At 45.1% G+C, this 72,089-nt stretch overlaps 1 protein-coding gene across 1 annotated transcript; it reads right to left on the bottom strand.

Annotated features, from left to right (window-relative positions):
- Positions 1 to 42,182: 42,182 nt before the first annotated feature.
- Positions 42,183 to 71,626, bottom strand: CBLN4 (cerebellin 4 precursor). Its single transcript, XM_081196758.1, has 3 exons — positions 70,638 to 71,626; positions 58,836 to 58,952; positions 42,183 to 43,792 (listed from the first exon to the last, which is right to left on the bottom strand). Exons 1-3 carry the CDS (start codon positions 70,926 to 70,928, stop codon positions 43,595 to 43,597), a joined length of 606 nt encoding a protein of 201 aa, XP_081052884.1. The 5' UTR covers positions 70,929 to 71,626; the 3' UTR covers positions 42,183 to 43,594.
- Positions 71,627 to 72,089: the final 463 nt, after the last annotated feature.

The raw sequence follows: 72,089 nt of genomic DNA, 5'->3' as shown, positions 1-72,089 counted from the left end.
ACTAAGGATGGTGGATGTATCCATGGAGAGGTAGGGACCTGCTGTGAGAGGTTTCTAGCCCCCTTAATGCCAAACTGTTGCAAGCTGATTATTCAATAAAGGAATGGCGAGTTTTCACCCCATCTCAGTGCGCTGGATTTCAGTAGCCCTTCCTTGCTCCCTTACTGTGGGTGAAAGGAAACTCTGTATCATGGGTCCCCAAACTAAGGTCCGCAGGCCAGATAAGGCCCATGGGACTCGTTTATCCGGCCCGTGGCACCCCCTGCCACCCACTCTTACCGGTGCTGCGCTGCACGGCTGCCCACTTCTGGGTCGGAGGAGCACCAGAAATAGCTTGTGCGCATGTGCAAGCGTTATTTGCACATGCACAAGTGTTATTTCTGGTTCACATCCGGGTCGGAAGAGGCCTGTGCACATGCACACAAGCTATTTCTGGTGCTCCTCCAACCTGGAAGTGCGCCGGAAATAACGTGTGTGCACACACATGGGCATGCGCTCCCCCGTCCTCCGGCCCGCCACGCGATCGGCGCTGGAGACACCAGCTCAAGGCGCGGTAAGTTTGCTGACCCCTGCTCTGTATCAACTAAAGAATGGACCAAGAGGGGCTTAACGTTAGACTTTTGCTGGTGTACTTTGCATTGAATTTCAGCGCTAATGAATTTATTGGCCTTCTGGAAGCAGAAATGAGACTCTTCAATTGGTATCTAGATGGGCAAAGTGAATCTGCAATGGGATATTTAAAGGCATGTAATGAGCTAAATGGTGCCCTTGCCTGGCATAAAAACCAAACATTTCTACTGAGCAGAGCTGTATGTAGCTTTATTAATTGTTTTGTGAGATTAAGGGGATTTTTTTAAAAAGTCTATTGTTATTTGTAATCATCTGTTTTACATTTACCTTTTGCTCAAGGGTGGGTGTTTCTAAAACGTATTTTTATCCTAGGAATAAGCCTACTTTATGAAATGTAAACAGAGTAAGGGAGCATACAGCGTTTGCCTTCTACCGAGGCTGAGGCATTTCACTCAGTTTTGTCTACCATAATTGCAGACCGCAGAGGTGTTTCCCTGCACAGCTGTTCTGCCAAAAGTTCTGGATGCCTAAGGCAGGGTTATTTAGAATTCAGATAGGTTTTATTTTCAGGATATGGAAAATAAAGAACAGATCAAAGGGAGATAGGCAAGATCTTACAGCTCCATATTTTGCCAGAGACCCCCATTCCATTCTTGGGGAGGCAACACGTGAAACTCCTTACAGATGATATCTGTAGCACTGAGATTCTCTTTGGCCCTTGGTGGACTTACCGTATTTTTCGCCCTATAAGACGCACTTTTTCCCCTCCAAAAATGAAGGGGAAATGTGGGTGCGTCCTATGGGGCGAATGCAGACTTTCGCTGAAGCCTGGAGAGCGAGAGCGGTAGGTGCGCACCGACCCCTCTCGCTCTCCAGGCTTCGCGGACCTCTCCTCAAGCAGCAGGAACGTTCCCGCTGCTTGGGGAGAGTTGCCGGCATCCGGAAGCCTGCGCGCGCTGATCTCAGCGCGTCCAGGCTTCGCGGATCTCTCCCCAAGCAGCGGGAACGTTCCCGCTGCTTGGTGAGAGTTGCTGGCATCCTGAAGCCTGCGCGCACTGATCTCAGCGCGTCCAGGCTTCGCGGATCTCTCCTCAAGCAGCGGGAGCCACCGCTGGGCTCCCACGGCTTGCAGAGAGCTGCCTGTTTGGGGGCTGGGGTCGGGGGAAGCTCGGGCTGCCCCAGCCCCGCGCCTGGGGGGGAAATAATTTTTTTCCCTTTATTTCCCCCCAAAAAACTAGGTGCATCTTATGGGACGGTGCGTCCTATAGGGCGAAAAATACAGTATATGCTATCTGGTGCTGAGAACCTGTTCCTGGGGTCATCTCCCCATGGCTAGAACATAAGGTCCCCAGCATCCCCATGTGAATCACAATATATCAAGGCTAGAACATCCCTTTGAAGACCTCGCAAGACAAGGCAAGGTCTTGCGAGGTCTTCAAAGGGATGTTCTAGCCTTGATATATTGTGATTCACATGGGGATGCTGGGGACTTTATCTCTAGAGGACATGTGGCTGCACATCTCCCACTTCTTCGCTTCTTGACAAAAGATAGGCAAGACTAGAGGTGCTTCTGCTGTGGCAGACAGGTACAGAATGATCTTGCCCAATTGTCAGGTGAGCACACCCTTGTTAATGAGCCATTCCCTCAAGATTTCAAAGAAGAATAAAAACAGCATCACATGAATAAGCTGTTATATTGCATTGCCCTGATTCTTCTTCACCAGCTGCTCATGATGCTGTTCCACAGGATACAGAAGATGCATTTTGTTGCAATTAGAATGATAAGAACAAACTGCTTGATGTTTATACAGGGTAAAAGCCTCACATTCCCCCAACCCCAGGTTCATTCTCCTAATCCTATCCACTGGTGCTGAACAAAAGTTTGCCCACTTTAAAATTTGCAAGTTTCTCTACGTTGGCTTCAAAATCTTCTCTTTTCAACTTGGAATATTTCCACAAGGCTTGAAATTTCGCAGCGTTGAATTCTGACTGCAAACTTCAGTGCTGGCAATTTCTATTCAGTTTTCCACAGCAACAGGCGAGGGGAGGAAGGCTAAACTCTTCTATACTTCAGATGACTGAAATGCTATTCATTGGACTTCAGGTACAAGGCAGAGCTTCAGGATATTAAAATGACGATAGTATAAGAAATGTTACAGCTTTTACTTAACTTTAAGAGAGAGAAAATAAAACAAGGTGGAATCTCCATATCCAGATACTTAAGATATTAAGTATTGAGACAAAGCTTGTTTCTAATGGTCATAGGTACTGAAACAGACATTGCCATTGGAGGCATCTGCAATCGTTCTGACACCAGATTCCCCCTCCCCTATAACATGTGATCAGCACTAGTGATTAGGATTGTCTCCGTTCCTTTAATGTTCTTCTGTTTAATTTGAGCTTTAGTTAAACTAGGAGAATTTTTAAAATTAATTCTGGAATTGGAGGGTTGTATCCAAAGCCTTCTGTGCAGAATTGTGATGAACTTCCACTACTGCAACAGGATTTTACCTTTCTCTCCTGGTGCTGTGGTCCAAACCACAGAGCCTAGGGTTTGCCAATCAGAAGGTTGGTGGTTCCAATCCCCGTGACGGGGTGAGCTCCCATTTCTCAGTCCCTGCTCCTGCCAACCTAGCAGTTTGAAAGCACGTCAAAGTGCAAGTAGATAAATAGGTATCGCTCTGGCGGGAAGGTAAACGGCGTTTCTGTGTGCTGCTCTGGTTCACCAGAAGTGGCTTAGTCATGCTGGCCACATGACCCGGAAGCTGTACACAGGCTCCCTCAGCCAGTAAAGCAAGATGAGCGCAGCAACCTCAGAGTCGTCCGCGACTGGACCTAACAGTCAGGGGTCCCTTTACCTTTATCCAAAGCCTTCTGTGCACAATCATAATGAACTTCCACTACTGTGACAGGATTTTACCTTTCTCTCCTCCCCACAGCTCCTCAATTGCCCCTGAAATCTTCCCCAGAGGGTGCCCCAATACCCCAGAGCAGATTTTGAAGAAGTGTGGGGAGCTGGAGTGGGCAGCAGTGAAGAGGAAACTGAAGTCCCATTGTGCAACATTAGATTCCATCCAGAGTGTGCAATTTGCTGTGACTTTCAGCTCCTAAGCAAACACACACATGGACATGCACACACACACACACACAGTGTTGTTGATGTGCTTGTGTCCTGGAAAGGATGAGCATACCATGGATTTTGGAGAAAGCATGTCAAGCACTGGCCTACAGCAGATAGATGAAGCAATGTGACTGAAAGGCAGAGAGAGTTGACGGTCTACTTTGAAAGTCAAGAAGCTGAAGTAGGAAAGCAAGAGTGGACAGACCCCACTAAGTGCTGGTGCTGGATGCTGACTGGGCCTTTATATCAGGGCTGGGAAAACTGTGCCTCTCCATATCTTGTTGGAGTGCAACTCCCACCATCCATGACTGTAGCACGTGGTGGCTGAGGCTGGTGGCAATGAGAGTGCATCAATATTTGGAGACCACAAGTTCCCCATCCCTTCCTGGTATACTTCCAGAGCCTGTCTACCCATCACAGACCAGGCCTGTGTGTAACAGAATGGGTAGATTTAAAGAGGCAGCCCTATGGTCTGCAGTGAGGCCATCAATCATCTCTCCATCACTGGTGGGCAGATTGTTTGAGGTGATGAGCAGTTTTGCCACGTGGGGCCCTTGAGCAGGAGGGTGCTCTGGAACATAGGCTGAAGCCCCTGAGGATTCTGGCTCAGGAATTTCAGGTTTGGGAGTCCCAGACTCCAATAGTTCCTGGTTGCTGGACTTGGGCTCCATGTTGGGTCCCAAATCTAGTGTTTCTGGATTTATATTGCAGAAATATAAGTTCAGGAAGACTTCCAAAGCATGAGAGCAGCCAGCAAACAGGACAAGTTCCTCAACCTTCTTTGGTGTTCTGTAGAGGCGGGAATAGCAGCTTCATTTTCTTGGAACACTTTCCCCCACACCCTGTAACCCAAGCTTGCTGGTTTTCAATAAATAAGCAGTGTGATTCATGCTTACTTTTAGAAATCTCCTGTGAACATACATTCCTTGCTTCTCTTTATAATGTTGTGTTATACATTTTGTGTTAGATATGTTTTCCATTATGCATCTGTTACATTTCATATATAAAGTTCAGGATATAAGCCTCCTGGAGCCTAAGGGATTAGAAGGATAGAAATGTAATAATTTAATAATAAATATTAAAATCCTGCTACTGCTTACTGTGGAATTTTCATTTTGCAGTCTAGCTAATTCACACTTTTCTATTAGGTAGCTAGGTACTAATTTATCTCTTCAGTTCTGACTCAACAGACCATGAAATCTCATACATCCAATTGACTTTGATGGCTGTTAAACACTTCCTTATTTATCACAATACTATCTGCGACTTTTATTATGTGTTTAATTACCAGAAAACTTTTCAATATGCTCTGCTTTTGATTTCTATCATTCATTTCCGCAGTCATTTCTGGGTAGAAGCAAAATCTCAGTGAACTATTAAAATCCATTGATTCATTAGTGTGATGTACAGATTAATTAACTTGGTAATACATGTAAAGTCATCATGTTGGGAATTGTTTTCTCAGTTGTCTAAAGGAGGAGTGGAGAACCTCAGGCCCAGGGGCCACATGTGGCCCTCCAAACCTCTCTCTTTGGCCTTTGGAACACTTCCTGGATCATGCCCACTCCCATAGGTCTTACCATCCTTGAGTGTTTTTTTATCTGGCTGGAATGTGTCTTTGTCCCCTGCAAGACTAGATATATAACTCAGGTGGTTAGGAAGGCCCAACAGAGACTCCATTTCCTCAGTGTCTTAAGAAAGAACAATGTTAAACAACAATTGATGACCTCCTTCTACCGGTCCACAATAGAAAGTGTCCTCTCATATTGTATCACAGTGTGGTACGTTAGCTTGACAGCCACAGACAGAAAGTCTTTACAGAGGGTGGTGAGCAAAGCACATGATATCATGGGCTGTCCCCTGAGCCCGCTAGATGGTATTGCAAGGGATCAATGCCTTAGGAGAGCGAGAAAAATTCTCAGGGACAATTCACACCCCGGCCAGCACCTCTTTAATCTTCTACCCTCGGGCAGGAGATACGGAAGTATAATCAGTTGTACCAACAAGCTAAAAAACAGTTTCTATCCGTGGGCTGTTAGGCTGCTGAACGGAAAATAATATAGTGCAACTGACTTTTGGGGTTGGTGTGTTGTGCGACAAGCACACAGAGTGCAATGAGATTGAGTGTTTTGCGGGGGGCGGGGAGGCTCAGTTAATTTCATTGTACACAGGTTGTACATTGACAATAAAGGTATTATTATTATATTATTATTAGATGGGCAAATAATAATAATAATAATTTTTATTTGTATCCTGCCCTCCCCGGCTGAGGCTGGGCTTAGAGCGGCTAACATCATAAAAACAACACAATATGCATAAAAACAGACATCAATTAATTACAATACATCTTAAAATTAATTCAGACAAGTTAAAATCTGGGCAGGTGGCAATTATCAGGTTGGAATTGAGAGTGGTTAATACTTGCCAGGACCAACTGTTTCCACTGATTATACAAGGACGTGTGAGTGGGTTGGGGGCCTCCTTCGGGCTTGTTTTATACAAAGAAAAGTAAGTCAAACTGCATCCTGCCCAAAGGTCTGGTGGAACAGCTCTGTCTTGCAGGCCCTGTGGAAAGATGTCAAATCCCGCAGGGCTCTGGTCTCTTGTGGGAGAGCATTCCACCAGGCCAGGGCCACAGCGGAAAAGGCCCTGGCTCTAGTCGAGGCCAGTCTAATTTCCCTAGGGCCCAGGATCTTCAATGTGTTCTTGTTAGCAGACCATAAGTTCCTCTGTGGGGCATACCAGAAGAGGCGGTCCCATAGGTACGAGGGTCCTAGGCCATACGAAGGTCCTAGGCCTGTGATGAGGCAGGTCTATTAACCATAATGCTTAACCATGATGCTGCCTCTTACCTGTCTGGAAAGACGATGGAGTTATGAGCTTTATGCAGGAACCCCTGACTTTTGCATGGCTGGAATGTAACAGCCAAGATGTTGGATGTAACATCCATTGCTTGCTGCTCACTGTTGCATCTGGCTCCAGAAGGTTGACCATGGGAGAATGTGGCCCATAGGCTTAAAAGGGTCTTCTTTCCTGGTCTAAACTCATAGAATTGTCAGATCGTCTAGCCCAAACCACGCAATGCAAGAATCATGGCTAATGTCTCCCTGATGGGTGGTCATCCAATCTCTGTTTAGAAACCTCCACTGAAGCAGAGTCCACCACTTTCTGAGGCAGTCCATTCCACCATGAAACAGCTCTTATTGTCAGAATGTTATTCCTAACATCAGCTTTTGAACTGATTGATTGGATGAAAGTGGTGATCTAAACCAGACAATTGCTTGTTCTGACAAATTGCCAATGTATGTCCTTCTGTGCCAAAATTTCAGAGCCTCTTTTTGCTCCCAAGTTGCTGGTAACATCCCAGAAGGCCACCAACAGTGCAATCTCATATGTGGCTACTGAGCAGGAAGTCCTGTAAGAGTTTAATGGGTGTGGGATTGGCATGGGCCTGTCCAAGAACACATTGCAAAAGTGGATTAGGAGATGTAAACTGAAATGCAGGATTTAATGGAGTATGTTCTCCTTTGTTCAGTTTTGAACCAAAGCCACCACAAATGCAGGGGGGATGGCTAATTTGCATTTATTGTGCCATTTGGGAAGTCTGTTTTGAAAAGTCCCTCAATCAATGTGCTTAATCATGCTTAACTTTGTGTTGGTTTGTAGCCAGGAAGCTTCTGAGGCTGACTCCTCAGAAACCTTACAAAGTGATTTTAAAGTTTTTTAAAATAATGATTGCCCATGCTAATGTGAGGATAATTGCTTGTGTGAGTTAAATGCCAGATTAGTCCTTAAAATGACACTTAGACATTTCATTCGTTGCACCATGTCAGAAGTCATTAAGTCTCACTGTCTCAGGGCTAAACTGGACACGACACTGAATGCGTTGTTGAATTTAATATACATGGGTTCCTTTAAAATATACAAATAACTGCCTGGAGTGGGGTGGGGGCTGATGGTGGAGGACTGGGATTATGGTGGAGAGGAACGTAGCCTTTTCCACCTACTATGATCCCAATGGCATTGAGGAGAGCTTTGCTTTCAACCCAAATAGAAGCACTGATATGGTCATCAAGAGGTGTCTCACTTCCATGGGTTCTTTTTTGTGCGCAGAGGGAAGGCTAGGCAAGATGGTTACCCAGTGGTAACTGCCACTTGCTCCCTTCCTGTCCAGCCATGGTGGAGACCCCAAGTCCTTGACCACCCAGTGTGTCTGTACTTGCCAGGGCTGTCACCTGAATGAGGCAGCAGGGGTGGAGCAGCCATCAGTCAGATAGCAACTACAGTGCAAGGCTGAACGTTTCCCCAACATCTTCCAGCTGAGCCACATCAGTTGTAGTGGTGGTTGCAGCAGCTGTGGGCCCTGCCAGAGCCCTGGACTCTGGAATTTGTCCAAGGAGTCTGTGTGATAGCCTCAGTCCAAGTCAGTACATAGCAGACATCACCTTTCTCCTGGTGGCTGGTAGAGTATCTGTGCATCCCCCACATCAGACGATGTTTCACATCAGTTGTTTATCCTTTGAAGGAAATAATTAACTGAAACACATATCTCCATCTAAAGCCAATGGCTCCACTCTCAAGAATGGAAATCACAGTTATTTCTTTAGTCATCCTTTTCCCGTCTCCAGTTGCTGGAGACATTTGAAGAAGTGAATCCTGTTTCTCCCTTGATATTTGTAAATTCTCTAATGAAGGTAAACACCTGCTTTATCCTAAGCCCAGTAAACGAATCTCTGTAGCCCTTGCGCTGGTACCCTTTGAAGGTATATCGCTTGATTCAGCAATATGCTGATATATGGGTTTTGCTGTGAAGCAGGCTATTGTATGCTAGCCTTAAAATATCTCTGCAAATTATTCAAAATATGAGTGAAAATGGATCCAGAGTTCATTCCCATCACCAGGTATACATGGCTAAATCTTCAATAAGACTTATGCATGCGTCTCAAGGAGTAGGATTGCAGCCTAAATCAATGGGTTTCTTTTATTTATAGCTATTTCTATTATCTCACAAATTGTGCTTTAAAAAAGGACTTGGAAAAATTTAGAAAGTTATATAGGACCTCATTGTTGGTGGTGGTGGTTAAATTTGTATACCCCTTTATAACAGAGTTGTTCACAACACAAATTTACAATATACAAAGCACAAAATTAATAATAATAATAATAATAATAATAATAATAATAATAATAATAATAATAGCATAATCAAAACAATTAACAATGCTAATGTATATATGCTAATAAACAATACACCCCCAACAAAAGCCCCTAAGCAACTGCAGCCCATAAATAGAAACATCAAATTAACATATAACATTTTAACAACCATTTAAGACAACCCCACCCTCCAAATAAAACAGCACCTACCCAAGTTAAAACTCCATCCCCGTTAAAACCATAATGGTCAACCAGTAACCTGAAATAAAAAGCTTCATGTGGATTCCCCTCTTCCTTTATGCAGAATAGACACTATTGTATCCAAGTCCTGTTTGTTTGCTTCCCAGACGTATCTGATTGGCCATTGTGAGAGGAATATGCTGGATTAGATGGGTCTCTGGCCTGATCCAGCACGGCTCTTCTTATGGAAGTTACAGAAATTCCAGCCATTTGTTTTAACAAGTAGTCTTTTATAGGAATTAGCACCATAGAAATCATAGCGTTGTGAAGGTTCTCAAAACCTTTCTGGTCCAGCCCACTGTTGATGCAGGAAACCCAACACTGCAGCATCCTGAGAGGTCAGTATCCAGCCTCTGCTTAAAATGAAAGACATCTGTTCCCCCGTCAGACAGCTCATACTGTCAGGACATTCTTCTTAACATTTAATCTAAATGCCTAATATTTTTGAAAGTGAATCATTAATGAATCATGCGCTGTGTGAAATTCCTTCCTTTGACTTGAACCTACTGTCAATCAACTTTATTGGGAGACTGCCCAGTTTTTGTTTTATGAGAAAAGGAGGGGGTGGAATTCTCTCCACACAGCTCTTCACATCAGTTGCAATTCCGCAAACCTTTGTCACGTTACGGATAAGAAGAACATATCTCCATCAAGACAAAGACATCACCTTTCTCCCAGTGGCTGGTAGAGTGTTCTAACTTAACTGTCTTTTTAATTAACCCCAAAGCCATACACACTTTTGTCTTTCCTCATAGAAAATTTCTTCATTTATTTGATCATATGTTTTTGTTGGCACCCATCTGTATCGGGAGACAATGGAAGTGTGTGCCTTTGTGGGTGAAGTCAAACTGTTGGAAGGTTGCAATGTCTGCTGTGGCTGGAGATACAGGAGAATTTTGTTGTTGTTGCAGCTAGGGCAGATGAAGGCATCCGATTGTGCTGCTGCAAATGCCCCATAACATTTCTTATCTCTGCGCTCCTCCCAGTGATAATTTAAGCCCTCCTATATTATTATAATTATTGTTATTCTACTTATTTATATTCCACATTTTTCCCAGACAGGGACTCAATGCAGCTTGCAGCAAAAAATAGAAACAGCTAAAAACAAAGAAAAAAACATCATTAAGAGCAATTAAACAGTAATAAGTGGTACCTCAGTTTATGAATTTAATTCATTCTGAAGGTCTGTTCTTAAACCAAAGCTGTTCTTAAATCAAGGCGCGCTTTCCCTAATGAGGCCTTCAGCCGCCGGTGCCCTTCCACCGTTCGGCTTCCGTTCATAGACCAAGGTAAAGTTCGCTAACCGGAACACTACTTCTGGTTTTGCAGAGTTCTTATACCAAATAGTTCATAAACAGGGCTGTTCTTAAACCGAGGTACCACTGTATATGGCTTTTACAGTTCTGTGACATCCTTTAGAGATGGGAAGACAATATTCCAAAAGTGGATGCACCACAGATTCTTTAAGTGAAGGCCAGAAGTGTCCACTCCTGTCCCCCCAAATTTGTGCAGGCACTAAAGCAGGAACAGCCAGGGTGCAGTGGGGGCGGGTTGCACCAGGTGTCACCACTGAGGGGGGTGACAAAATGCGGGGCAGCACTCACCACAGGACCTGCAGCGTGCCTGAGCCACGCATCTCTCCTGGGAGTTACATGGTGGCTTGGGTATCCGCAGGCTCTGGGCTGCCCCCAAACAGTTTGCCTGCTGCCTCCCCCTCAGCTGAGTGGAAGGGCGGCTGAGTGGGAGGAGGCAGGCAGACTCCTTGGAGGCCTCGCAGAGCATCCTGGCCTGGCTGGCTCCACCCCATGGGCGGCTGGCCCCATCCCTGGGCACAGGGCACACACACCACCCCAGGCGCCAGATTGGTTGCTCTGCCACTGGGAACAGCCAACATAGTGGGGTGGTATCGTGCTGCCAGGACAGGAAAGTGGCAGAGCAGAACAGTGACAAGGGCAGGGTGCACAACTGCACCAATGGGAGTGCCTGATTGGGTTTTGCAAAGCCCCAACCTCACCCTGCCCAATTCTGGTAGCCAGCCATGATTTTGCCAGAAGGGCAGCAGTGTATCACCATCCTACTGAGCCAGCCACTCCTGCATTTGCCTCATGCCTTAATTCAACTCATGAAGAGGAGATTGGTGACAACTGTGTCAGCTGCACTTCCCCTGGTGCCATCTCTGCTGCCCTCCATGAGTTGGAAGGTGACTGTTTGCAATTGCACTCTCCCAATGTTCCACATTGCATGGGCAGCTTCCATTGCGTGGACAGGCGGAGTCCCCAGATCCTGCACGGTCCCCCCATCATGTGGAATAACGACTCAAGACAACGTGCTATGGGATTAAATTGGCCACAACTTTATTAAATTTCAACTGTGGGTAGACCTTGGCTCAGGCATTGGGCGTTCTCCCTCCCTGGTCCCCAGCCGGGGACCTAGGGAGCATCAGGGTTATCCAGTGTGTGTGGGGGGGGGATGGGCCGGCTCTGGAGAACATATGTTCAAGCAGAGATGGCCGCCCCCGTAACGACGCCGCTGCAGGAGAGAGCAATGACGACCTTTCGGTGTACGGTCAAAGCCTCCCTTCAGAAAACCCCTTTAACGGGGAACCCTGGTATCGCCGCCGCAAGAGGAAGATGGACAAAAGGATTCCGCCCAAGGCCTGATACCGCCAAAGTTGTGACGTTTTGCTACGGGAAAGGCGAAACCTGCCAATGCAGGGAAATTCCTTTCCGGCCCTTTAACAGCGACCTTAACGTAGCAGCGCCCGCATACCTGTGAAGAAAAGTTAACCTGCAAAACCTGTGAAGAAAAGTTAACCTGCAAAATAAGACATTAACTGAGGGTGGGTAGGGTGGGAGAAGCTCTGGAGCCAAGTGAGGATTCCTAGGTAAGATCCTCCCTCTATTGTGTGGGCAGGTAATCCCTCCCCTACCTGGCCTGGTCTCCTTGGCAACGCTTCCCCCAGGTGGGATTGGACAACTGACTGAGGTAGGCGGAGACCTCCAGGTATCCCACCTGAGGGAAGGCAAAGCCAAGCCTATGCTGTTGGAGCTGCTCCAGATCTAGGGGCTGCATGCGTCCACGCAAAGGGCGCCCCCCGTTTTAAGCGGGGAGCGGTCATTAATACATGAGGTTCCCTTGATTCAGTTCACATATAAAGGTGAACTTATTTAATTTGCACCTTCTGAAACAATATGTGAACCGAAACACAGTCCTCTTTCGTAATTCATACTTTTCTGAATTAGCTAGAACTTTTTCCAAATTTCACAACGCCAAATAATACGTACAAGCAAAGACTAGGCATGAAAAGCCATATATTAGTGCACATAGCATGCAAGATTGCTTTGCAAAAATGTGTATATTAGAAGAACTTTGCACCAAAATGTTAATGAATTTTCAAGGGTCTTTTTAAAACAAATAAACAACAACAACTTCAAGTTGATGTAGAAATGTGGAGAACTGAACCTAATATTGGGGGGAAATGAGAAACTCATTTGAGAAATCAAAATTGGCAGATTAACTCTTCCCTGTTCCCCAGTACAGATGGATGCCCTTTAAGTTATAGGGGACAACAAGGAATGGATAGAGCTGTTACAGTCATCACTGTTATCCACCCCCTGCACATATTGAATTAATGTACAAGACAAATTCCTGAGCAGGGCTCAAATGTCATGGCCAGCCAGACGTAAATGAAACTGTAGCCTTTTCTCTCTCTCTGAAACCATAGTCCTTTTCTCTTTCTGATATATACTGGATTCGCTTTATTTTTATTCTGGGGTTTGCAGTTGGGTGAGTACACCAGCAAGCTATTGGCACGTAAATTGCACCTTGTCTATAAAACAATTCCCCCAGTATCATTGCAAAACTGAAATAATTCTGTTTCACTTACAGATACTTTTAGGAGGCTAAACTGGTTTCCCTTATCTTCTGGGGGAAAATGAGCTTCTCGAAAACATGGTGCATAAATACATAAATAATCCATCCCCTAACTATTTCAAAGATAAATATCAGCTGCTAACCTCAATTCACTGAGACAACATCAGATGGAATGCTAAAGGGAATATGAGTTTTCCTGAAGCTAGTATGAATTTTGACAAAACATCTTTAACAAACTGAACTACACTGTGCATTATAAGTTGGTCTCTGACGGCATCCCCACATCTGGAACTATTTTGATGTTTCAGAGGGGAATTCAACCCTCTGGTTGATGCTTGTTTGTCCAGTCTTTTAAAGCTGTCCTATGCTATTTTTCTAAGTGTGTGGGAAAGGGATCTTCCACAGGATATCTCCTCGGTTTTGATGGCCAGAGGTTATTAAAGCAGGACACACGACCACCCCAATACCCAAGCCCATGCAGAGCTTGTCTGAGGCCTGGAGGAGGAGTCTCATTAGAATAAAGTTATAAGTAAACTCAAACAAAAAAGCAGATGGTCCCTGGTGTGCTGGCCCACCCCACTGGCCCGGTTAGCTCTCCAAGGCCTGGGGCAAGTCTACCCAGATGTCTTTTCCCTCTGCACAGGCCTGCCACCAGCAGTTCCATGCCATTTTGCTGGGCAGATGTCCTACCCCTACCCTTCAATGCCACATGGTCCTTACCCTTCTAGCTAATCCAACCCTTTGTTTATCCTACTGGTACGGATATAGGACTATTCTGGCAGAAATGGGAGCTGAAATTGCAGGTGTTCCCTTATTTTCAGCAAATACAATCAGTGTTCACTGCTGTCATTGCTTTCAATCCACAAACAATAAGTAATCATTTATATTTCCCTCCATTTGCACTGCATTTCCTTTATATTGCAATCACAATGAAACTAACATAATTTAAATGATTACATGAATCCAGCGGAAGATGAACAGTGGTGGCATGGAAACAGTGCTGCCTGTGATTAAAACAGTGCGGAACAGAAAACAATGCCTTCTTACATCGCAACATAGCTGTCAACCGTCCCTTATTTGGCGGGAAACTCCCTTATCCCAGCGCCGTGTCCTGCTGCTGTCCCTTATTGATGATGACCCTTAAATTGCCCGGGTTTCATGTTCGCCCGGCTCAGGTGGGAAGCAGCGGCTTGGGGTCCTTCGCCATGAGAGAGAGCATGTGCACGAGCTGCCGCGTCTCCGTCACTCCCTTTTCCCCCTCAGGGGTGCGTTGTGAGAAGACAGGTGGCAGCGGGTGGGCAGGCAGCCCCTGTCTTGTGAGACTTCCACCGCACTGCCAGGGGAAGCCAGAGGCAGCAGCAGCAGCTAAGGAGGCAGCCTGAGGGAGGAGGAAGAGGAGGAGATGGGGAGGGACACAGAAGGGTGGCACTTCAGGGCCGCCGCCGCACCGCAACCTCCTCATGCCAGGCTCGTGGGTGGTGTGGGTGAGAGTTTCTCTCCCTCCCCCCCCCTCTTGGGTGGGGAAGGGCCGATGGAACTCCTCGTGCCAGGACGACAGCAGCCCCGATGTGCTGCTTAGCATACCCCCCAACCAGTGCAGCATCTTAATGTAGTGATTTCCGCCTCTGCATCCCTTTCATAACTCAATTTTTATAAATCATTTGTCCATCCATAGTTCAAATTTTTACTGCAAGTTTTCTGTCAATCCTACCAATGTATGTACCGTATTTTTCACCCCATAGGACGCTCCGTCCCATAGGACGCACCTAGTTTTTTTGGGGGGGGGAATAAAGGGGGGAAATCCCCTTTATTTCCCCCCCAAAAGCAGGTCGGGGAAACAGAACCAGGTCGAGGAACAGCGGCATGGCGGCGCTGCGCCTCCCTGCTGTCCCCCGAGCTTGTGGGGCTGGCTGATGTCTGCCCCGCGCGAGGGGCGCTCTGCATCAGGGTGCCCCCCTGCGGGGCCGGCAGGCTGCTATCCGCAGCGTGGGGAGCCTTGCCAGGAACTCCGGCAAGGCTCCCCATGCTGCGGGTGTCTGCCTGGCGAGGGGGGCGCTCTGCTTCAGGGCGCCCCGCCCACCGGGTGGCAGGCTGCTATCCGCAGCGTGGGGAGCCTTGCCGGGAACTCCGGCAAGGCTCCCCACGCTGCGGATGTCTGCCTGGTGAGGGGGGCGCTCTGCTTCAGGGCTTGTGGGGCTGGCCGATGTCTGCCCCGCGCGAGGGGCGCTCTGCATCAGGGTGCCCCCCTGCGGGGCCGGCAGGCTGCTATCCGCAGCGTGGGGAGCCTTGCCGTGAACTCCGGCAAGGCTCCCCATGCTGCGGGTGTCTGCCTGGCGAGGGGGGCGCTCTGCTTCAGGGCGCCCCGCCCGGCGGGCGGCAAGCTGCTATCCGCAGCGTGGGGAGCCTTGCCGGGAACTCCGGCAAGGCTCCCCACGCTGCGGATGTCTGCCTGGCGAGGGGGGCACTCTGCTTCAGGGCGCCCCACCCGCTGGGCGGCAGGCTGCTATCCGCAGCGTGGGGAGCCTTGCCGGGAAGTCCGGCAAGGCTCCCCACGCTGCGGATGTCTGCCCGGCGAGGGGGGCGCTCTGCTTCAGGGCGCCCCGCCCGCCGGGCGGCAGGCTGCTATCCGCAGCCTAGACATCCATGCCGGAGCTCCCGTAGGGCTGCCTAGGCTGCAGATGTGTTCCTGAAGCCTGGAGAGCGAGAGGGGTCGGTGCGCACCGACCCCTCTCGCTCTCCAAGCTTCAGCAAAAGCCTGCATTCGCCCCATAGGACACACCCAGATTTCCCCTTCATTTTTGGAGGGGAAAAAGTGCGTCCTATAGGGTGAAAAATACGGTAACTTTTGACAATAGCTTTTCAAATAAATTATAAACTTTCCCCATTCTTTATTAAAGAGGTCCTCTTCCTGGCTTCTAATTCTGCCCGTAAACTTTGCCATCTCGACGTCGTTCATCAGTTTTGTCTGCCACTCTTCTTTGGTGGGAATTGTAGACCCTTAGGATTATCTAGTCCAACCCCCTGCAAAACACAGTCAGTCGCAGCAAAAGCAGCATGGCTCCATCAGTGGCGGATTTATGTATAAGCTAAGCAAAATCCCTTATTTTGGCTGCTGATCCCTTATTTTTGAGGCTGCTGGTCTCCCTTATTTTCAAATCTGTAAGTTGACAGCTATGCATCCCAACCTTCCGGCTTGATTCCATATTATGGAATGAGAAACTCTTGTGTGCCAATGTCTGCAGAGCAGAGTCAGAGAGAGTTAAGAAATCAGAAAAAGGGAATGACTCAGTGACAGAGAGGGAAGACACAGATAGATGGAATACTAACCAGGAAATAACGCAGCACTACAATACAAACAGAGGTCAGGAGAGGCACAGAGAATGAGTTTGGAACAGGTGTGCTTAGCAAAAGACTTTGTTTCATCTAATTCCTGCAGCTGATACGTCTGTGGTTGAAAACATCGTTTGCTTCACGTTAGACTACACATGGCATCCTGCCCAGCTAGTTAGGTTCACCTGATTGAGAAACTTCCATTTGCTCTCCCAAAGAGGAGAGCAATAGACAATGCTGGCCCAGTGTTGGGTCGGCAAACTACAATGACATAAAGAGTAAAAACGGCCAATTTGAGTCCTACATACCTTTGCCAAAGCAAAGTGCAAGTCACCAGTTTTGGAGATGGCCTAAGAAAATCCTGAATGCGTGCCAAGGAGAAACTGTCAAGAAAAGTTTCCAGGAGAATGTGACTCATTCAGTGAACCTGCCAGCAACCAGCATTTTGAAGGTTATGTCTGCTGGCTCTAGCCAGCAGAAAGCAGGGATACTTTAAAGCAAGATCACTATCCACTGGTGACAGGAGAGAGGTGGGAAGGTGGACTAGAGAAGGAAGGAAACACCCCTAGGGAAATCCATATGGGAATTTGTTTCACTCTTGGAGAAGGCTGTAAGGTGAATCAGCTCTCTCCAACTCTAGCTCCCAGAGCAGAAATGGGGAACCTATGACAACAAGCAACATTCCATCTAATATTCCAGCATGACCACTGGTCAGGGACAAAGGGAGTTGTAGTACAGCAACTTCATGAGGACCACTGGTTCCCCACCCCAAATTATAGAGGCCATAAAGGTAAAGGGACCCCCTGACCATTAGGTCCAGTCATGACCGACTCAGGGGTTGCGGTGCTCATCTCGCTTTATTGGCCGAGGGAGCCAGCGTACAGCTAAGGCCAGCATGACTAAGCCACTTCTGGCGAACCAGAGCAGTGCACGGAAACGCCGTTTACCTTCCCGCCGGAGCGGTACCTATTTATCTACTTGCACTTTGAGATGCTTTCGAACTGCTAGGTTGGCGGGAGCAGGGACCAAGCAATGGAAGCTCACCCCGTCGCGGGGATTCGAACCACCGACCTTCTGATCGGCAAGTCCTAGGCTCTGTGGTTTAACCCACAGCGCCACCCGCGTCCATAGAGGCCATAGAATCATAGAATTGTAGAGTTGCAAGGGATCCCAAGGGTCATCTAATCAAGCTCCCTGCAATACAGGAATCTCAACTAAAACATCCATGGCAGATGGTTATCCAACCTCTGCTTAAAAGCCACCAATGAAGGAGCTTCTACCACCTTCCAAGGGAAACATTTTAGCAGGCACTGAAAGAAAATATTCTGATGGCACCTGCCTAACATCAATGAGCAGGGAGTTCCAGAGTGTAGGAACTGATGCACTAAAAAATCAGTTCCTTACTAGTGCTGCTGTACTATACGTACCTACTTCATTTGTCATTGACCTCAACTTCCGTAAGTGCCCAAGTAGTTTCCTTGTTATTATGAAATGCACATGCTCATCCATATGCTCTATTTTTAAATGTCAAATGTTGCATAAAATGATTCATGTTACTGATGTTCCTAGCTAGGACCTTCTGAGCTGTAGTGTGTTTTGTTTAACCTCTGGGCATGAGAAAAGCAGCACTTTTTTAAGGTTTACAAATGCAGCTTATAGAAATACTGGACAACTGCAGCCAAGCAGAATTAATAGCTTGCACCTGTGAAATAAAGAGCTTCAGGCCAAACCATGCCTACAAAGTTAGGCGTTTTTACCCAGATATCCAAAATTCCATAGGTCATTTTGAACTCCTGTATTTGTCTTTAGCATTTTCACATTCAATCGTTTCTTCCCTGTAAATGGCCCAAGATCTTTCCCCGCTAGTCCTTGCCTACCCCACTGCCTTTTATGTTTTTACTGCAATTTTACTGGTGTTAGCTGCCCTGAGCCTGGCTCTGCCCGGCTCTGCCCGGGGAGGGTGGGGTATAAATAAATTTTATTTTATTTTATTTTATTTTATTTTATTTTTTATTTTTTATTTTTTATTTTTTACTTTTTACTTTTTTTATTTTTTATTTTTTATTTTATTATTATTATTATTATTATTATTATTATTATTATTATTATCATCATTATTATTATTATTATTATCTCACCACCCCCTATCAAAAGAAGGCCCATAACACAGTGTCAGGGAACACCATTTATGTGCTAAAAGTCCTAGTTTCAATCACCAGCCTCTCCCATTCAAGTAACTCAAAAGCCGAGATGGGATTCCTCAGACTGGTACCCTGGGAAGCCAGTTAAGAGTAGAAAACACTGGACCAATGATCCAATTCAATCTAAGGCAGCATCATATGTTCATCTGCAAGAATTGCCCAGCTAAACAGACAAATTAAGCAGGAAGAACTTGGTGCAATTAATGCATGAGAACCTGAAGTAAATTGCTTGCACAAGGAGAAAGAGTTGAAGAAAATGGGGCATGAAATCACTTGAGTGCAAGTATGCATTGGAGAGGTGCATTAGGAACAAAGGAAACTGTTGTTAAGTCAGAATATTGGTCCACCCAGGTCCACCCAGTGGCTTTCTGGGGTTTCAAAAATGAGTTTTTTCCCATTGGGCCAGGAAAATTCTAGGGATTGAACCTGGAATCTTCTGCCTACAATGCACATGCTCTGTCACTGAGACACAGTGCTGGTGGGGAATTAAATGGTTATTTTAGCCTTTAAAATAAAATCTGGAATCCTGAGTATTTGCAAATAATAATAATAATAATTAATCAAAAAGTGAACATGCTATCAATACAGACATTGGATTGCACTGTTTGCTGCATTTCACGCTTCAAGGTCCATGCTTCATATTGTGGAGAAAACTGCTTGTGTGTCGAGGTCCCCAAGCCACCCCAATAAAACACAAATCACACATAATTTTTGTTTAAGGTTTTTGGCATAATTTTGGCCACAACTTTATTAAAATACAAAATTTGTGGGTGGTTGCTTAGGCATTGGTTGCGGCTATCTGACCCCGCATGGGGACAGACTGACATTCGCACGCACGCGAAAGTCAGAAAGGGAAAACATTTTGGGGGGAAAGATGGAACTGGATACCATGCCCTCACCTGTCCCCAAATGCTCCCAGAGGCTCTTGCGCGGCCCTAGCCCCTTGACAGGGGTTCGGACAAAAGCATGGTGAGCCCCTGGATTCCTTTAATGGAATACCCTTGCAGCAGCAGCATTGGAGGGGCAGGCACAGCCAATCCATGCTGCTCCACCAACCAGTTCAAAAAACCAATGCCTAACCGCAACCTTACAAGTTGTGACGATTTGCTACACAGTAGGCAAAAGCCAAATGGCACCAGCCAATCAGCCAAATGGACAAAATTCCTACCAGGCCCCTGCCCCAAAAGCAGGGGAGCCCAATCACTAAAGTGGCCAGCTATCTTTACCCGCCCAGCAACAGGGGGATGTCTTGACGGCCCCCACCACAACACGTGCTCTCCATGAAGGAGAACACACTTTCTCATATAAGAACTGGTAATTCTAAGATGTTTCTCTCTCCATTTAACTACTTGGGATGCCTCCACTGGAAACTTGCCTCCTGGCAGAAACACTTCCCCCAAAACGTTTGTGGTTCCAAAATATCAAGAAGTGAAGTTGAGGAACACATTAGCCACTTGAGGGACTAAGAGGCGTCACCAACATGTCACCCATAGGTGCCAATGTGCTTGCCAATACCTCGTTTTATGTAGTATTTTGTAGCATGGGCTATGTTAATGTTATGTACTGAAGTTCTCACCCTGGGCCAGCAGGGGGATACTGTAGATAGTTTTCACTCAGGTCAACATATGCAAATAAGGAATTGAAAGAGACGTTCAGTGATTGGATAGTTACAGAAAGTTGTTACTGTTGCCTTGTAGTGGAGCTCTATATAAGCAGGTTGGCTGAACCCTTCAGTTCTGTTCTGTTCTGGGCCTGTGAATAAACAAGAGCTGTTTGAAGAATCGCTGTGTCGTCTGATATGTTCACCCACAACTTAACAGTTAATTTGCACTGCAGCTGTGAAATAACATTTTTTGGATACTTCTGTGACATTAGAAACTCACCTGCTGATAGAAAACCAGCAGAGCAGGTTGGCCAAAAACATCTCTGTCTGGTGTGCTAGGCTTCTGTGTGCACAGATTATTTCATTTTTCCTACCTGGGGAAGCGTCCCAAAGGGTAACCCTGACATGTAGTCCAAAGGAGTTCATTCCATTCTGATACCTTATTCTGTTGCATTTGCAGGCCTACCCTAAGCCACGCTGAAATCAGTGGCATCAATTTCCAAGCAAATACTGATATTTCTGAGCTGCAGAAGGATTCAGAGCTGAATTCCATCCCATTCATTTTCAGTGCCAAACGACCATCAAAAAACATAAATAAGCTTTCTTCTTTTCAAGTCAATTTAACCTGGACGTTGTCTGAATATCAACCTCACACCCAAATTGAATCCATCATCATTCTCCTTTCAAATGGGCTAAATTGTTCAGTTATTTAAACCCCCAGTTTTCCAGGACCTCTGGGCTCAATATTACATTTATTTAATAAAAAAACAGCCATTATTTACCTTAGCTGTAACAGTAAGCACTTTTCACTTCCCTCAAAACAGATTAGAGTTGACTGCATGCTCTATTTTTATTTTTATTTTCATTATTGCTACAACTGCACAAGTTTACAAATCACAATTGAATTACCAAACTGAAGGAATGAATGATTATTCCTGAGGCTATTGTGAGGGTTCCTGGCTTGTTTTCTTTTTAAGAAGCATTTAAAGAATTAGCAATAAATGTTATCAACCAGAGCTAGAAAATGATGCTGACTTATTACTTTGTGATGGCCTTCAGGGGCACCATGAAAAAGAAATTTGATCACTGGGTCTTCTTGAGGGGTGTGTGTGTGTGTGTGTGTGTGTGTGTGCATACATACTGTATATAAACCGACAGCTTCTAATCCCCCACTGTGCGACCCCTTTCTGCTTAAAATAGAAGCTGGTGGGTCTTGATGTTGAAGAAGAGCAATAGGTCAGTGGTGGATCATCTGCTTTTCTCAACTGCCAACATCTCCAGGTTGGGTTGAGAAAGGACTCCTGTATGAAAGGCTGAAGAGCTTCTGCCAGTCAGTGTAGACCAGTGTTTCCCAAACTTGGGTCTCCAGCTGTTGTTGGATTACAACTCCCATCATCCTTAGCTAGCAAGACCAGTGGTCAGGGATGATGGGAACTGTAGTCCAACAACAGCTGGAGACTCGAGTTTGGGAAACCATGGTGTAGACAGTACTAAGTTACATGAGGCACTGGTCTAATTCAGAAAAACTCAGCTTCCTATCTTTCTATTATGTTAGCATGTGGTAAAGTAGAAGTAGAACAAGGCATTGGGAAGTTTGGCACTCATGACCATCTCCCCCCCCCCCGGCAGGTATTGTGAGGGGGGTATTATTGTATTTGTGAAGGGTGCTGATATTTGTTAGTGTCGGGGAATTGGAGGCAGAGAAGGGGGAGAGAATGGGGACGTATAGAGATAAGCCTCTGATACTTAGCAGTTGTACTTCCTTGGAGGAGGAGGGTGATGAAGGGCTGTCAGAAAGTAATGACTCAGAGAGGGGGGAGCAGCTTCCGGGGCCCAGCCACTCTCATAACAGAGGAAGGAAAGGGGGAGGGTTCCGGAAGTGGTTATGCTGGAAGAAAGCGAAAGCATCGCCAGTCTCTGCAACTGACACTCCATGATGCAGATGTACTCTCAGAGCTCCGTGTAAATAGCAGAAAGAAACCAATAAATCCTGTAAATATGGCTGGATTCCCGGACTCTTATCTCTTCTAGCACTCACCAATCACTCCTGATAGTTAGGAGACCCCTGTTCCCCTTACAGAGGTACAATTCTCAGAGTGGTTTAATGGTCAATCCCTCTTCTCAGAGAACTCTGGGAATTGTAGCTTTGTGAGGGGAACAGAATCACAGAATTGTAGATTTGAAAGGGACCACAACTTAGTCAACCCCCCTGCAATTTGGGAGCCTTTTGCCCAATGTGGGGCTCGAACCCACAACCCTGAAATTAAAAGTCTCATGATTTACCAACTAAGCTATCCCATAGGAAATCAAATTACAACTCTCAGCACTGTGTACACACTTCTGAGAGTTGCACTGGCTCTTCCTCAGTGCTATTTATGCCCTGGAGGGATGTCTGCAGTGTGGCAAACTGCCCAAAGTACATCAGTTGTCCAACACTGAGCAGACAGCCCCCAATGTGTTGAGAGCATTAGGGGAGGGGCTTATGTGGGGTGCACTTCCTCCCCTCTCCCTCCTCACATGGTTGCATTTATGTGTGCCTGAACACCAGAACAAGGTGTCAGTGGGATGGTAGACTGGGATGTAATATGGGTAGCGAAGGAAACAGTTGCCTGCACAGAAGGATTACCACTAGCACAATGGGACTTTCCCTCTTCTCCTTCCCCTGGGCTGTCCCCAGATCTGCTGTGGAGGGAAACTCCAAGCATATTTAGAGGGGTGGGGTAGAGGACAAGATGGAGAACGTTCCATTGCACAAGGAGAAATCATTCCACTGATGGAACCTTAACCTTACAATAATATAATAATTAATAATAATTTATTATTTGTACCCCACCCATCTGGCTGGGCTTCCCCAGCCACTCCAAAAAAATATTAAAATACTATAATATATCAAACATTAAAAGCTTCCCTAAACCTTAACACCACATTGAATGCAACCTGCTATTAAGAACACTCATGGGAGTCCATTGCATGAGCCAAAGAGAAATGTAGCCACCACTATTTCAGCAGTTCTTGAGTGTTCTTTTTTCAACCATCTTGATGCTGTTAGCTTCTAACACAGTGTTTCCCAACCTTTTTTGGGCAAAGGCACACTTGTTTCATGAAAAAAATCTCGAGGCACACCACCATTAGAAAATGTTTAAAAAATTAACTCTGTGCCTATATTGACTATATATAAAGTAATTCTCTTTAATAGGAATCAAATAAACACAAAGAAAGTATTTTACATTGTCTGGTTTTGTTTTTAACAGAAATGATTGTGCGTGTTTTTGGTACTCAGAGTTGTATGTAAGTGAGCTGGGCTAGAAGCAGAATGGAAGCTGGAGACCTAGAGACATGCTTGTTCTGGGCTGGATCCAAAGCTTTGATTACTGTCTTTCATTTTGCAGTTGTCTGATTGGTGCTCATACATAACGGAGAAGGAAGATCGGTTAATTCTGTGAGCCCCTCCATCTTATGCTCAGGTTGCATAGATGTGTAAATAAAACCATATGTTCTAAAGACACCACAGTCTCCACTGACCTTCATTCTGGGGAAACAAAACCTGTGCAAGCACTTGGAACCCTGGATTCTCTCATCACTTGTAGATTGGGGTGGCCTGCAACAGTTTGCATTGAAAAACCTTTGCAGGATCCTGCCTGGGGCCGAGTCTTGCTTTGGAAATGCCAGCTTTGGTGTCCCTGTTACCGTAAGTAGCAGTGGACACTGGAAGAAAGCAAGAATATACACTGGGGAAGTATTTCTAAAGTTTTGGGGAACTTTCCCCCAACCTACCTCCACTCTCCTCACCCCAAAGAAGAAGAAAGAAAGCCAAAAGGTTGGATTTGCAGACAATACTTCTTGCCATAGCCCAGTAGTAAAAGCGTTTCAATGCCATATAAACAAAAGTGGTGAGATTTTAAACAAGTGATCCATTCAAAATGTTTAAAAAGTGTGAAAACAGGGTCCCTCGAGAGTTTCAGATTCAAGTGAGAGATCTGATAAACATGCTCTCTCTCTCTCTCTCTCTCTCTCTCTCTCTCTCTCTCACACACACACACACACACACACACACACACACACACACTTCTGAATGCCTTAAGGCCAACGCCAAGAATTTCCCGGAGGTTGCTGTCTTTCCCACAGTTGTTTCCCTTGCCATCCGCTCAATAGCAGCCAGCTCAGAAAAAGATGGGTGGCTGGCGCTGTGTCTTCTCCCCCCCCCCCAACCCATGGGCAAACCACATTCTTCCCCTTTTGAGGGAGACGTTCCCCTTTGAGCAATGCCCCATTTGAGTGAGACTCCTCCCGACTGGTGGGCAACTGCCTTTGTCCTTCTGGGCCTCCGGATCCCATTGCTCCCTCCAGCGCAGCAATAAATCTCTGAAAGAAAGGCAGGGGGAGGGAACCTGCCGCGCTGCCTTCCTTAGTCATTGCAGATGACTAGCCGCAGGCAGACGGCGAGAGCCCCGCGCTGGGCGGCCTCTCCTCGCCGCCGCCGCCCCGCCTCTCGCCTCGCCCGCCTCCCTCCCACGGCACACCAGGCAACATCTCGCGGCACACTAGTGTGCCGCGGAACACCGGTTGGGAAACACTGTTCTAACAATGCATTAGGGGCAGGCATCTCAATGTTAAGTAACTCCTCTAAGCTGGAAAGTAGCCAGCTCCCTCCCCCCAAAGACCTGCAGTTAACCGAAAATACACATCAGTTTACTTCCAAGCCACCCAAAAGCACTGGACTGGGAGCAGCTTTTCAAAAATTAGGCAATGATTTCATTTTGTTCTGAGCTAACTAGGGCTCTCTCTGAGGAATCTAGGACATTTTTGTGTATGTGCACTAGCAGAAACATTCACTTTACTTTTTGATTGTGATTCACGCCACTTCCTCAGAACCTTGGTGGTTCTATCTCACTCTGCAGAAATAGTGATGTCCTCTTCTTCTCGCCTTCTTAAGGTCACCTTCTCACTTCAAGACAACCTGCTTATGGAGCATCCTCATTCGTTTTGCACAAACTTTGTGAGGACGTTAGGCAACATCAGCTGTGCATCTGGCACCTTCAGTTGTATCAAAGCAGCTCCAGTCATATTCCTCCAAAACCTTGCAATCATGAGTAAAAAATAATAATCTTCTGTAAAAAGATGAAGGAGTGCTGGCTATGGTGGCAAAGATAAATTTGACACTTTACAACAGATCCAATCTCTTGGAAGACTTTGGTGTTTGGACATTCCCCTATGGCCTGGCAACCCTGCCAACATTTCAACAAGTTCATATATGACAACTCAAGCAGTGTGAGATTCCATTGATGTAGTAATTTTAACACGAGCTTCCTATTCTTTGCTGAAATTGAGTGAAATGGTGCTTTGTTCCATAAGGATGTCCAATAAAACTCTTAATTCTTTTGCCAGCTCATGCGCCCATAACTGCTTTAAATGGTTTACTGTTTTTAAATTTGTGTTATAATTGCTGTATCCCCATCCTGAGACCTTAGGGTGAAGAATAGGTAATAAGTTAGAATTGGGCGGAATCCTTTTGTCCATCTTCCTCTTGCGGCGGCGATACCAGGGTTCCCCGTTAAAGGGGTTTTCTGAAGGGAGGCTTTGGCCGTACACCGAAAGGTCGTCATTGCTCTCTCCTGCGGCGGTGGTGGCGTTACGGGGGCGGCCATCTCTGCTTGAACATATGTTCTCCAGAGCCGGCCCATCCCCCCCACACACACACTGGATAACCCTGATGCTCCCTAGGTCCCCGGCTGGGGACCGGGGAGGGAGAACGCCCAATGCCTGAGCCAAGGTCTACCCACATTTGAAATTTAATAAAGTTGTGGCCAATTTAATCCCATAGCACGTTGTCTTGAGTCGTTATTCCACATGACGGGGGGACCATGCAGGATCTGGGGACTCCGCCTGTCCACGCAATGCTCATTTGTTATGGTTAGCCTAATCTGACAAGTCAATAGGCACTGCACTGACTATGGTGAAGCAGGTCTCTTGATGGCATCTGTCTGTCTCAGGAGACAATGTCATGTGCCTCATGGGGGGAGTCAAACTCTTGTGCCAAGGAGGTGGCAGTTCTGGTCTCCAAAGAGCATGCTGGAGTTTACACTGCCACTGTGGCAGTGGCAGAAACAGGGGCAATGCATTCATTGTAGGCTGGATCTGCTGCCTCTGTGGATTCTACTACCTGAAGCAGTTGCCTCACCTTGTCTTGTGGGTGGGCCAGCCTTGTTTATAGTCCATCGACACCTAGAGGGTCAGAATTTCCCCACCTCTGGTTAGGATAACCCAGTGAGTTAAGAACTTGAATCCAAGGTAGCCTACACGTCTCAGATTTCAATTCTTGCTTCACACTGCCAGAATGGCATAATTAAATGACTACAGCAATCATCCACTGACCTGAAAAGAAACTCATTTTCTATATCATTCAGTAAAAATAATTCATATAGACACTCAAAATTGATGGCCAAATCAAGCTTGATGAATCATTGTTTACGAGAATGTACACTCTGGCTATCTTCCTTAAGCTGTATTGAATTCAAGACAAGAAAGATAGATGATCTGTGAGTTATCTTCTTTGGAAGCTCTTTTGATGGTGATGATGATGATTTTAAAGAAATCCATTTCAACAGGACATCCAAGAAAACCAGGGGAAAGTGCAGATCACAGCATTGTGTTTATTTCCTTTCTATAGCCGTAAGCCCCCCTCATCCTCCTATATTTTACAGAGCCCATTAATCAAAACTTGCTTTCTTGGTTTGTAGGGTCGTTGCTTTTTGCTTTCTCAAAACAGGGGTTTCTTTTGGTCCTACAAAATGCCTTGTGTGTTACAGGTCACTCTTCAAAGCAGTTTAACAGAATTTAGAGAGCAGCACTCCTTCCCTCACTAGCTATAAATATCTGTTCTGCAAACGGATCTGACTTTTTAAACTGCTGAACTCTTTATGACTAGCATGCTCATGCCACAGAACTGCATGTTACTGGATGGCAGTAAAGGCCCACTTCTTTTCTAGGAGCTATTGTGGTCATCACAGCATTAACAGCAGCTGCTGTTCAAAAAAGTAATGTCTTGAGTCCCAAATATCTGAAAGACTGCCTCCATCCCTACAGCTCTTCTCAGGTGTTAAGATTGGCAGAGGGGGCTCTCTTGGTTATCCCACCATCCTCTATTTTCAAAAATAGATGCCCAGGAGAGGACTTGTGGGCATATGTGTAATGATGTTGGGGAAATACATGGAACAAAACAATCATGAGACATTTATGGAGCAAAATAAGGTCACAACTTTATTGATTGATTACAGGGTATATGTTTGGCATAGGCATAGGGCATGGGTCCCAAAATCAACTAGCCCAAGTGCTGGCTGATATGCTGTCATAGCAGTACGGGGTGCCTAATGTTGTTCTAGGTCAGGGCTTACCAACATATCACCCACAGGTGCCAGTGTGACTGCCAGTACCTCCTTTGACACCCTAAAAAAAGTATCAGTAAATATTCCCACAATGCACAAGAGACCATTGCTCTTCCTGCTCAGATCCTCTGGCTAGGCCTCTGCTTCATTGAACAAACCCCTCTCAGACATGTCCACGTTACAGTGGATGCAAGGATGGTATAGCCACCCTCCCTTCCATTCTGAAGGCAGAAGAGTTGGAAAGAGATTCTTTCTGTGAGTGAGCTGATGGTTTTTTATTTACCTTGATTGGAAGGGAACTGAAAGAGGGCATGTCCACAATGTTTTGTGGTTCTATACCTTTTTTCAGTTCTTTTAGCTATGGCAGACCTTTCATGTTATGCCACACACTCACAGAAGCAATTTTGCATTGTGCCATGGCAGCCATTTTGTGACTGGTGCCCATGGCACTTCCTTAAAATCTAAATGTGCCAACTGCCCCAGGAAAGCTATCACTTGTCAGGGAACTGCCATCAGAGGGAAGAGGAGAGGAAAGTCGCTTCAGTGATGCAGGGGAGGGAACTAGCAAGGAGAGAGAGAGGCTTCCCACGGGGGAAAGAAATCCAGGGGACACCAGGGAGAAAGGGGAAGCTGAGAGCAAGGCGGAGGGGAGGCTCAGAGACTCTTCCAGTGAAATCAGCGGAGGGAGCACAGGACCTCCGCTTGGCACGCCCACACTGCGCAGAAGGCTTCCACACAGGGAATCTAGGCGGAGACTTGGAGTCAAACAACTCCTATGTTGGCGCAAATTTAGGTCCCGCCCACTGACGGATTCTGCCAGTGACTAAGACAGTCGCGTTTCAAGGGCTGTCAACCGGGGAAAGTTTTAGCTACACGGCTAGCTTGGAACAGTTTGCAGTTTATGCACAAGCAACCCCAATTCCCATTACATCACTACTCCATACACACACTGTTTTCAACTCCTACTTTGAGCTCCTGTCCCTAAGACAGGAGGGAATTTTGTTCTGACCTGAAGGCAGAAAGCTAAATTTCTTTCACGCACAAAAGTATATTTCTTTCGCAAACAAAACAGGCAGTTAAGCAGTGCATTTGAAACACAAGGCTGACCCACAAGAAGGATGGTTCCCTACTGTCAGGGAACTGCCATCAGAGGCACGGGAGAAGGAGAGGGTCTCTGATTCTGCAGGGGAAGGTCCCAGCGCTAGAGGGAGACTCAGCTGGGAAGAAGGGGAAGAGAATGAGTGTAACACCAGGGATACAGGAGAGCAACGGGACAGGGAGGTGCAGGGGCTCCAGGACTCTTCACTGGAAGTTAGCGAGGAGAGCCCAAGCACCCCACTGCCCACACCCACCCTGCGCAGGAGACTCCCGCGCAGTGAGAGGCGGAAACGATTGGGCGTCAAACAACTCTTATGTTGGCAACGCTTTAAGAAACGCCCACAGACAGATTCTACGAGTGACTAAGGGCAGCCACGCAAATATGGGCTGCGTAGTCCGGAGGGTTTAACCAGGCAATCCGGTGCTCAAACGGAGCAGGATTACGCACAAGTAACTCCCAACCACTACACCTACCTTCCTGTGCAATTTTATTTTTAAACCATTATTTTACTTTACTCTGAAAATGAATTCAGGAAACCTTAGCAAACAAGTCGGCTTAAGTCTATACAGAAACCCCAATGTTTTGATGGTTATAGCTGAGGTAAACTTAGAACGAGACGACAGAAGAGGATATGTTGATGTTTTTAACTCCTTACCTAGGATTCATCAGGGAATCCTTGGAAGATGAACAATCTTTTAGCCCAGGTTGATTGAAACGACATTGCAGCAACTGCTAGCATTCACAGTCAACATAAACAGCTGCCAGGAGCTGCAGCAATGGAACAGTTTGCCTAGGAACGCCTGCAGCCTTCAAGAGATGCTATACTTCCCTTCCCCCTCCTATCCTGATGCCTCATTGAGTGGCACTTTCCTTCCCCCTCTTTTCTTGCTCTCTCTTTGTCTCTGTCTCTCTCTCTCTTTCTCTCTCTCTCTCTCTCTCTCTCTCTCTCACACACACACACACACACACACACCTGCACAACTGCAATGTCAGGCTACGTATAACAGAGAAGGCTCTCTGGAGATTAACAGCTGGTCCAAACCCTTTGGCTGCTTGGTTGACGGCCTCTAAAATTCTCCAGCCTGCTTACCTATTTTTCTCTATAAATTACATATGAAAGCAATTTTTTTTTAAAATGAAAAAAAATTAAATGGTGGAAAATATTCAGAGGAATTACTACAAAGTGACTTCCCTTGCCACAGGAGTGCAGGGATGGGGAGGACTCAATAATATCTTCTGGGAAAATGTATTCTAATAAATTTCTGCTCACCTCTAGACAGGCCCTGCCTCACTGGAGGGGAGTTGACTCTCATCTTCTGGATTGCACCCACTGAGCTGTATTCAATTAAATTGTTGCACTAGCAGAAACTTGCACAACTCTTCCTGTTGGTGCAACTGGCCTTCCCCACCTCTCCTCCCACCATGTGTCCCTTGCATTCTCCCCAATTCTACTCCAGAGGATGAGGAGTACCCCCAGAACAGCACATGGGGGGGGGGAGGAGAAATCATTCCATCAGGTAAGCGGAAAGGTTTGCACTGACAGAACTATCTCCTTAGTGCTACATTGAATGCAACCTTATGGGCTCGATCCAACAAACTCATTGCATGAGCAGAACAACTTTCATTTGCACAGCAGAACTTTTCTTCCTTCCCCTCACCAAGCGCCCCATGCATCCCCTCAGATCGTCTATAGATGGTTGGAGGGAAACCCAGAGCAGATTGGCATGGGAGGAGGAGAGTGAGGGAACATTCCACTTGCACAATGATTTTGTTTAGGTTTGCCATACGTCTGAAAAATTCCTGACATGTCCTGGCTTTTGGATGTGAAAATGGCGTCGAGAGAATTTTGCCAAATTAGCAAAATGTCAGGGAAAACTCGGATGTATGGCAACGCAATGGAAAAAGCAGCGGAAACAGCTCCCAAAGCTTAAAATTACTATTCTGGGGGGGTAGTTTCCCCAAAAAAGCTCAACAATGCGGGTTTCTTCCCAAAATAATTCTGGGTGTCAGGAATTTTACTTTCTGAAATATGGCAACCCTAAGTTTGTTGGATACAACCCTAGGAGCTGAAGCTGTGAAGGCCCTACCGTTCAGGTCAGATCAAAGTTCTAACTATCATAGTTAGTCCTTCTCTTTTTTAAAAATCAGCATAAATTGATTTAACAGGGCATTCAAAATGGGAAAGTTAAGATTGTGATTGCACCATAGGAGAAGGGAAAAAATAGTTTGTGATGAGTAATTGAATCTTTGACACTGACATTCAGAGTGGTGTGGGAAGCATGCCAGGATCAATTCAACTGCTTCGTGTTTAACTCTGCAGGAAAATACAGGTGCATTTTTTCGTTCGTGCGATTCTTTTTTCTTTCTTTCTTACAGCCCACTTGCTGTTTAATTGCTCATTCCTATGATGAAAAAATTCAGCCTCGCTGTTTACAGAAAATACTGCTCTCCAAAATTTATTTTAAGAAATTGCTCATTATATATACATAATACAGATGTATAATGTATGTAGCACCTTGGCTTTAAAGTCCTATAGCCTTATTATAAATAGATGACCATTTACACACACACACGTGTCTAAAACAAAGCCATAACCATTATTTTAAGCATAATGCTAGAATATTATCATATAAATGGGTAGAATCCAAGCAATGTTTGCCGAGTCAATATTTTCAAAACCTTCAGAATTAGACCCCAAACTCTTTGTATATGTAGAATTGTAGAGTTGGAATGGGTCTTCAACCACCCTGTAGTCCAGTGCAGCAGCATAAGTAATATAGGACGCTGCCTTGTACTCAGTTGTACCAAAGATCCATCAAGCTCTGTAATGTCTTCGCTGCAGCAACTCTCCAGGGTTTCATGGAAGAACCTCTCCTTGATGATGCTTGGAATTGTACCTAGGACTTTCAGCATGCAAAATCTGCATTCTGCAACTGGGCTACTGTCCTTCCCCATGCTTACAAGGAGGAACGTAAGAAACAGATTGTACCGAATCAGAACATTACTCCAACTAGTTCTCTGGGATTTCGGGACTGGATTCAACCTTGAACCTTTCTGCATATAAAGCAGATGTTCTATAAGCTATAAGCCTTCCTAATAGGTGAGCATCCAGTTCTGCCTCAAATCCTCTAACAAAGTCCACCACTCTCCAAGACAATGTGATCCCTTCATCATACAACTCAGCTTCAGCATGAATGGAGTCCCTACCTCTGCAGTCACATCTTTTAGAAGGAACTATGTGGATTGGGTCACTGGCATCATTCTTTCACAGCCAGAATTCCCCCCCCCCCTTTTAGTGCTAGGCCAGTACTCACCATGAAGTGGTTAGAGTAAGTGCCACACTTTTTAACAGCAATTAAAAAGAGGTGCCCATACCCCCCTGAAGAAGAAAAAAGCACTGGCATACATCTGTTAAATGTTGCTGTCGTTGTCAACATCATAGTTATTGTTTTTACCCAGCCAATTGTGGTTCTCAAAGTGGCCAAATGTGCTTGTTCATCTATAGATGTGCCATTTTAAAATGTAACCACTACAAATGCCCTTTAAGTACACTGGGATTTGAGTAGGGGAGGTTTGCAGCTTAGTCTTGATTCTATAAACTTTAGAATTGGTTCACACTTGCTTGTCCATTGCATGATATCTACAGCTTAAAAGTGATGTCTTGCAAATTTCAATGACTCTTCACAAGTATGCACTGCAGATGGAGCTTTTCTATCACCTCACGTCACATCAAATGCCAACTGAGGTGAAATGGGAATGCATGGCACCCTGCCCCCCTCATTTCTGCCACCACCAAAATGCCTAACTCAGCGAGAGCTGGGGTGCTCCACAAGCCATTGCTGCTCGTATTCTATGTCCCAGGGCAAGGAAGATGAGCAGCAGCAGCGCTGGATATAGGGAGTAGAGAGGGCTTCAGCTCTCCCAATATTTTTGGGCAGGGGGCAGTGCCCCCCAAATATTGAGGGGGCTGCCACCCACTGCCAACAGGCACCCTCCATGTGCCCCAGCCCCAGCCTCCACCCAGCAGCCCAGGAGCCAGTTTGGATAAGCATGGGCAATCTTTCCTTCACTCATCCCAGCCACAGCCCGGCAGCCAACTGGGATGAGCAAGTGTGGAGATCGCCCTCCACGCATCCTGCCCCCACATGGCGCAGGCCAACGGCATCATGTGAGGCACCCCGTGACACATCACATGACTACACCCCCTCAATGTGGAGGGCAAGTCATCACCCCCTGATGAGTAGTAACACTGCCCTCCATAATGCCTCCCTACCACCAGGGACAGGAGGTGGCATTCTGGCAGCAGTGGAAGCAGTGGGGCAGGCAGGGCACTGCTCCCTGTGCTTCTGCCACCTGAGGCAAATGCTTCATCTTGCCTTATCAGTGGGCCGGGTCTGAAACCATTTACTCATTCAGCTGCCAGCCATCAAGTAAGTGCAGAGTAACTGTGTTTCAGGAGAGTATAAGAAGAGCTCTGCTGGATCAAACCAAAATCCCAATATTCTGTTCAGTGGCCAGCCAGATGCCTATGAGAAATATGTTCTGAATGTTGTACACTGCCCTGGGATCTTTTGATAAAGGGAAGTATATAAATTGAAATAACAACAACATCAATGCAGAATGCATTCCTATATTCCCCAGCAACTGGAACGCTGAGGCATATACTTCCAAGACACCCAGTGATGTACACATATGTGTGAACTAGCCGCTAAAGCAATGTGGAAGGAACTGGAGAAGGGCTTCTGATCCACACAGAGACATGCTATTTACAAATCAGTAATGGGTTTTTTTAATAAGATATTTATTAAGATTTTTTTAAGATATTACAATACAAAATGAAAAAAAAAATACAAAATAAAAATGATTAAAAACCACTCCATTTTTCTATTACTTATTTTCCTTAGCTTGTTTCCCGGACCTCCTCATACCTCCCTTTTTTGTATTCCAGTTCAATTTGTTGGCTCAGCAAATCCTTACCCTCTTTGTTTATCCTAATCTTTGGTCTTAAAATAGTAACATTAGATATTTCCCTATTAACAACCCATTTTTCATATTCCCTTAAAGCATTACAGCTGGAAACCATTTAATTTCTATCCAACATCATTCTAACATTCATTAATTTTACAATATTTTACAATATTTCTGTAGATAGTCTTTAAATTTCTTCCAATCTTCTTCCACCGACTCTTCTCCCTGGTCTCGGATTCTGCCAGTCATTTCTGCCAGTTCCATATAGTCCATCAGCTTCATCTGCCATTCTTCCAGAGTGGGTAAATCTTGTGTCTTCCAATACTTTGCAATGAGTATTCTTGCTGCTGTTGTAGCATACATAAAAAAAGTTCTATCCTTCTTTGGCACCAATTGGCCGACTATGCCCAGGAGAAAGGCCTCTGGTTTCTTCAAGAAGGTATATTTAAATACCTTTTTCAGTTCATTATATATCATTTCCCAGAAAGCCTTAATCCTTGGGCACATCCACCAAAGGTGAAAGAATGTACCTTCAGTTTCTTTACATTTCCAACATTTATTATCGGGCAAATGATAGATTTTTGCAAGCTTGACTGGGGTCATGTACCACCTGTAAATCATTTTCATAATATTCTCTCTCAAGGCATTGCATGCCGTAAACTTCATACCTGTGGTCCACAACTGTTCCCAGTCAGCAAACATAATGTTATGTCCAACATCTTGTGCCCATTTAATCATAACAGATTTCACCGTTTCATCCTGAGTATTCCATTTCAACAGCAAGTTATACATTTTTGACAAAATCTTAGTTTTAGGTTCTAACAGTTCTGTTTCTAATTTTGATTTTTCCACCTGGAATCCAATTTTCTTATCCAAATTATATGTCTCCATTATCTGATCATAATGAAGCCAGTCTCGCACTTTGTTTTTTAATTTCTCAAAACTCTGCAATTTCAATCTATCTCCGTCTTGTTCCAAAATTTCCCAGTAATGTTACGTATGAATGGGCCCACCATTCATACGTTTGGTGGGGCAACCAAAGCGTCCCTTCCTCCCACCCTCGCAAGAAAAGTCATTGCTCTTCTCGTCAAATAAAAAGCGCAGGCTTTTCACTTCATGCACTTTCAAAATAAAACATTTTCTGAAGACTTAGTTTGATTTATGGGCCCATATTTTTTTACAGCTCAGCGGATCCACAAGAGGGAAGAGCACGAAATCAAAAGGGAAACAATGCAGCCAGCTTTTTCCTCCCCCAAATTGCGGAGATAGAGATTGCTTTCATCAAATGCCATAGATCACAGCCTTTGTTAAACAGGCTGGTCAGGCGAGTTGCCCCTTTCTTCTCATCATCACTTATATAACAGCATCTGATTTTATCATCCAGTTTTGTATCCCTTTCCCTTAGTGCTTAAGGGATAATAGATAAATAACATCTTGGCTCACTGTCTGAGACAATATGTATCCTCAGAGGAGCTCTTTGTGCCTGGACAACATTGCAGAAATATGCTATTGCGGCTTCAGCTGAACAACAGATTCTGTCTCATCTCTACCAGGAATCATATTTACTTACGTTTGCAGCTTTTGTTGCAAACTTATCTTCCAAGCCAAATATTTTGAGTGTGATAAAGAGTTGTTGCTAAAAGATGGGAACGTGTGTAATCCCAGACACACAGTGTAGGGATTTTTATTTTGAGGGATATCGCAAGTCAAGCTGCATACCAGAGAAAGCTTTTGTTTGTGAATCACACTGTAAGGTCTTGTCAGAAGAAATAGTCTAGAACAGCATACCCCAACCTGGTGCCCTCCGGATGTTGATGGAATACCATCCCCATGAGCTACAGCTAAGCTACAGTTGGGATGATGGGAGTTGTAGTCCAACAACATGTGGAGAGCACCGGTTTAAAGAAAGGTTGTCTCAAAACTAGGCCATATTTAAAATTGCATATCTTACTATAGAATATTTTGAATTATGGTGTTGGAGGAGACTCTTGAGAGTCCCATGGACTGCAAGAAGATCAAACCTATCCATTCTTAAGGAAATCAGCCCTGAGTGCTCACTGGACGGACAGATCCTGAAGCTGAGAAGAGAAGACTCCCTAGAAAAGACTCTGATGCTGGGAAAGATGGAGGGCACAAGGAGAAGGGGACGACAGAGGATGAGATGGTTGGACAGTGTTCTTGAGGCTACTAACATGAGTCTGACCAAACTGCAGGAGGCAGTGGAAGGCAGGAGTGCCTGGCGTGCTCTGGTCCATGGGGTCACGAAGAGTCGGACACGACTAAACGTCTAAACAACAACCACAACTATAGAATAAGAAAAAGTTATCACACCACAGTTTGTGTGGTGGTTGGCCATGTAAACAGCAGCATGTCAACAGCGGATAGTGATTGAACAAACCAAGAAGGACAGCAGCTCAGGAGAGTTTTCCATATTTGCCCTTTCATGGTCGTTGCCACCCACCTGCCTGCTCACAACAGGGTACAGGAAGCCCAGTGTATGAGCAAGCAGGTGCCCCAACTAAGGGAACGAGCAAACAGGTGAGTAGTCTGCTGGAGTAAGAGAGCAGACAGCTGGGCGGGTGGCCCAGGCAGACTTTCATACTCTCACCCATCACTGTTTCCGCGGCCACAGGTTGAAATCTTTCTCCCATTTGTACCACTGTGCCACCAGAAGGAAACATGCATTTCAGTATTCATACTCCCTTCTGTCGGCAGCAGTGAGGGGCAAAGGGGAGAAGGAATTTCTCCTTCTCCTCCATGATTGGCAGCAGCAGGGAAATATTTGGATGGAGGTAAGCTGCTTGTGGGAAAGAGAGTTTGGGGCAAACTGTAGTGGGTGGGGATTTTCATTGGTGTGGGGAGGATGGAGCATAAGCAAGGATGGGAGGCTGAAGGAGCTGTGAGTGGCTGAGGGGTTGGCAAGGATGTGTGGAGTTTGGTAGGGCTGGCTAGCAATGTGAGCTGGTGGAAGAAACTGAGAGCACTGAAAGAGTTGTGAGTGGATGGGGGTGTTGAAGGAGCTGTGAGGGGATAGAGCAGTGATTTCCAAACTGTGTCGTGACACATTAGTGTGTCGGCTGCAGTGTGTAGGTGTGTCGCACAAATGCTCCCCACGCTCCTCCCGGGGCTGGGAAGGGTTAGTTTAGCCTCTGGTTTGCTAGCAAAACTGAATTACTGTGTCGCGAAATGTCGCATGTCTAGAAAGTGTGTCACAAGCATGAAGAGTTCAGAAAGCTCTGGGATAGAAGGTTGAAAAAACCGCGAGAGGAGGGAGGATTGGCAAGGGGGTGGGGAGTTTGGCGGGGTTGACAAACAACACAAGCAGGTGTGGCAGTCCCTAGCGATATTTTAAAATATTCTAAGTAGAATACACTATGTACAATATAAAAGCAATATCCAGTAAAACACAAAGGCAGCCTAAACCCAATCAAACAGTATAAAAACATAAAAGCAAATAAGAGAGATTCAGGAAGTTCAATCACATAAATCAGGGTCTAAAATTATGGGTAAGGGAAAGTCTGTGGTGGGGAAGCCTTTACAAAACATTTCAAGCAACTGATGATTGCGCCTTCAGGTATGGCAGAGAACAAGCCAATCCAAAGAACAGAGGCAGCATCAAAAAATGCCTATGGTGCATTGGAGGGGGGGTCACCATCCTATGCTATTCTGCAGGGGTCAATGCCATGAGCAGAATTTCCCCAGGTAGTCTACATGATCTTACAGAGGCATTCTGGTCCCAAATTGTTCATGGCTTTCTATGTTAGCGATAAGGTTCTGAACACAGCCCAGTAGCTGATCAGCAGCCAATGCAGTTCCCACAGCATATGTGCAACATATGCACCTCCATGTGCCGCAATCAATATGTTTTGCAGCACTGAAAAACCCTTCCCTTTTAGAATGGCTTTTTTTTTTTTTTACACTCCTTGAGAAATGTTGTCCTGTTGCAGAAGTAGCCAACATGGGTGCTCTCCAGATGCAGATGGACTTCAAATCTTACCATCCCTAACCATTGGCAATGCTGGTTGGGGATGATGGGATTTGGAGTCCAATAACCTACTGCAATAGTCTACTGCCCTGTTAATTTACATTGCTCTAGCTTGTTCTCACTTTCAGTTAAGTTCACTTCCTCTTCATGATGTGATCCTGTAGACAACTTTCAGTATTTTGATATCATTGTCACATCATCCCCACCATGCTGAGCTTATAACTTAAAATATCTGATGTTACCATATTTGAAATTAATGTGATACCTATCATTATGCATTCCTTGAGCTTCAAAAGACATCATATGTTCAGGGGCACATGTAAATGAATGACTCAAATTAGGGGAGCATAAAATTACCTATTTTCCATAGATTTCTATTACAATTTCCATTTGTATTCTTTCTTTCTTTTTTACACGGTGTTATATAAAGCTGTTCTTGGAGAAGTCAAAAATTACCATGCCTCATACCTCATTCAATTATGTGTTGCTATCCTACTTTAATTAACATATATCCTTTTAGAACTTGGTGATGAAGTTTGATGAGATGTAATTACAAATGTGTCAGTGTTTTATTTCTTTTGCAAAATGTAAATCATTGAAAATTCAGCCAGTGTGTTACCTTTCTAGCAACAGAACTTTGCTTGAAAGTAATGGTGCACTTTTTATTTCCCCATAACCTGCAAATACATATAAAATTGCTCCCATTCAGAGTATAATGCTTCACATTTCATATAAACTTAACTTTTCATTTTTAGACAATATTCCTCTGCTGAAATCACTGGACATATGGGCAAATCTATGAAATGGACAGGGCTTCTGGGAAAAAAAAGTATTTTATGGGATTGTGCATCAGCTCTGCATGTCCCCAGAATAATGAGGTGAAATTGTGATGATTTAGGTCATGATCTCACATTCCAGAATAATATTGCACCATTTACAAGATATATTGAGGTGGATTAGAAACTCCCAAAGTTGCCAACTCACTCTGTGGCCTCATTTTTCCAAAAAGCTAAATGCACAGTGCATATACACTACTCTCACAACCCTAAATCCACCCCAGACCTTTTTCTCCATGGAGTTCCTCATTTAATCCCCAGGACGACAACCTTGTGAGGTAAGATAGGCTGAGAGTCAGTGACAGGCCCAACGTCACCCAGTGAGCTGCATGGCCAAATGGGATTTGAACCCAGATCTCTAACCCCTACACCACACTGTAGATCTATTGATAACTGTTTTTCCTTTTAAAAAAACAGTTTTTTGTTTTGTGTAAAATTCTTTTTAATACATAATTATATGTTTTTAGACGTGTTGCCCAAAAAGAAGGATAATTTTTACCAAAATGCTATTAACAACCTCCATAAACTTAGATGGAACACTTTGAAAACCTTCTTTCCTTCTTTTTTCTATTATTTTAAAGCATATCATATATATTTATCAGCTCATCCATTTGTCTGCTAGACTTTTTTTTAAATGACACACAGTTGTTGTTGTTTTTTAAAAAAGCTCCAGCAAATCATTCACTTTCCATAGGCACCTTGCCCTCACTCAGATTAATCATTTGGAAAAAGTTGCCGAACAGCCCAGAAAAAGGTACATTTGAATTGAATCTGGTGAGACCAAATCACCCTTAATCCACTATAAACATTATATTTTTGTCATCACCCCAAGTCATTTCAGTTTAATCATGTGAAGACATTACTGTCATCAAACCCCTACAGAAACACCATCTGTATAGTACCACAGTTCCAAGCTAGAATTAAACCCTGGTGCATTTGGGTGTGCACAGAAAGAGTCAATATTTGTATAACCATCAGGTGTCTTCTTAAATTAATCTAAGCCGGTGTATGCACTGGTGCCTTCTTCCACCTGCCCTAATACCAGTTCCTCATGTGCTTCATAGCATTTGTAGAGAACTCAGGCTGCTACAGCTCAGAGCTACAATAATGTCCAGCAGCTTATAATTAGCTAGACACAGAAAACCCAGACTCACCATTTCTCCCTGCTATGGATGGTAACTGATTTCTCTTGTATACATTTGAACTTTGCATCCGGCTTTGAGGTGGGGGTAGCACATGTATGTAATGAGGTGGACCCTATTCCACAAAACTATATATGTCACACATAACATGCTTTTTTTGTTTTTTACTTTAAGGTGCTACAAGACTTTTTTGCTGTTGTTGTTGCAAGTCTAACTTTGTCATCCCTCTGAAGTATAGTCCCTGTCAACTCTGTGCCTATCACTCTGGCCTGATGATACCCAGCTCTACCTCTCTTTCAAATCAGAACCAGTGAAGGCGGTGAAGGTCCTGTGTGAGTGCCTGGAGGCAGTTGGAAGATGGATGGAGGTTAACAGATTGAGGTTGAATCCTGACAAGACAGGAGTACTGTTCTTGGGGGACAGGGGGCGGGCTGGTGTGGAGGATTTCCGGGTCCTGAATGGGGTAACTGTGCCCCTGAAAGACCAGGTGCGCAGCCTGGGAGTCATTTTGGACTCACAGCTGTCCATGTAGGCGCAGGTCAATTCTGTATCCAGGGCAGCTGTCTACAAGCTCCACCTGGTACACAGGCTGAGACCCTACCTGCCAGCAGACTGTCTCGCCAGAGAGGTGCATGCTCTAGTTATCTCCTGCTTTGACTACTTCAATGCGCTCTACGTGGGGCTACTTTTGAAGGTGACCCAGAAACTACAACTAATCCAGAATGTGGCAGCTAGACTGGTGACTGGAGGCGGCAACTGAGACCACATAACACCGGTCTTGAAAGACCTACATTGGCTGCCAGTACATTTCCGAGCACAATTCAAAGTGTTAGTGTTGACCTTTAAAGCCCTAAACGGCCTTGGTCCAGTATACCTGAAGGAGCGTCTCCACCCCCATCATTCTGCCCGGAAGCTGAGGTTCAGAGCCAAGGGCCTTCTGGCAGTTCCCTCATTGCAAGAAGCAAAGCTACAGAGGGCCTTCTCGGTAGCGGCGCCCACCCTGTGGAACGCCCACCCATAAGATGTCAAAGAGATAAACAACTACCTGACATTCAGAAGACATCTGAAGGCAGCCCTGTTCAGGGAAGTTTTTAATGTATGACATTTTAATGTATTTTTCATCTTTGTTGGAGTCCGCCCAGAGTGGCTGGGGGGACCCAGCCAGATGGGCGGGGTACAAATAAATTATTATTATTATTATTATTATTATTATTATTATTATTATTATTATTATTATTATCGTCATCATCATCATCATCACTACGCTTAGAAAATCTGAGCTACAGTACCACTTAAATCCATAAGGTCAAGCTTATGCAAATTTTCTGCTGACCATATAGGACATGTGAACACCACGCAACAGGGCCAGCCCAAAACATTTTGCCACCTGAGGCAAGCCACAAAATGGTCCCCCAACCAACCCTGGCCAGGGAAGAAGAGATGAGTGAAGATCTACATCAGAAACGAAGGAAGGAAACCAATCAACCTTACCTGATGCTTGAAGTGGGAATCAAAGGCCATCAGGGCAGGGAAAGGGGCCAGGCAGGTGTAGAATCCAGGAGACCCCAGATGGTGGTCCCCACAATTTTCTCCTTAGAGGTGAGAGGAGAACAGCAGTATCTCCTATTCACCAAGGCTGCTGTAGAGGAGGCATTGGGGGGGGGGGAGCTGCCAAGGAGGCAGAAAATCCAACCTTGCTACTCCCTTGGTTGGAAGTTTGGGATCTAAATTCAAATCCTCATTGTCATCTTCTGAGTAGGCTAATCATAGCTGTCAACTTTTCCCTTTTCTTGCGAGGAATCCTATTCAAAATAAGGGAATTTCCCTTAAAAAAAGGGAAACGTTGACAGCTGTGGTAGGCTTATGGGTTTATGAGTGCTTGGCCCATGCTGGGTGGAGACTTTGAGTGGCAGGAAGTATGAAAGCAAAATTTGAATGCATGGTTTCTCTTGTCCATCTATTAAACGTTCACCCTTCCTCTACAGACTTTAGAGCAGTATGCATGATCCTCATCTCCTTCACAAGAATACTGTGAGGTGAGTTAAGCTAAGAGATTGTGAGAAAGTTTGAGTTCTCGCCCTTTCTCATTAGCTCTGAAAGCACTTGGGGTTTTTCAAGTATATGCCAGTCAGATACATCAAAGGCTTTCTCAAGCATATCAGAAGAACATGCACCAAAGCCATGGGGCCACCACCACTGCCTCTGCCTCCGCTTCCTCTACCCCAAAGCAAAAAAAAACCACACTTACCTTGGGGAATGAGAAGTGGTGGGTCATCCCATACACATATGAAGTTCTGGCTCTTCTCTCCAGGATCTTTACTTGGAACTCACCCTTGTTGTGTCATTTGTTGCCAAGGAGGTGGTCCAAGTTTTTTAAGTTATTATCCTTCTGCCTCATTTCCCTACCCCTGGTGGATTCATGGTGCTTTAATGAACAGAACTGCCGCACAGGCAAGTACAATTAGAAGACTGTCAAGCAGTTCACCAGCCAGTGGGTCTTTGTGAGCTACAAAATTTTAGTTGCTTTGATTGCATGCTGATTTGCTTTCTGGAATTTGACAGAGTGGAGTGGAAAATCTCAGCTGTTTCCTAGAGTTGTTCTTTTATCTTGCACAAAATAATGCTAATTGATACCGTTTTAAAACAATATTTTTCAAGAAGCCCAAGGATTAAAAAATAATAATACACTAACATATATTAACTTTTATTATGTAACAGCAACATAATAAATAAATTTATGAATTCATATGGCCTTTACAAAAAGACAGAAAAGATATTGCACCAAGTTCAGGTACCGGCTATTTGGATTGAATATTTGCTAAACAAATGAGGCTCAGTGCAGTCAAAGCTAAGCACAGTTAAGACCTATTGATGTTAGTGGAAGAATTAACTGCACACTTTAACCTCCCCCATTGAGATCAATAGGACTGCAATTCTATATACACTAACCTGGGAGTAAGTCCCATTGTACTCAGTGGGACTAACTTCCAGGTACATGTGCCTGGGACTGAGCTGTAAAAATGCTTAACTTTGCCTGGACAATGCCCACAATATCTATCATCATATATACATTTGCGGAGTTAAGGCAAAACCAGATGATACCTCAAAATACAACAGAAGGCTTGAGAAACAGACATAATTAAAAACAAGAGGGGAGCATTTCCATCTCCGACTAATGAATTAGCTGTGTCTAAGGAACAAATCCCTTCGGTTTTTTAATAAAGTGGTTATTATCAATCATGTTAATTAAAGGTGAAGAACAAGTGTAATTTTCCTATAGAGCAAAGCTGTTTTGCAGAGCTTTGCCAAAATGATCCCATTTAACCCTGGTAAGCATTTTTTTGTTAGCCTGATAATCTCTTCCCGTTACTAGAAAATACTTTCTGCAGAATATAAACTCCATCCATGTGCAAATAACATCCAACTGTGACCTACAGACTTTCAGTCGGGTGGTCCTCTTTGAGATACATTATCTGAAGGAAAACATCTAAGTGAATCATCCAACACACTGTACAAAGAGGAGTAATGAAGTCAATCACTTATCAATAACCATTATCTATTCCTTCCCAACTGAACAGGATGGATTTATGTTAATTTTTAGAGCGAGGGGAACAAAGACATGATATAACTAATATATCAATGAACGGTTCTTTGGCAGCTATGTATTAATCTTGATTGAAGACTGAACTCAAAGATTCTTAAATTATAGACCTGGTTGCCAGTCTTTTAAAAATATAATTGGGGGAAGGGGGAGAGACAACAATAATGATCCACTTCTCCCACAAATCCCATATGTCCAGTAAAGGAACTCTGAATAAATCTTGCAGGCAGCTTTTTTCGGCAACATCAAGCATAGATATTTACTGTCTGCTTTAGGTCGTAATCCAAATGCACCGTATTTTAAACACACAAAATTCGGTGAAATCTCAAAGGAGTTCAGAAAGGGTCAAATGCCATAAATAGAATCCATATTCACCCATGAGAAACCAAGAAAGAAAACATCAATCCAAAGGATGAGAAGATGATCTTCGGAGAACAGAAGCAATGACTGGTCCACACCTGGGTAAATGTCATGGAGAAATCGACCTTACAGGGGAAAGACCAGGAAGCCAGAAAATGTAGAATACTGCCATCCACCAACCAGATTACCTTTCTCCAGTTTCAGGTAAACCTTGTCTTCCTTGTCTAGATAAAGTAGGACTCCATTTGTAGCAGCTTCACGGGTGACATCCTTGTCCCCAGCAAAAGCTGAAATGACCGGTTTTCCATTGAGCATCAAGTTAACCTACAAGAGAGAGAAAAATCGCTGAAAAAAGTTCAAGGTAACAGGGAAACCCATCTATCATTAGCAAATTCTATGCAAAGGATCGTTAGAAGCCACAAATACCTGGAGTCCACAGACTGCTGTTCTTGAAACATCCTTTCGGGAAACAGCAGTTACAAATACTTAAGGTATTCCATATGTGGAAGGGGAGGGACAGGGCAAAATGTGTTGGTGAGTATGGCTCTATAGCAGGCTCACTGTAGGAATAAAAATGCAAGAAGAGTCCTGCTGAATTAGGTCAAAGGCTCATCTAGTCCAGCATCTTTTTCTCACACTGGTCTACCAGATGCCCATCAGAAGCCTGCAAATCAGACCACAGTATAGCACTTTCCCCACGTTTGATTTCCCTCCTGACACCAATCCCTTTGTAAACGGTTTTGCATCTTTTCAAAATGGTGTGCAAAAGCTGCTGACCAGGTAGACCTCGTATTGTGGAGGCCAAAATGTTCACCAAAGTCACCCACCTTTGCGGATTAACCAGAGAGAGAACAATGTCAGCCCAGTGATGGCTCACTGTTATAAGCAGGCAATTGTGTACAGATATCTAAGCACATCAAAATGACCGGGTGCCAATGAAAAAGCCATAAGGGAAAAAAATGCACACATACCCCCAAACACCCAAAATATGTTAAAAGATATAGGTGTTTATAAGCTAGTGCTAGAATCCTAAAAACCCAAATGGCAAAAGTAGAGTCTCTGATACTAGGGCGTCATCTGCACTATAAATTTAAAGTATATTGTACCATTATAAACATTCATAAAGGTAAAGGTAAAGGGACCCCTGACCATTAGGTCCAGTCGTGGCCGACTCTGGGGTTGTGGCGCTCATCTCGCTTTATTGGCAGAGGGAGCTGGCAGACAGCTTCCGGGTCATGTGGCCAGCATGACTAAGCTGCTTCTGGCGAACCAGAGCAGCGCACGGAAACGCCGTTTACCTTCCCGACGGAGCGGTACCTATTTATCTACTTGCACTTTGACCTGCTTTCAAACTGCTAGGTTGGCAGGAGCAGGGACCAAGCAACGGGAGCTACCACGTCGCAGGGATTCGAACCACCAACCTTCTGATAGGCAAGTCTTAGGCTCTGTGGTTTAACCCACAGTGCCACCCGCGTCCCCATAAACATTCATAGCTTTTCCAAAAAAACTGCAGCTGTTTGGAGACACCTGTTGCTCTCACAGAATTGCCATTCTCAGAACTCCCAAGGAAGAGGGGTTGATTATTAAACCGCTGTGCTGATTCTAGCTCTGAGAGGGGAATTGGGGTCTCCTAACAATTCTCAGCACCCTTAACAAACTACAGTTCTTTTTATTTTAGAAGGGAAGCCAAAAGCGATATGAAAATGCTTTAAATGCATTGTGTGAATGGGCCCTAAAAGAGAATATAGTAAATGAGAAACCTGGTGGGTCATTGAAATAAAGTAAGGTACATGTACACACTATGTTATTCTGGAGGTGAGAGCAAAGTGTTCAAAACATTTATAATTATGATTATGATTATAATTATGATTATTAATTTACACCCCACCCATCTGACTGGGTTTCCCCAGCCAGTCTGGGAAGCTTGCAGCATAATAAAAGCACAGCAAAAATGTCAGAAATTAAAAACTTCCTGATTAGAAATCTTCAGTGAAACAAGCATATCTACAGAATCATGAGGGTAGGAATGACCCCAGGTGCCAAGGTAAGTTAGTGCTGGAGCATACAATCAAGTTACTCTAACCAAAACTCTAATAAGGATCTTGGGATATAGAATGAAATCAAAAGCATAAGGTTGGCACAATAGCTCAGCAGTGCATCACCTGATTTATATGAAGAAGATCTCAAGTTCAGCTCCTAGCATATCTTGTTCTTACTTAAGGACTCTTATAATTCCAGATGGTTCTAACTCTTACATAGCAAAATCAGATCTATTGGCATTGACTTGGAACTCTTGTATAATTCAAGTGAGCCATATATTTATCGCAATATTCAAACCAGATTAAAGGACATTGAAAAATAAAACACTGAGTCAGCTGTAAATAAAATGTGCTCCCCCAGGTTCTATGGTTTAAATATGACAGATAACAGGGTCACTTATATCTCGAAATTAATAATTCCAGTCCAACGACTGAACGTTTCCCCCTCAGCTTTTGTCAAGGGCAGATATTCAAACATCCCCAGAAAAGATAGACGTTGCGGGTGTTCTTTGAACATGCTGGACATTGTAGAACATATTCTTTTCTACTGTCCATTGTACAACCAGCTATGCAAACACATGCTATCCCTTTTTGGGGTAGTCTAACATCACGGCACAATGAAAATATAAGATTCTATCTGTCTGACAGTAACCTGGAAGTAACTACCAGGGTGGGTGAGTTTTTGTCAATGGTATCTTCTTAGAGTGGTGAATGGCACTATTTAGCAGGAAGAAATTCCAATGAAAATCCTCATTAGTACATATTTTACATGGCTGTTTATTTGTATATATTTTAAAATTTCATATATGGATGTTTTATGATGGCCTATTCTTGCAATGCCTAATAAAGGTTTGGCAAAGTAAGTAAGTAGGCATATCTTCTTAGCAGGATCAGGCAGTGGGAAAGACCTCTGATTGAGATTTTTGGGCAGGGATGGCTAATGTGGTGCCATTTAGATATAATTAGACTACAACTCTCATCAGACCCAGCCAATGTGTTAGGAGTCCCAGTCCATTGACATCTGGAGCACACAGTATTGCTTAACTCTGCCTTAGAAAGCTATCCCTACTCAATAATAGTGATTTAGATCAGGGTAGCTAATATGGTGTCCTCCAGATATTGATGGACTACAACTCCCATCATCCTTTGCTGGTTGGGACTTATGGGAGCTTGAGTCCAATAACATACAAAGTTATTGGCTATCCCTTATATGAGTGGACCAATGGCTTGGCCTGATATAAGGATGCTTCCTCTGTTCTTCAACTGTGGGGAAGGGCAAAGTAGAAAATGTACTAACAAGTGATTATTTCAATTACTCTCAGATTGACTGGCTAATTGTAAATTTGTGTCACAGCAAGCTGGCAAATAAATAGGCTTAAACATTCTTAGCTCTAAATTGGACAGTGCCCAAGAGTTTTAGCTATAATGAATGAGTGTGCCTTTACCAACACTGAGTCATGGAGCCAGCAACAAAGGAAATGACACTTGATTTAATCCTAAATTATTCCCAGAGCAGTACAAGAAGCTATAAACACTGTTGAACTTCCTGGAAACAGTGAATACAGCACTACCAAGTTCACCATATTATATGACTGGAAAATTGCCCAGAAAATCCAACAGAGTCATATTTCATTCCAAAAGGGGGCTTTTATTGTCAAAAGTGAGAAGATTAGCTAGGAGGAAACTGAAAGGTAATGTCAGAAGGGTAAAATCTCTCAAGGGAGCATGGGTACTATTTTAATGCAGTATAACAGAAGTTCAAATAAAATGTATAGCACGGCTTCAAAAACAATCCTAAAAAGGATACTTTTGTGAATTACATTGAAAAGGCACAAAAATTAGCTGTAAGTTTTAAAAGGTGAGAAAGCTCACATTACAAAATGGAAGGCTGATGAAAATGAGAAAATTCAGGCAAATTGAATGTAAACCTACAGTAAGACAAAGCCAGAAGAAAATTGGGGGTTAAATGCCAAAAATATATAGAAATAATAATAAGAAGAAGATTAAAAGAATTTAAATACAACAGAAGCAGGAAACCAGCAAGATTTCCTGCAGGATAAAGTTAGCATAACTTGTTAGCAGGGTAAAATTAGCAATAGTTAAAAGAAGCATTTAATTTCAGTGAAGATGCACAAATTCTTTGCATCAACCTTCACTGCAGATGTTGGCCAGATGAACTCACCTGTACAGGTGGAAATGTTTGTGAAAGCTTTTAGCTCAGCACTAACCTGAACTGACAGGAGCTGATAATATAAGGTGTCAAAAGAAGGTTTACAATTAATTGAATTAAAACACACACACACACACACACACACACACACACACACAAACCCACCCATAGGGCTAGGTGGCACTCAGCCAAGATTTCTTAAAGAACTCAGATGTAACAACATTTTCTCATAAGGCAGTTGCTACAACCCATTGATCATTTTGGTTGCCACTTTTTGAAACTTTTTTCCAGCTGGAAAAGAGTCAAAGTGGTTGAAAATAAGTGCAGCGTATAAAAATAAATTAAAACCAGAGCAAATTTAAACGCTAACCATTCAAAATACATAAAAAGCCCAAATTAGTACAGGCCAAATCCTACCCACCACACCAAAAATAAGCACACTGTAGGAGACAACATTGATTAACTGACCACCTGGGTAGACAGAAAAGTCTTAGCTGGGTATCTAAAAGTTGGCAGAGGTGGCATCTGGAAGCAATTGGCAACTAGTATAGACTGTGTTGACCTCTAAGTAACCTAGGGTCACAACACTGGGACAGTGAAGGAAGAGTACGCAAAGCATCGTTGTCAGTGAGCACTGAGATGCACTAAGAAGGGTGTGAGGATCCTTGAAGTTTGCTACCCAGGACTGTAGTTCTTTGAGGGCAGAGAGCATGACTTCTCTGGGGCACACCTGCATCATTTACTCAGGCCTTCAGACCTGGGAGGTTATGACTCAAGCCCTCAGCACCGAAAAGGTGTGGCTGAGAGGACAGGGACAAGCAGTGCTCTGTGTATGTTCCTAAAATAATAATAATAATTTATTGTTTATACCCCGCCCATCTGGCTGAGTTTCCCCAGCCACTCTGGGTGGCTTTCAATCAAGTGTTAAAAACAATATTAAATATAATTAAATATTAAAAACTTCCCTAAACAGGGCTGCCTTCAGATGTCTCTTAAAGATAAGATAGCTGCTTATTTCCTTCACATCTGAAGGGAGGGCGCTCCACAGGGTGGGCGCCACTACCGAGAAGGCCCTCTGTCTGGTTCCCTGTAACTTCACTTCTAGCAACTGCCAGAAGGCCCTCGGCCCTGGATCTCAGTGTCCGGGCTGAATGATGGGGGTGGAGACGCTCCTTCAGGTATACAGGACTGAGGCCGTTTAGGGCTTTAAAGGTCAGCACCAACACTTTGAATTGTGTTCGGAAATGTACTGGGAGCCAATGCAGATCTCTCAGGACCGGTGTTATGTGGTCCCGGCGGCCACTACCAGTCTAGCTGCCGCATTCTGGGTTAATTGCAGTTTCTGGGTCACCTTCAAAGGTAGCCCCACTTAGAGTGCATTTCAGTAGTCCAGGGTGCATGTGAGAACTGCAGGCTTGAGTGGAAACCATTGCTTAATGGCACAATGTGCTTCATGTGTGTTAACTGACTGAAGGTGTGGCAGGAAGGTCTTTGCTAAAGTGTTGTGATCACAGAACCTGGCGATAAACCAATGTTGTGCCCTCCAGAAGGTTGTGGGCTCCCATCATTGTAAACCATCAGCCTTCTTTCCTGGGGCTGATGGGAGTTGTAATTCAGCGACTTCGGGAGCTCACCCTGGCCTATGTGATGTGTAGGAAAGACAAGGAATAACAATCAAATAAAATAGGACAACGCCCTAGCCAATCAGGGCTGTAAACAGCAGCAAGGAGGCATTTTACTCCTGCTCCAGAGGGTAGGACCTGAAGCAATAGCAGGAGATTGCAGGAGAGAACAAGAGATTCCCACTAAACACCAGGAAGAACTTTCTGATGGTGAGAGCTGTTCAACAGTGAAATGGACTCCATCAGAAGGTGGTGGGCTCTCCTTCCTTGAAGAAGAAGAAGAAGAAGAAGAAGAAGAAGAAGAAGAAGAAGAAGAGGAGGAGGAGGAGGAGGAGGAGGAGGAGGAGGAGGAGGAGGAGGAGGAGGAGGAGGAGGAGGAGGAGTTTGGATTTGATATCCCGCCTTTCACTCCCTTTCAGGAGTCTCAAAGCGGCTAACATTCTCCTTTCCCTTCCTCCCCCACAACAAACACTCTGTGAGGTGAGTGGGGCTGAGAGACTTCAGAGAAGTGTGACTGGCCCAAGGTCACCCAGCAGCTGCATGTGGAGGAGCGGAGACGCGAACCCAGTTCCCCAGATTACGAGACTACCGCTCTTAACCACTACACCACACTGGCTCTCTTGGGGGTTTTAAAGCAGTGGTTGGAGGGCCATCTGTCACGGATGCTTTAGCTGAGATTCCTGCATTGCAGGGGGTTGGACTAGATGACCCCAGGTTCCCTTCTAACTATACAATTCTATGATTTCATGAGTCACTGCCATACCATTCTAGCAACTGACGTGTTCCCTCCATATTTAAACATTACTGGAGCAGCAGGAGACTAGATGATGTGGAAATAGATCACACACTGCAGTGGCAATATATTCAGTGAGCCAGAGATAGGCTTGGCAAGAGCAGAAGAAAATACACTGCACGTGACCATTCATTTTCGCAGAGACATCTCCACATTCTTATCTTAAGCAATCTTGCTCTTTTCTCCAAATGAGGCAATTGCCTGAATATAGCAAGGGCACGAGGTCTTCCCATAGCTGGTATTTATGATGCTTTTGAGCATGATTTCAGTGTGCACATTACATAGTCTGGAAAGGCACCAAAGGAGAAGTGCAAAGGGGCTTTTAATCTTGCACCAAAGAACACAATGACATTTCAGCAACCCGGGCAGCTGGGATTTTCTTTTAGCATATCACCCATCACTTGGAATACCAGCAAAGCTTCGTAATCATCCTTGATAGCTATGGGTCAAAACAAAGCAAATGCACAAGCAGCTGCCTGGTCTCATCCTGTGCTCTCTGTAGTCATATACTCAAAGGTATATGACACCACCCATGTTTTGAGAGGTTTGCCTGAAATGGAGCTTAAAATCCTATTAAAATAAAAGGACATTTTAAGAACATAGGCATGGGGCTTTCTCCACTTACAATTTACAGTGGTGTAGTTGCTGTCTGATCTGATTTTTTTAAATTTTGCAGCTGATTCGTAGCACCTTTGGTCACATGTTGCTGTTGGCAGTGAGTGGGTGTGAGGTCTCCCTTTCTATTCTGCAAGCAGGTTGTATCCAAACTGAGAAAAGCTCCATGGCTATAGCCATGCCCCTTGCATTCCTCCAACCAGTCAATGTTGGCATTATGAGCATGTGCCTTTTTGCAGCACACACATACACACACACACACCTTTAATGCCCAGAATTCTGGAATTCCAATCTTGAGGGAGTATAGGCGATTCAAATGGAAACTATATAGGCTGGATCTAGACACATAGAAGAAGCATTTCAGTTTAAATTGTTGCAAATTTAAACAGGGAAAACAGGTAGCGAAAAATGGGACTCCATGTCGCCATCTGGTGGCGCAATATTATATCGCACATACAACGCATATAAATCGCTTTTTTATTTACCAGTCTAGCTGAGTCATATATGCTCAGGTTTGTGCTACACCAAACCTGGTTGCCATGATGACATTTTGTCTGCAGCCAATGATGGCTGTTCATGGGCAGTGCCTTGACTCAGCAGCAGCAGCATCTCAATCTGCTGAGATGTTTCAATCTCCTCTGAACTGAGCTTGCAAATGGGAAGGCCAGAGGGTAGTGGCACAAAGCAGATGTCTCACAAGCCATGCCCATCAGCCCCAACCCCCTCCACTCAGAAAGCAGGATACATTCTGGATTTTTTTTTATTTTTGCAGAGAGGAAAAATCTGCTTTTTAAAAAGTAAAATGTGAGGAATTCAATGTCACACTAAGGCAATCGTTCCATCAGGGGAAGCATTTCAGCTTACTTGAGAGTAGGACCACTCTCCTCCCCCTACATACTGTTCTGGAGGTTCTACATGGGAGGAGGATAGTGGGGGGGGGGGGAGAGAGAGAGAGAGAGAGAGAGAGAGAGAGAGAGAGAGAGAGAGAGAGAGAGACCCAGCAGCTATACTACTATAAATGGTAGGCATGGGAAGACAATAAGATGAACTGCTGGGTGAGTCCAAAGGCTCATCTAGCCTAATATCCTCTTTTCATCAGTGTGGTCCGCCAGATGCATGCAGACATTCTGTGCAAGCAGTGCCTGTTATCAGTGTCTCATATTCAGAAGTACAAGTGGCATAGGCAACAAAACGTTGCAGCATGGACTGCTGCTGATAAGGATTCCAGCCACTCCACTCCATTCCACTCCCCGTATTTTCTGTCCCCCTCCACAACAAAAAACAACAAACATGAATCAAAATTCCATGGCCACTGAGCATGCTCAGTTCTTGCTGGTCTGTTTTTCTTTGGAAGGGTCCCCCATTTAAGGCTATTATTATGAAAGACTAGAACATGAGCAGAGGGGGCATGTTCACCACCACTCACACTAGTCAACCTTTGGTGCTGACAATGCTCCACAACCCAAGGGTACAATGAGGTGAGTGATAAACCGGCCCCTTCACCCTCCAGGGGTCTCAGGGTGTTGCTGCCACGGCTAAAAATTGGCTGCTGTTTCTTTAATGCTAAAAGAACTAAGTCAGCATGAGTCAACGGCCTATAATGACTCATGCAATCTTTCACCAAATTGTACCTGTATATATAGAGTGGTCGGTGTTAGTGTTGGGTGTGGGTTGGTTGGATGGTAAAAAGCTGGTTGTGTTTGGTGTGTGTAAAAAAGGCTGTCGGTTGTGGTTGGAGAAGAAGACTTTTAAAGAATAAAAGTAGCAATACTCTGCAAGAACACTCTTCTCAAAGTCTCTTTTGTGCCAACTAAGATCTGAAGACTAGGCAAAGGAGTAAAAAGGAGGTCAAAACCTTTTCTTTTTCAAACACAAACAGGTTATGGGCCCAGTGTTTCTGAGCGTGTGCAGAGTGCAAAACGACTGACAGTATCTCAGCAGGGAGCTGGTGAGTCCTGATGGTGCAGCTGACCATATCTGAATCTGTGCCTACACCCCATGCTAGCATAACCCAACAAATACTTAATTCACAAAGCCATCCCAACTGGCTCGCCAAAGTGGAAATGCCCCCAAGCCAACTGGATACAGCCCAAGCAACCCATGGCACATGCATCGATCAGTCAGACTAATAATCCAGCTTCTTAATATTTGCCAGTTTGGAGTAGGTAAAAAAAAAGGTACATTCGAGGCACATTGCTGGAAACTTTATTTTATATCCTATTCAGACGTGTCATTAAGTAATCCATGTTCATTTTAAAGGTTTAACGGATTCTTTCTGTGTTTTACTGAAAACTATCTAGCATATGCTGGGGGGTTTTAAACAGCTTTGTGGATTTTAGATGGGGGGGTTAATCCATCATTGTATTATGAACATTGCTTTGAGAGTTTGGGATCAGGTGGCCTATACATCTTTCTAAATCAGCAAATACAAATTAGTTAATGTGGTTGTAGCCAAAATAAAAACCCCTACAGAGTCCCTTGGAATGATTGATTATTCCCACATGATACCAGGCCCTAGTGGAAAGGGGTTTCCCACAGGAAACCAAGAGAAGGTGGGACTGGTTTCTAAGGCTGGCTAGGTGACTGAGGCCAGCATCACCCCAACATCAGACAGCTAAAGTGAGGAGACCTTCCTTCCCCTACTTTCCTGATGTTCCACCAATCTCCTACCATAGGCTTGCCGCTAGGATTCTTCCTCTCAGGCCTTGACTTCAATATCTGTTTCTGGTTGTATTCTCACTTGCTCAAAATGTGAGGGATCCCCATTCCAAAATGCTCTTCTCCTCTCACCTTTCTTTGGATGCTGCTTTAGAAGGCACTTGTTAGGATGTTAGACTAGGACCTCGGGGGTAAAGGTAAAGGACCACTGACAGTTAAATCCAGTCACGAACAACTCTGGGGTTGCGGCACTCATCTTACTTTACTGGCCGAGGAAGTCAGCATTTGTCTGCAGACAGTTTTTCTGGGTCATATGGACAGCATGACTAAGCTGCTTCTGACGAAACCAGAGCAGCGCACAGATACGCCGTTTACCTTCCTGCCGGAGTGGTATCTATTTCTCTACTTGCACTTTGACATGCTTTTGAACTGCTAGGTTGGCAGGAGCTGGGACCAAGCAACAGGAGCTCACCCCATTGCGGGGATTCAAACCGCTGACCTTCCAATCGGCAAACCCCAGGCTCTGTGGTTTAGACCACAGCACCACCTGCCTCCTGGTAGGACCTCAGGGGACCAGGGTTCAAATCCCCACTTGGACATAAATCTCAGTGGGTGACACTGGGTCAGTCACTGCCTCCTAGCCTAGCCCTACCACACAGGTTGTTGTGAGGATTAAACAAAGAGGAGGATTGCACCCTGAGCTCCTTGGAGGAAAAGGTGGGCTATAAATGCAAAATAATAATAAAATATCTCTCTTCCCCCAAACTGCTCTCTCTGAAAATGGGGTGGAATGCATTTCCACAATCCATCTCTTTCTCACTCTCTTCATTCTCCCAGGTTTCCTCCTCCTAATGCCTCATCAGAGCCAGTGTGGTGCAGTGGTTAAGAGTGGTGGACTCGTAATCTGGTGAACCGGGTTCGCTTCCCCGCTCCTCCACATGCAGCTGCTGGGTGACCTTGGGCTAGTCACACTTCTCTGAAGTCTCTCAGCCTCACTCACCTCACAGAGTGTTTGTTGTGGGGGAGGAAGGGAAAAGAGGTTGTTAGCTGCTTTGAGACTCCTTGGGGTAGTGATAAAGCGGGATATCAAATCCAAACTCTTCTTCTTCATCAAGTCCATACATCCCTCTCTACATTCCTGCATAATCTCTGCACCCTGAGGGGGAAAGTGTGATCGCCAGCCTGACCTGATTTACTGCTGGCGAGCCCTTCTGCAAAGACATATATAGGCAGAGCAGCACAGTTCTGCTCACACAAGTAAGAGGGGAAAGGGAAGTGGCTTTCATGAATCCCATTCTCCCTCTGCAGGTAAAATGTAAATGACCCCCTGGACTGTTAAGAAAAGACGACTATGGTGTTGCAGCACACATCTCGCTTTCAGGCTGAGGGAGCCGGTGTTTGTCCACAGACAGCTTTCTTGGTCATGTGGCCAGCATGACTAAGCTGCTTCTGGCGTAACAGAACCCCATGACAGAAGCCAGAGCGCACAGAAATGCTGTTTACCTTCCTGCCGCAGCAGTACCTATTTATGATGTTATAGGCGAAGGGGATCGAGATACGGATATGCTAATACCCCTTCCAATCTGCGCCCCATCCCGAGAGACGAGGGTAGGGTGAGCAAGGATTACTCACCTCCTTCACTGGTGTTGTGCAATACCAGGTCTATAGGCAACAAAACCGCTACCCTACGAGATTTCTTTACCTCGCAGGGGGTCGACCTGGTTTGTGTGACGGAGACCTGGGTGCGCGAAGGGGTAACTGTTAACTTACGAGAGATGGCGCCCCCGGGTTTCTCCGTCCTCCACCAGTCACGGACTGTGGGCCGGGGGGGAGGGGTGGCAGTATTAATCCGGGAAGATTGTTCCTTCAGGGCTCTACCATCGCCATCGATCCCCGGCATTGAATGTGTTGGCCTAGTGTGGGGCTCCGAGGAGAGCTTGGCTGTCTGGCTGGTGTACCGGCCACCTAGCGCACCAGCAGCCACCCTGTCAGGCCTGCTGGAGGCGGTGGCCGGCTGGGCCTTGGAGTTCCCTAACCTATTGGTATTGGGAGACTTCAACTTCCACGCTGATGCCACTCCCTCCTCACAGGCTCTGGACCTGGTGTCTTCCATGGCGACACTAGGGCTCTCCCAGTTTGTTTCGGGCCCCACACATCAAGCAGGCCACACGCTGGATTTGATCTTTGGCGCCGGTATAGATGTGATCATGTTTCCTTCGATGAAGGTGCCATGGTCTGATCACTACGCTCTGAAAGCCAGGATTGACTTTCCACCCCCACCCTGCTTAGGTGGCGAGCCGATTTGGGCTCGCCCGCAGAGGCTGATGGACCCTGATAGATTCCGTCAAGCCTTGCGGGACCTTGCTCCCCCTGGCGACTCATTGACTGAGCTTGTTGAGGGCTAGAATACCCAGCTCCTGGCAGCCATCGATGAAATCGCACCTAAGCGCTCTCTGCGACCCCGCAGAAACCGGGCTCCCTGGTTTACCAAGGAGCTTCGGAAAATGAAGCGGGACCTCAGACGGCTAGAGCGAGTATGGCGGGGTGCCCGTGACGGAGCCTCAAGAACATCTTATAGGGTTTTTATGAAAACCTATGAGATGGCAGTGAAGGCCGCTAAGAAGTCTTACTTCTCGGCCTCCATTGCATCCGCTAGCTCTCGCCCGGTGCAATTATTTAGTATAATTCGGTCTTTAATGTCCCTTGAAGGACAGCCAAATCTAAATAACAATCTGACACACAGCTGTGAGGCATTTGCGAGCTTTTTTGCGGAGAAGGTCCTGTTGCTCCGCCATGACCTCCCTGCCAATTTGGATACAATAAAGGAACTGGAGGCCCCTCGACTGTCCTCGGGTCCAGTATTGGACCACTTTGACCGGATATCTCCAGCCGATGTGGACAGATTCCTCCAAGCTGGAAAGCCCACCACCTGTCCTCTTGACCCGTGCCCGTCATGGCTGATTAGAGCGTGTCCAGACGAGGTGCGGGGCCCCCTGGGGAATATCATCAATTTGTCCCTTGGCACCGGGATATTCCCAGGGGAACTGAAGGAGGCGGTGGTGCGTCCGCTCTTAAAGAAAACATCATTAGATCCCTCAGATCTATCCAATTACCGCCCGGTTTCGAATCTTCCATTCCTGGGTAAGGTGATTGAGAGAGCGGTTGCTGAACAGCTTGGTAGGTTTCTGGATGAAACATCGGCTCTGGATCCATTCCAGTCCGGCTTCCGCGCTGGGCATGGGACCGAGACGGCTCTGGTCGCCCTAACAGATGATCTCTGCAGGCAGCTGGATCGAGGCGGGTCGGGACTGCTGATTCTTCTAGATCTGTCAGCAGCCTTTGACATGGTCGATCACGAACTCCTGGACCACCGCCTTGCCGACGTGGGGATTCAGGGCACAGTCCTTCAATGGCTGCGCTCGTTTCTCTCTGGTCGGGGACAGAGGGTGGCGCTTGGGGGGGAATTGTCATCGCGCCACTCCTTGGTGTGTGGAGTGCCTCAGGGTGCGATTCTCTCCCCGATGCTTTTTAACATCTTTATGCGCCCCCTCGCCCAGCTTGTCCGGAGTTTTGGGCTGGGTTGCCATCAGTATGCTGATGACACCCAACTCTATCTGTTGATGGATGGCCATCCTGACTCGGCCCCAGACACACTGACCAGATGTCTGGAAGCTGTGGCTGGATGGTTACGTGGGAGCCGGTTGAAGTTAAATCCTTCGAAGACAGAGGTCCTCTGGCTGGGGCGGGACGATATGGGATCGAGGGGGCAACTCCCATCTCTTGCGGGGGTGCAATTAGTGCCAGCACCGTCCGTTAAGAGTTTGGGTGTAATCTTCGATACCTCCCTCTCTATGGAGGCGCAGATTACAGCTATAACAAAGGCGGCATTTTTTCATCTCCGCCAAGCTAAGCAGTTGGCCCCTTATCTCTCTCGCCCTGACCTAGCCACTGTGATCCATGCGACGGTCACCTCCAGACTGGATTATTGTAACTCGCTCTACGTGGGGCTGCCCTTGAGACTGACCCAGAAACTCCAGCGGGTGCAGAATGCCGCGGCGAGACTCCTTATGGGGTCTTCGCTGCGAGATCACATTCATCCGGTACTATACCAGCTGCACTGGCTCCCGGTGGAGTACAGGATCAGGTTTAAGGTGCTGGTTTTAACCTTTAAAGCCCTATACGGCCTAGGACCCTCGTACCTACGGGACCGCCTCTCCTGGTATGCCCCACAGAGAAACCTACGGTCTGCAAATAATAACATCCTCAAGGTCCCAGGCCTCAGAGAGGTTAGGCTGGCCTCAACTAGAGCCAGGGCCTTCTCGGCTGCGGCTCCAATCTGGTGGAATGCTCTGTCACAAGAGACTAGGGCCCTGCGGGACCTGACATCTTTCCGCAGGGCCTGCAAGACAGAGTTGTTCCGCCAGGCCTTTGGTCAGGGCGCAGCCTGACTCCCTCCTCTGGCAACCTGCACAGAATTTTGCTTAATTGGTTGCCATCAATTTGATTTAATTAATTTTTATAATGAAATATTTTTAGATTGTGTGTCTATTTGATTGATTATTTGATTGTTGTTAGCCGCCCTGAGCCCGGCTTCGGCTGGGGAGGGCGGGATATAAATAAATATTATTATTATTATTATTATTATTATTATTATTATTATTATTATTATTATCTATTTGCACTGGTATGCTTTCGAACCACTAGGTTGGCAGAAGCCCAAGAGGCTCAGTGGTTTAGACACAGCGCCACCCGTGATACTGTGTGTTCCTCAGAAAGGGGTCCTTTGGAACAGCACTCCAAGCTTTATGGCCAAAGGGGAATTGTTTCCCCACATCCTTCTTCCATTATGTAGACTCAACCATATTCCAGTTCCTTCTGTGAATGGAAAGAGCCCTTCTGTTCACAAAGGGGCAGGGCTGGGTCAAACGCAGTCATTTTTCAGTCCTACTGATTTCACTGTTGCACTCAGATCTTGCTCATGGGCTTCTCAGACGCATCTGAATGGCCATTGAATTGGACAAGGGACTAAATGTGTCTGGCCTGATCCAGAAAGCTGTTCTTATGCTGTTACATCAAATGCATGCTTCCTTTCATTGTGCTCATAGCATTTATTATCATGAAATTACTTCCAACAGTCCCCAATGTGAGATTCACAGAAAAGTTGTAGCACATAATTAGAATGCAAGCACTCTCTTTATTTTGAACTCTCAAGGCCATATCTTGAACTGGTGAGCAACATTGTTATCTTAAAATGTCACTGAAATCCATTTGTTATTGGCCAAGTTGAGCTATTTGCTGTTTCCTAACTCATCAACATGGGTGCATTTAAACTATTTCTATTTACAATAGAAAATGGATTTTCGCTATTATCCATTTATCTATATCTATTTTTTAGGGAAATGGGGAAGGGGAGAAGGAAGGAATGAAATGCTAACAAATGTGTTCCAACAGATTTTTTGAATCAACATACCTGGATTGTTTGGCTCTGGTAGACTTTAATTACATGAAAATTAAAACTGTAAATTCCTTTTCTTGGTGCTACAAAGACAGACTCCAGCGTAAAGAAATTCCCCACATTTACTAGGATCTACAAATTAAAGAGAGAGGAAATAAGAATTAATGGAAGCATTCTGTGTTCTTGGGGGGAAATATAATTAATTTGCAACAGACACAAAATTTCTCACCATGCCTACACATCTAAAGCCAAGGTGTTAATTTTTAACCCCAATATTTATTTATACTAATTTATTGTACATAAAATTAAGATTTCCAGACATAAGAAATATTTTCCCCAGCAAGATTAAACTGGCCTAGACATCCTTTCTTTAAGGTTACAATTCTGTGCATGCTTAGTTCATACCCTCCAACATTTCTCCGAGGAAAATAGGGACATGCCATTCCATAATGATAATTTTACTATAGATACCCCACACATCTTACTGGGTTGCCTCAGCCACTCTGGGCAGCTTCCAACATATATAAAAATATTAAACATTTTTAAAAAATTCCCTATACAGGATTGCCTTCAGACATCTCAGGGGGTCAGATAACTCCATGCCCTGCATTTCTCCAATGAAAATAGGGACATCCTAAGGAAAGGTGGGACATTCTGGGATCAAATCTGAAAGCGGGATGGCATCTCTAAATCAGGGGCATCCCTAGAAAACAGGGACTCCTAGAAGGCCTGTTAGGTAAAGAACCCCTGACCATTAGGTCCAGTCGTGGCTGACTCTGGAGTTGCGGTGCTCATCTCGCTTTATTGGCCAAGGGAGCAGGCGTACAGCTTCTGGGTCATAAGGCCAGCATGACTAAGCTGCTTATGGCGAACCAGAGCAGCACACGGAAACGGCGTTTACCTTCCCGCCGGAGTGGTACCTATTTATCTACTTGCATTTTGATGTGCTTTCGAACTGCTAGGTTGGCAGGAGCTGGGACCGAGCAACAGGAGCTCACCCTGTCGAGGGGAATCGAAACGCTGACCTTCTGATCGGCAAGTCCTAGGCTCTGTGGTTTAACCCACAGCGCCACCCGCATCCCTTGGAAGGCCTGTTAGTTCAGGTCAAATGGGCCTGCTTTTGAGTTTGCCAGGATAAGGTCCATAATGCACAGGCTGTATCCTGAAAACTGAACAGCTCCTTAGTTCCACTAAAGCTCTTGCTGAGTTTTAAGTACTGCAGAGTTTTAAGCCACCTCAGCTGGACACGTTCCACCTCTGGAACGTGTCCAGAGGAGGGCAACCAAAATGGTCAAAGGCCTGGAAACGATGCCTTATGAGGAACGGCTAAGGGAGCTGGGCATGTTTAGCCTGGAGAAGAGGAGGTTAAGGGGTGATATGATAGCCATGTTCAAATATATAAAAGGATGTCACATAGAGGAGGGAGAAAGGTTGTTTTCTGCTGCTCCAGAGAAGCGGACACGGAGCAATGGATCCAAACTACAAGAAAGAAGATTCCACCTAAACATTAGGAAGAACTTCCTGACAGTAAGAGCTGTTCGACAGTGGAATTTGCTGCCAAGGAGTGTGGTGGAGTCTCCTACTTTGGAGGTCTTTAAGCAGAGGCTTGACAACCATATGTCAGGAGTGCTCTGATGGTGTTTCCTGCTTGGCAGGGGGTTGGACTCGATGGCCCTTGTGGTTTCTTCCAACTCTATGATTCTATGATTCTATGATTCTATGATCATAGTGAGGGGAGAGGCTCATATTTTTAAAATCTGTTTTGCAGCACAATTCTTGTGATGTAAGCCCCACCACAGTAGCCAGGTAGGCACAAGCAGAGCACACAGAATGCCGACAGCTGCATCAGCAGCACAAAGGCATGATGTTACACCAGCATTACAGTGATGCAGCACAATGCTTCTGACACTGCAGGACGATCTGCGCATGCAAATATTTACAAGTTAGGGCATACTCCTCAAACCAATTATGTCCTGATGCTAGATGTCGATGGTCCATACCCAGAGTAAAGAAGTGAGCTCCTTGCACATCGGGTTCACTAGGGACATAACTTTAAATACAGCATGGGAGATTTTCAAAACTATGGCAAACTTGTAAAAGAATGATCTAACAAGACAATCCAAGCCCCAGCTAGTAGGCCATGGCAGGACATGGCAAAGCAGCAAAGTGACTGCTATATCCACAACTCTGGGTGTATATAGGTCAGAAAGCCCTGGGGGCACGTCAAGGAATCTCCTTTCACCATCAGGCTTTTGCTTTCTTTCTTTCTTTTATGTCTATTTATGGATATATATATTTTTGAGTACAAGTCTCACAGGTAAGTAACAGTGCTGCTACAAAAAATTAGGCACATCTAATAGCCGTAACGTTATGCTCAAAAGATGCTGCCCACATTCTCTGCTGTTGTGCCCAACCTGTTCTATTTGGTATATGTCACCACACACTAGTTGCCAGTAGCACCACCACCCAAAAAATCAGCGCTGAATAGGTGTGGGGGAAACTGTTTCCCTTATGGCAATCTGATCCATTGACTACCCTGGAGCTACCTTTGAAGGTGACCTAGTAACTACAACTAATCCAGAATGTGGCAGCTAGACTGGTGACTGGGAGTGGCCACCAAGACCACATACCACCAGTCCTGAAAGACCTACATTGGCTCCTAGTACGTTTCCGAGCACAATTCAAAGTGATGGTGCTGACCTTTAAAGCCCTAAACGGTCTCGGCCCAGTATACCTGAAGAAGCATCTCCACCCCCATCGTTCAGCCTGGACACTGAGGTCCAGCTCCAAGGGCCTTCTGGTGGTTCCCTCCCTGCGAGGAGTGAGGTTACAGGGAACCAGACAGAAGGCCTTCTCGGTAGTAGCGCCCACCCTGTGGAACACCCTCGCACCAGATGTCAAGGAAATAAACAACTACCTGATTTTAGAAAACATCTGAAGGTAGCCCTGTTTAGGGAAGTTTTTAATGTTTGATGTTTTATTGTGTTTTTAATATTCTGTTGTGAGCCGCCCAGAGTGGCTGGGAAACCCAGCCAGATGGGCAGGGTATAGATAATTGTTATTATTATATTATTATATATATATGGAGAGATGAGTGGGAGCCAATAAGGATCCAAAGAGGTGGATAGGGTTAGGATCTGGGCTTTTATGCCTCCCTACTATCTCAATCCCACATTGGTTGGTTGGTTTGCAGGAACATCCCCACAATAGCCCTTGCATGCCCCTCACCACAATACCACCCCCAACCCCACCCCCAACACCTTTCCAGATTGTTAAAGCAGTGTGATTATTGGGAAGGAAAACCTTCCAATGTCCAGTGGAGTACAGAGCCAATTTGGATGATCTCCAGTGTGGTAGAAGTACTAGATGTGCAGGGGGTATGGGTGTGCATGTGCACACACTGCTATGTATGTTCATAATGTGCCATCCATCACATGTCTACCAGGCATTACACACATCTGTCTGCTTCACACAGTCTTTCCATGCCCTTATTGAAATCTGCACATGCATTCCTTTCCTGTATTGCAACACAGAGTGTTCGCATATATCAAATGATGCACTTGTGACATCATATATATGCCTGGTGTGAGCTGCATGCATAAGTCCAAGCCACACTCTGTGTAATAGTACACTTGAGCCATGGGAGCACTTATTTTCATAGAATAGCCCCAATTAGCTGGCTTCCCATAAACAAAGGGATTCAGGGATTTATTTGAAGTGCTTCAACTTAGAAGAGCTTGAATGGAAAGGGCAGTTGTGCTTCCAAAGGGATAATAATAATAATAATAATAATAATAATAATAATAATAATAATAATATTGCATGGAACTGAATGGGAAAGCCCATTTCTGCAGGAACTTCACAGGTATATCAGAGCAAGCAACAGGTTTTGGAGCATAGGGAACAATGATCATTAAGGAGACTGCAGGTATAGTCAACTACAGAAAGATAAGATCCCCTTATGTCTCTTGCAGACATAAATCCTGGCCTTTCTTTAGGTAGCTTTGGGAATGGCTGGGTTGTGTTACAAATGGGTCCAATCCACAGAAAGTCAGGCATGTGTGAGCCCTATTGATTTTAATGGAATTTATTTCTCAGTCCTAAACACAGCCTTTAAAAATTAGCCTCATTGATCTCAAGGAAGTGTACTTCCCAATAAGTGGCTTTGGGCTGCAGTTTATAACTGGAAAAGCAAACCTATTGATCAAAATGGGGCATGTGTGAACAAATATATTGTTCAAGATTCTAACCTTTAAATCCTTGCATAACTTTGAGATCACTTGTTCTAGTACATATCTCCCCCTGCCCTTATATCATCAAATGAAGCCCTCGTTTTACCCAGCTTTAAACTACAAAGGAGCACAACTGGACCATTTAAGGTGTTCTTCCTATGGAGGTTAGGATGCCCCCTCCCTCTCAAAACATTTCAACCACCACTAAAGAAAACTATTTGTTTTCTTAGGCATAAGCTGGGCTTGGAAGAGGTTGTGGGAGGTGCTTTGTTGGTTGCTTTGCAGCATTCTGTTTCATTTTTATTGTGGATTTTGTTGTGTTTTATTATTATGCACATACCATAGTTGATTTTAGCGCTTCTTGGTTTGCAATTAAGAAAAGGGAGGGAGGGGGGGAGAAATCTTGATCTGAATTGCAGTACAAAACCTCCCCAGTGTATATGCAAGGCTTCCACGGCTGACTATGGAGGTGACAGGCAAAGATCTATAAACACTCAGGGTCCTTTTCCTTTCTGTAGGCATCGATCAAAGCATCCTTCTTAGGAAAGTTACTTTGCTGAATCATGGGTCAATGTGTTCAGGATTGTGGAACTAAACTGGAGAAATCACTGACTGGCCCTAGGGTCTTCAGTCTGGCTCCAGGAAAAGGATCTGAGGGCAAATTCTTTCATAATATTAGTGCTCAAATTACGAGAGAAGAGGTGGGCATGTTAATGAAACCCACAAGCTTCACTCTTATCTTGTCTCAGTTTTAACCATATTATGGTCCCCAGACCCTGGGGGTGGCAGCTCAGATGATAAGGCCATTAAGCGCCTCTAGCCCCCTATAATTCTAGCACACCTAGCCTGTTGGACAGGGTGAAATGCTCCGGCGCTTCCAAAACTCATCCCTGCATTCAGATATTCTTTCAGATTTAAAAATAAAATAAAAACTATTAATATTTGGCACCCAGCACATGATGGGGTTGTTTCCCCAAGACAACATTCCCCCCAGACAACAGTGGCCGTTCAAAAAGAAACTGTTCCATGCAGAAAAGTCATCCTGTTTTGTCATCATCATCATCATATATTATTTATACCCCGCCCATCTGGCTGGGTTTCCTCAGCCACTCTGGGCGGCTTCCAACCAAATATTAAAAACAATACAGCATCAAACATTAAAAACTTCCCTAAACAGGGCCGCCTTCAGTTGACTTTTAAAAGTAAAATGGTTGCTTATTGCCTTGACATCTGCTGGGAGGGCGTTCCACAGGGCAGGTGCCACTACCAAGAAGGCAGTGGCGTAGCGTGGGGGGTGCAGGGGGGCCCGGCCGCACCAGGCACAACATCTGGGGGTTAGGGTTAGGGGGCACAAATCCACGGGTTAGGGGGCACAAATCCACGGGTTAGGGGGCACAAATTACTTGCCTTGCCCCGGGTGCTGACAACCCACGCTATGCCACTGCAAGAAGGCCCTCTGCCTGGTTCCCTGTAACCTCACTTCTTGCAGCGAGGGAACCACCAGAAGGTTCTTGGTGCTGGACCTCAGTGTCCGGGCTGGATGATGGGGGTGGAGAAGTTCCTTCAGATATACAGGACCGAGGCCCTTTAGGGCTTTAAGGTCAGCACCAACACTTTGAATTGTGCTCAGAAACGTACTGGGAGCCAATGAAGATCTTTCAGGACAGGTGTTATACGGTCTCGGCAGCCACTCCCAGTCACCAGTCTGCCTCATTCTGGATTAATTGCAGTTTCTGAGTCACCTTCAAAGGTAGCCCTACATAGAGAGTATTGCAGTAGTCCAAGCGGGAGATAACTAGCACATGAACCACTCTGGCAAGACAGTCTGTGGGCAGATAAGGTCTCAGCCTGCATACCAGATGGAGCTGGTAGACAGCTGCCCTGGACACAGAATTAACCTGTGCCTCCATGGACAGCTGTGAATCCAAAATCTGTTAAGACTGTCTGCAGATCTGCAGTTGAGGACAACTGAGTTCAAAGTGGATCTGGGAGCATTATAATAAACATGTGCTGTAAAATCAACACAAGCTTATCAACCTGAGTGGTCTCAGGAGACCTGTTTGCATCAGATCCCAAAATGTTTCAGTAATAGTGTACATTATTGTACTTGTAACAGGGGTGGGGAACATGTGGTCCTCCTGATGTTGCTAAACAGTTCTCATCAATGGCCATGCTGGCTGGAACTGAGGAGGAGCAGGCAGTCCAACCATATCTAGAGGGCCACAGGTTCCCCATTCCCCGCTCCAATGAAATTATACTGACATGGAACCTGACATGCCCACCCCTTGAGTACTTAATTCCTGAACTTAGGATAGGCCCATCTCTATCTGCCTCCTTCATTGATCTCTAATAAAAGCATATTTTCTGAAAATAGCAACAACAGCAACAACAACCCTGGATTTTGCTCTAGGGTATCTCCCACCACCTACTAGGAATCTTTCTTGATGTAATGTTGGTCTCAATTTAAAATTAAAGAAGTGATGAAAATTGACTCAATTCTTGTTTTTTTAATTAGATCAAACATACTTGGGAGGCAGGCTACTTATTATCCACAGAGGAAGTGACCATGATTCAGTGGTAAAACTGCTTGGAATGATTTCATTGAATTTCAAAGTAATGTCACCTTTTTCTTCAAGACCCTCCTTAAAATCCACCTTCCCATGAAGACTAGAGCTTAACTCAGGGATGGCGCTCATGTGTGCAGTTCTCCAGACTCTGAATCCCATCATTCCAAGTGAGCAGGGCTAAAGGATGGGGATGATGGGAGCTGTAGGCCCTGTCTGGAGAGCCCCCAGTCCCTCAGCCCTGTCTTAACTCCTTACTGCTCAGCCTCTGCTCAAACGATGGCTAGGTACATATAAGAACCTAATAAGAGCCTCCTGGATCAGGCCAAGGACTCATCAAGTCCAGCAGCCTATTCTCACAGTGGCCAACCAGAGCCACAACAACATTCTGCCCAACTGCAGTTTCTAGCTACTGGTATTCAGGCGCATTGCTGCCTCTAAATGTAGAGGCAGAACATGGGCATTAGGCTCAGTAGCCATTGGTGGGCTATAAGAGTCTAATCCTCTTTTAAAGCCACTCAAGTTGATGGCCACCACTGCTTCTCGTGGGAGCAAACTATGAGCTGGCTAGAGAAGTACTTTCTTTTACCTTCCTTATTCATTTGATTGCATTTATACCCCATCTTTTTCTCCATGGAGTACAATGTAGTAGTAGCAGCAGCAATTTTTATTATTAATTATTATTATTATTATTATTATTATTATTATTATTATTATTATTATTATTATTATTATTATTGTCTTATACCCCACCCATCTGACTGGGTTGCCCCAGCCACTCTGGGTGGTTTCCAGCATAATAGTGGTTTTCCCTTTCCGCATTTAATCCTCAACAACAACCCTGTGAGGTGAATAGTCTGGGAGACAGTGGCTGGCCCAATGTCTGTGTGGAGACTTGAACCCTGGTCTCACAGGTCCTAGTCTGACTCTCTAACCACTACACTATACTGGCTCTCTAGTTGTATTTGCTCACTTTCATCACTTGTTAGCCATACTTCTCTTCCCTCCCTGCTGCTCCCCCCCCCACTCGTCAACTGAGGCAGCAATCTTATGCCCACCTGTCTGGAAGAAAACCGCATTGAACTCAATGGCACTACTTCTAAGTACACATGAATCGGATCACATTGTCAGCGTAATATAGCAATATAGTGAGAAGGTAAGAAACTGAGCAGTGATTCATGCATTCCTTGGTTGGAATCTTACCTCTGCCAAAAGCTCATCCAATGGCCAGGGGCACACTTTTCTACTCAGCCTCCCACCTGCAATATGGGGGTGATTGTGCTGATCTACCTACCCTACAGGGTTGTTGTATGGATTATCAGGACTGACCCAAGGCATTTTGCAGCCTGAGGCAATGAAGAAAATGGTGCCCTCCACTCCAAGTTAAGATGCATAATACCACTAACTCAAATATAATTAGCTATAAAAGAACATGATCATAGAATCATAGAATCATAGAACCACAGAGTTGGAAGAGACCACAAGGGCCATCGAGTCCAACCCCCTGCCAAGCAGGAAACACCATCAGAGCACTCCTTTATTTAAATCAGTAGATGGCGTAAACATAATCCACTGTATTATGCTGCCTGCCTCCTCTTTCCATAAATTTATGGATAAGATATTCCAAAACTGAAAGAACTGAGGTGGGGCCAGAGATAAAATATTTGCTATGAGGTATAGTATGTTTCTGCATCACACCCCTTTTGCTGCATGCCCAGCACATGCTCCTTGAGGTGGCCACCTCATTTTACCTAATGGTAGGAATGGCCCTGAAGACTGCAACCAATGTGAATTATTACAGTTATTCCTCTTCTTATATTGTAAGCTCCTTGGAGAAGTTCCAATATGTGTATGTTACCCTGTGAAGTTCTCGTTATACACTGGTGACATCATAATATATTGATAATACTCTTGAGAAGATGAAAAGGAAGAGGTAGAAGAGGAGGAGGGGGAAATGGTAGCAACGTACGTTTTAAACCTAAGGTCTGAGGCCCAATCTACAGCATCTTTTGGGGAAGGGACTTAGGAACATTAGGAAGCTGACATATACAGAGTCAGACCAATGGTCCATCTCAGCACTGTCTACTCTGAACTGTCTACATGGCATATTTAGGAGGAGATGGGAAATTCATGTTACACATTTTATATACTTGTACTTTTGTAATATTTTTGGGAAATGCAAGAATTAATTTTATATTTTTAGAAGTATTGTTCTGACTAGCAGTGACTCTCCAGGGCTTCAGACAGGGGACACTTCCAGAGCTACCTGGAGATGCTAGAGATTGAACCCGTGACCTGTATGCAAAGAGGATGCTCTGCCACTGAGCCATGGCCTTTGTGCCATGAGAGCTGCTGGCAGTCTGGGCAGACCATACTGAGCTAGATGGCCTGTTGACATGAAACAGTCAAAGGCAGCTTCATCACATTTCTGACTCTGCAGAAGTCCAGGGAAAATATTTACGGGAGTTGCACCTTGGTCATTCTTGGGAGACAGCTCACGTACCCCTTTACGTGCATGGCTGTCAGCCAAACACTATACTGGTGAAAGTGATCTGTCATTCCCTCCCACCACCCCAATACACCTCAGTCCTAAGTACATTTGCATGAGTTCAAGGGAAAGTCAGTTTTAGTTAGCTTTGCCACTGCTAGCTGAAATCGGTTGGAATTTCTTCCAAACATAAATGCGCTTTCAGATCTGTTAGTGTGGGGATGGATTCCAGTTGTCGTGGCAATTGAGGAAAAACAATGTCTTCACATATATCACACAACATATGTTGGCTCCTTGCTCAGTCTTGATTGGAATGAGTGTGAAGGCATGAGAGGTGAGTGGGTAGTTTCTCACAAGAAAGCAGGAAGCAAAGAACATAGTAGGAAGAGGAGAAATTAATTGCATGGCACTTTTAGGTTCTGCACAAGTGATGGGTGGGCACGAACGCTTTTAAAATTCAAGGCTCATAACCTGTACCTAAGGGGGAGAAAAGCCCTGCATCTTGCCTTGCACTCCCTTTCAAAAGATACAGGCAGCTGTCTGATGCCCTGGCCATTTCCATGTCTCTTACATATCCACCTGTCTCCTGGCATCTTGAAAAGGTTAATGGCAGTGTGACTTGAGCAAGGTACAATATTCCCAGAACTCTTTGTAGTCATGGGAGAGAGTGAAGATCCATCATTCTCTCTGAAGAATATGCTGTGAAAGACTAAAGAGTAACTTCCTGGGGCTTAATTAACCCACTGCGCTAATATTTGCAAAGATAGGCTATTCCACCTGCTATCATACATAATCAGAAGGGGGTGATAGAGGAAATAGCTGAGGGTAGAGTATTAAACAATTCCCAAGAAGGCAGAGACATTTCAAACTGGAGCTGACACAACATAATTACAATGCCTTCCATCACCATTTCTTTCTTTCTTTTAAAAATACATATGGATCTGATCCAGCCCAAACTGCACTCTTGTATATCATATAGATTTTAATGGGAGAAACTGACACACATGCTAAACTCTTGCATTAAAACAAATGGACTTTAAAAAAGGTAGTAGCATTATCTCTTAGATAGCTGAAAATATAAAGTGTGTTGTTGTTGTTGTTTTAAAAAATCTTTTTTGTTAAAGGATTCATTCTTATTTATAAATGACTTAACATTGACAATGCAAGACCTTACTTTGGAGTGGGGATGAATAACTCTTTGTTTTGTCTAACCATTGATCATATGCCTGGACAAAGGGTATGTTTGGTGTTTGTCTCTGAGAGGTAGGTCAGGGGAAAGTGAAACAGGGTGTCTTTCCAATATTGCAACATTCTGCAGTGATACAATAAAGGTGCAGTGGATCTTTCAAAGGACTGCCTCCATATTCCTGTTACCTGACTCTGTTTGATTGCTATATACATGCCAATGTGATTGCACCAGAATAAATAGATCTTGGGTTACGAGGGGTGCCTAAATTCCACTTACGGATTTTGACACTTTATAAAGTGATAAAAGGTTTGGACTGCTGTGAAAAGGTGGCTGGAAAGCAAACAGGAATATCCCACAGAGTTAGATAGGATATTTGGACATATTCAACTGCATACAATGCCCTTCCTTAGAATCTTAAAAATCCCCACACTTTCCCTTCAGGTATCAAATCATCTGAGCTGGAAGGCTATAATCCTATGCACACTTAACATGCCCACAGCGGGGCTTACTTCTGGGTGAATATTCTCAGGACTGGGCTACAAGAGTGCAGAAACAATAAGGTCTCTGCATTGGTGACTACCATCACCAGTGACTGCAAATAATCTAAAACTGGATGCATTCCTGAGCAGTCTGGTCTTCCTTCATTAATCTCAGATACACAGACCTTGTTTAAACATCATACCTTTTTTTCATAAGGATGCAAACTTTTAGGTAGTAGGTGACTGTCATTTCTGAATACTGAACTCTGGAAACTTATGTAACCCTGCATGAGTTATAAGAGAGTGGAATGGTAGGAATCTAAATCAATAAGTAGTAAAACAAACTGCTGTATTCTCAGAGCAAAGCAGTCTGCGTCTTCCTGGTTACAGCCTTATGATTAATTCAATCCAAAGACTTACAATGTGCAAATGCACTCTTGCTTGGTAAAGTGGAATGGCCATCAAACTTCACTGCAAAGGCAAGGAAGTGTCGGTTGGAAGGAAATGAGCCTATTGACCGAGAGTTTCCAATGCCACTTGGTAAGTTTCAGCCCACTGCTTGTAAAGGAGCATTAAAGAGTTCACAGATCGACTCCCACCTGTTGATCCCCACCTCCTCCCCTGAACTGATCTCGTCTCAGCTTCATGACCGGTTGCCTCGCCACTCCACTTCTAATCGAATCCCTTTTCCAAATGCTAACACTTCTCTCTATATATTTTAAAAATTGCTCCTCCCTTGATCAAAACTACTCATCCTTTGACCGATTCTTCTCTCGCTCTTTTTCTTAACCTCCTGGCAGGGGGAAATGATGAGAATGTCCTGCCTTTTAAGAAAGAATTTGCATTGATTCACTTCCTATATTACCTGATCGAAGTAGATTATCCTGGTTTTGTTGCTCATCTCGGAAGGTTCGTGGTTGGTACTCCTGACTGCCGAGAAAGCAACCTTGGAATTAGCAGCCCGTACGGAGATCCCCAGAGGAGAAGAAGACGATCCCTTAGAATCGGTAGCCGGGTTGGAATCGCACACGACCAAGCATTTCCCTTCCAGGACGATGGGCTCCGTGTCGTTTTGCGCCCAGACGGGGAAAGTGGGAAGCGCCAACGCCAGGAGGACGGTAGGCACCACGGACAGCGCCCTGCTTGAAGCGCCCATGTTCAGCACCAAGAGAGGCGAACAGCGAAGCCTTGCTCGGAGCGCCCCAGCGACGCCTCTCGTTCCTCCTCTCTCCACGCTTACACACCAAGCTAGCGGTAGCAGCCCTACCAGCAGTTGGGGGGGAAAGGGGGAGAAGAAAGCACACCCGCTACCCGGCGCACCAGCAGCGAAATCTTCCTCTTTTTCACTCTTCCAGCAATTCCAGCAAAAAAAAAAAAAAGTCAGTCTTCCCTCTTCCTTTTTTTTTTTTTTGGTCCTTTAAAGAGCTCTTGGAAATAACCTCCCGGACAAAATCAGCACTCCCCAAAAACCCTGTTCTTCCCGGTCCAACCCCCCCTCCACTATCCACAAGGAGCAGAGAGGGGGGGAAGCCCTAAGGTGAATTATTGATGAAAGAGAGGAAAAGAGAAAGAGAGAGAGAGAGAGATCAGGAAGAAATAAAAACATTTGACGTAGCCATGATTCGTTGCATGGCGAGCCTGTCTCCTTTTCTTGTCCTGCAGGAATCTGAGCAGACGTGCCCAGCTCCTGACGGCAGGAGCTTGCCCTCTACGCTAGCTCAGGCACTGCCGGCTGAGCTCATTTGCCAGGATGCTTTGCAAAAAGCGGAGTTCCCTCGCTCTTTACCACAATTCCCTCCCCAGCGTCATGGCACACAGAAGCACGCCCAGCCCTCTCTCTTCCCCTCTCCCTCTCCTCCGCACACCCCGCTGCATTTTAAGCTTTGTGCGTCTACCAGCCTTTCCCCAGGATCGCCCTCCTAGGCTGTCGTCCCAGACAGAACTCCCACCCCCACCCCAAACAAAACAAATAGAATATTTTGGAGAGTGCAGAACAGGACGATTTAACCCCCAATGAAACGTTGGCTACGTGCCTTAGGTATATATATATTTTTGTGGCAAGCATTTAAAATATTGTCCCAATGATCAGGGAGGTCTTTATAGGACTACAACAGCCAGGCAGGCAAATTAACCCTTTCAGGACTGCAGAATAGCTTGCACTCAATGAGACACAAACTGTGGTGCTCTGCAATACGTAACATGCGTAAGAGAAGCACGCACACCGTCTATCTCATTTAAAAATAGATGAGGAACATTACACTTAAAAATCTTCAGCTTCTTGGCAAAACATCCCCAAAATGCCCTGTGTCGTACAAAA

Source organism: Podarcis bocagei (assembly GCF_964188305.1).
Source record: "Podarcis bocagei genome assembly, chromosome: 5".
Lineage (NCBI taxonomy): Eukaryota > Metazoa > Chordata > Lepidosauria > Squamata > Lacertidae > Podarcis > Podarcis bocagei.
Note: the sequence above shows the minus strand (reverse complement) of the source record. Positions and strands in the feature narration are given on the sequence as shown.

Bases quoted from the DNA above. Each gene is read 5' to 3' on its own strand.
- CBLN4 (XM_081196758.1), bottom strand. From the start codon at position 70,928: ATGGGCGCTTCAAGCAGGGCGCTGTCCGTGGTGCCTACCGTCCTCCTG. The intron at 58,953-70,637 runs GTAATATAGGAA...TTTAATTTGTAG, and splicing joins GGATAATCTACTTCGATCAG to ATCCTAGTAAATGTGGGGAA. The intron at 43,793-58,835 runs GTATGTTGATTC...TCTCTCTTGTAG, and splicing joins ACCAGAGCCAAACAATCCAG to GTTAACTTGATGCTCAATGG.